The sequence below is a fragment of the Hemibagrus wyckioides genome, linkage group LG07, assembly GCF_019097595.1.
Source record: "Hemibagrus wyckioides isolate EC202008001 linkage group LG07, SWU_Hwy_1.0, whole genome shotgun sequence".
In the NCBI taxonomy this organism is placed as follows: Eukaryota; Metazoa; Chordata; class Actinopteri; order Siluriformes; family Bagridae; genus Hemibagrus; species Hemibagrus wyckioides.
Window position 1 is genome coordinate 6932140 of NC_080716.1, and position 61850 is coordinate 6993989.

Genomic DNA, 61850 nt, shown 5'->3' on the forward strand with positions numbered 1-61850 from the left:
TCATTGTTCATAACAATTGTAGTTTTTAGGCAATTTTTTTAATAATTTAAATATGTTTAAAATGTTTCCTACATTTCACCAATTCCAGCAGCTCTGACAGTCATGCCAGTTGTACAGGTTTATACTGATGCATTATCATTTCTATAGAAACTCTTAATTCATAAAGACCCGTCTTCATGTGCTCCAGGTAACAGTAAGTCTAATAACAACAATGCTATGTCCAATAATACAATTTAAAACATGCCACAAGAAATTCTTCAGGACAGAAGAGTGCTTTGTTTATTTAATACTGTATGAATTGACACCACATTTAAACAAATAAGAATATTTATTTTCACATTTTTACGTTCCATTTCAGTGGCATTGCTGAACCATCGGCTCAGTTCGCCTCAAGGCTAGTGGTACATTTTCCAAATAAAAAGCCCTTAAGTTTAGAAAAATAAATGCCTCAGCAACTCTGACCCACAGTTATACTAACATGCTGACCACGTGTTTTACTTTCTATGCAAAATGCCCAAACCTTCTATCAATAACATCTGAACTGACCTCTTAACTATGATGAATATACTTGGCTTTGGGTCTGCAAGCAATTTTCATCAGCTCCATATAGTTTGTTTCCTTCACAGCCTGAAAGGAATCATTGTTTCTTAATCTGTGATCACTTGCTTAAATCTGTGTTTGTATACATAGAACAAGTTATTTTACCCCTTGACTTCACTTCTCCTGCACTCTCCTATATACCAGAGTTTTACTGAGTCCATAAATATGGAACAGCTAGAAGTGATGAGGACTATAGGGAGCCAATCTGAGTCAGTCAGAAGCAGTATGTGGGAGACACCCTGACTTGACTTGTGGTCATGTTCATTGGGGTAATAAACAAATGTTTGGAAATGACATTTGATGCTTTGATACTTTTACAGATCATGCAGACTGCTTATAAACAGTCATTAAAGAATCGTTAAATCTCCCGAAGCAGAGTCAAAGAGGCAGAGGCAAACATACAAACCTTCTTCTTCTTCTTCTTCTTCTTCTTTAATTTTATTTGTATTGTTTGTACAATTATGGGAAAAGAAAACAAAGAGTAAAAACAAACAAACAAACAAAAAGAAAAACAGCTCAGTGGCACTTAAGACTCATGTGCTCATTTGAATCCTCTCTCAATTGAAAGTTGAAGTTGCATTTAATAAAACATCAGCCAAATGAGGTAAGGTGGGTCACCACTCACAGTACTCTACATCAATCATAAATCACTGTATAACTGTCTGCCAAATGAATAAATGCAAAAAACATTTTGTCATACATCTTAACATTCAGATTGAAATTTTGAAGTAGTGTTATAATGTTACAATGAAATGTAATATTGTGTACATATTTGGCATCAAAGAGCATCAAAGCCATCCAAATCGAATCTTTAAAAATCTAAAGCAACTCACATCATAACAGCTTTAAATCCATAGCAGGCACACTACAAAGAAGTGCAAAATTTTCTAGGTTTTTACACTATATTGAGTTTAGGTTTATTGAAACCATATGCTGGTCTGTTTGGAGATGTGGCAGCACTGTGGAAAACTTCATTTGTATATATGTAACAATATTTACTGTCATTTTAGGTCCCTCTACCCTAACTTTTACTAAAAGCTTTTTTAAGGAGCCATTCATTTGTTTATTTGAGAATTTAGGTAGTCACATTACAGTAAAGTGCTATAAATCATTGCTGACCACCCAGTTGCCTATTCACACTGTGAGCTTCTTCCTGGGTTTAAATATGTCTGCATGTCTACATGTCCAAACCCATATACAATAATGCCACATAAACCTCAGGAAATCACCCTTTAAACAGTGTTAATTCACAAGAGGCACAAGTTTAACTCCAGACAAGGGCCACTTTGTTACACAGGCGGGGTAAACTGCCAGCAATCCATATGTAACCAAGTGTTATATAACAGACACAGAGACTGATTTTGTTATTATTATTATAATCTGATTTTTATAGTTACTGTCATACTCTATACTCTACTCCACTGTTACACCCTCATGCCCTATTGATCTTGAGGACATTATTCTATGTCACAAAACACTTGCAGAGTCTGATGCAATTGCAGTTAAGCTTGATCCTTAATAGGAAACTCAGGCAGACAGTAAAAATCGTCAGTCAAAAAAAAATTGCTAGGGTTAGGGTTAGGCACAGTTCATGTGATTAGCAAACAAAACAGTGAAGGCAAAGCAAAAGAACTGTTCTAGAAATATAAGCCAAAGACAATTATCTGAATTTTTGTAGTTGTCCTTTGTACACCACCACAATGAATTTAAAATGAAGAAAATATTTCACTATAAATATTGTGATAAATATTTTAAACAATATTGCATTAACCATTTATGAAATTACATTACATCTATATTTTTTACATCCATTTTCACATTCCCAAAAGTAAACACTGAATAACAACATTATTAAAAAAATATAAACATTATTTTTTATTAATTGGCAGCAGAGCCTTACCTCTGGAACCCATGAACATGCCCAAATATCCAAAATCAATTTCCTCCTTTTAGATGCTTTGCCAGGCCTTTACTATAGCCACCTTCATTTTATTACTTGTTTGCTTGTTGAGTATATCTTAGCAATATTTGTGAGATGAAAGAAGGCTATCCTAGTGATATTATTTACATCATTTTTAAAAATAAATAAATAATTGAATTCAATAATTACACCAAGATATTTTACTGCTGCACATAATGAAACAGAAAGACCATCCAGAGTTACTCTGTAATCAGAAAGATTCACAGGCTGGATGTGATCCTGGTACAAAATTAAGCAGGGGCAAATTAGTGAGCATCCACTGTCTAATGTCCTTTACACATTCTTCACTCTTATTAACTGGTGCAACATAAAACTGTGTGTCATCAGGATAACAGTGAAAGCTTATACCATGTATACAAATAATTGTACCACAAGGTAGTATATATACTGTAAGGTAAATAGCAGTGGGCCTAAAACAGAACCTTGTGGAACACTGAACATAACCTTAACCTGACATAACCTGAGCCAGAGCCAGGAGCAGACCAGTCCCTTAACTCCAACAACATTTTTATTCTTTCAAGTACAATAGTATGATCATTGGTGTAAAAAGCTGCACGAATGTTAAGCAACACCAGCAAGGAGACACAGCCCTGATCAGAGACCAGCAACAGGTCATTTACCACTTTAACCAGTGCTGTCTCTGTGCTATGATAAGGCCTAAATCCTGACTGATCCATTTCAGGAATGTTATTCCTATGTAGGTATGAACATAACTGCTGTGCTTACAACCTTTTCTAGGATCTTGGAGATAAAGATAAATGCAGCAGGTAAGGTATCTAGTATGCAGATTGATTTGAAGAAGAAATTAGTGAAATTAAATCAGTCTCAAAATGGGGAGTGAAACATTCTAAGCGCTGATCAGATATAGTAATGTTGACATTGATCATGCTAATTTCTGTGATATGCTAGAAAATGTTGTTGGAGTTAACCAGTCTGCTCCTGGTTTAGGTCTTATTTTAATGATTGTTATCAGTGTGTAGATGTAAATGGTGACTTTACGCATACCAAGGAAATGCTTTATGTTCCACAAGGTTCTGCTCTAGGTCCACTGTTTTTTCTTTCTTGCTGTAAAATTATTCTTAAACATAGTATTAGCTTCCAGTGTTACAAGGATGACACACGATTATGATGTCACTACATGATGCATAAAAACTAGTTCATGCTAATGCAGAAACTTGTGTCATTCCTAGAACTAGAACTAGAAGATATGACAAGATTTCCCCTGTCTTATCCCATTTAAATTTTGCTTTGATTATAAAATAATGCTATTGACTTATAAAAGCACTGAGTGCTGTATCACTAAGTGAATTAATTATTTTTTTATGATCTGCTACACCTATTTTGATAAAAAAGATACAGGCTATTTGTTTGTTTGTTGAATAATGAAAGCTACAGCAGGGGTAGAGCTTTCTCTCACAAAGCTTACAATTATGAAACAGCCTTCCAATTATTGTTCGGGGCATAGACACAGTTTTTGTGTTTAAGTATAGATGGAAAACATGTGTTTACTTCAAGCTTTTGTGAATAATTTTCTCTTAGATAAATAAGCAGGAGGGTTCATGGGCATAGAGTGTTTTGGTTAACTAAGATGTTTAAATGCTGTCACCCCCTCAGTTGTTAAAAGATCTATGCAACTATTTGAACTGAAAAACACAACAAAATTATGTTAGTAACACCATGGAACAAAGAAAAATCTTTCTCAGTTAATTAATAAACTGTGCAATTCTTAAACATACAAAAATGGCATGTCAGTATGATAAAGACAACAGTGGGTTTCTGTGTATTTTTAAGCAACATCTGTGAACTCATTCAGTGGGACCACCAAGGTTAGTAGGAGTTGCACTTCTGAGGCACTGTATACATTTGCCCACAAGGAAGTAATATTTGGACATTTTATAAGCAACATTTATTTAATTGGACTTTTATACCAGGTTTATTGAAAAATTAATGAAAAGTTATATGGAAAATTAATACATAGATGTACAAATATGCATATCTACTTTGTAGTTTTTGTTACATTTATGTATCATTCACCACTAAAATAATTCCTTTAAACCATTCACATGAAAGTTTTTGAATTTTAAAGAAAAAGCTAGAAATTAAATTCTTGTAATTTAATGATATGTTAAAGCAGAAGTGAATGAGATAAGTAGTACAGAAGTGGGCCCAAGCACTGGGACTCTATTCCTAGTTTTTCCAGCGGCTTTTAGAGAAGGTCAATGAATGAACAGAAACATTACTATTATTATGCTACTATTTTTTACTATGTGTCAGCAATTTACCCAGCTAAAAGAATGTAACATAAAAACTCTGTAAAATGATTCAAATTCAATATTTATTGGTTTTAAATGTTTTGACTGTCTTCTTCTTTCGGCTTTTCCCTTCAGGGGTCGCCACAGCGAATCATCTCTCTCCACCTATCCCTATCTTCACACTTACACCCACTAGCTTCATATCCTCATTTATTACATCCATATACCTCCTCTTTGGCATTCCTCTTTTCCTCCTGCCTGGCAGCTCCATGTCCAACACTCTCCTACCAATATAGTCACTCTCCCTCCTCTGGACATGTCCAAACCATCTTAACCTGGCCTCTCTAACTTTGTCCCCCAAACATCCAACATGAGCTGTCCCTCTGATGTACTCGTTCCTAATCCTGTCCAACCGTGTCACTCCCAAAGAGAACCTCAACCTCATCTTCAGCTCTGCTACCTCCAGCTCTGACTCCTGTCTCTGTCTCAGTGACACTGTCTCTAAACCATACAGCATGGCTGGTCTCACCACTGTCCTGTACACCTTCCCCTTGATTCTCGCTGAAATTTTTCTATCACACAGAACTCCCAACACCTTTCTCCAACCATTCCAACCTGCCTGCACTTGCTTCTTTACCTCTTTCCCACAGTCTCCATTACTCTGGACTGTTGACCCCAAGTACTTAAACTCCTGTACCTTCTTCACCTCTTCACCCTGTAATCTTACTGTTCCACTTCCCTCCCTGTCATTCACACACATGTACTCAGTCTTACTACGACTGACTTTCATTCCTCTTCTCTCCAGCACAAACCTCCACCTCTCCAGGTTTTCCTCCACCTGCTCCCTGCTCTCACTACAGATCACAATGTCATCTGCAAACATCATTGTCCAAGGAGACTCCTGTCTGACTTCCTCTGACAACTGGTCCATCACCATAGCAAACAGGAAGGGGCTCAGAGCCGATCCCTGATGCAGTCCCACCTCCACTCTGAACTCCTCTGTCTGAACTACAGCACACCTCACCACTGTCCTGCTCCTCTCATACATGTCCTGCACCACTCTGACATACTTCTCTGCTACTCCTGACTTCCTCATACAGTACCACAGCTCTTCTCTTGGCACCCTGTCATACGCTTTCTCCAAGTCTACAAACACACAGTGCAACTCTCTCTGACCATCCCTATACTTCTCCATCAACATTCTCAGAGCAAAAATTGCATCTGTTGTGCTCTTTCTGGGCATGAAGCCATACTGCTGCTCATAAACTTCCACTACCTTCTTTAACCTAGCTTCTACTACTCTTTCCCAGAGCTTCATTGTATGGCTCATCAACTTTATCCCCCTATAGTTGCTGCAACTCTGCACGTCACCCTTATTCTTAAAGATCGGCACTAATACACTTCTTCTCCATTACTCAGGTATCTTCTCACTCTCTAAAACCCTGTTAAACAAACTAGTTAAAAATTCCACTGCCGCCTCTCCTAGACACTTCCAGACCTCCACTGGGATGTCGTCAGGACCAACTGCCTTTCCACTTTTCAGCCTCTTCAAAGCCTTCCTGACTTCATCCTTTCTAATCTTATCTACTTCCTGTTCCACAGAGTTCACCCCTTCTACTCTTTGTTCCCTCTCATTTTCCTCATTCATCAGCTCTTCAAAGTACTCCTTCCATCTCCTCTGTACACTCTCCTCACTTGTGAGCACCTTTCCATCTCTATCCTTAATAACTTTAACTTGCCGCCCATCCTTCCCATCTTGATCCCTCTGCCTAGCTAACCTGTACAAGTCCTTCTCTCCTTCTCTAGTGTCTAACCTAGTGTACAACTCATCATACGCCTTCTGCTTGGCCTTAGACACCTCCCTCTTCACTCTGTGCTGTATTTCCTTGTATTCCTGTCTATTCTCTTCAGTCCTGTCCATGTCCCACTTCTTCTTGGCTAACCTCTTCCTCTGAATACTATCCTGAACTTCCTCATTCCACCACCAAGTCTCCTTATCTTCTTTCCTCCTTCCAGATGACACACCCAGCACCTTTCTTCCTGTCTCCCTGATCACTTCTGCTGTAGTTTCCCAGTCATCTGGCAGCACTACCTGACCACCCAGAGCCTGCCTCAACTTCTGTCTAAATTCCTCACAACATTCCTCCTTTTTCAGCTTCCACCACTTGGTTTTCTTCTCCATCTCTATCTTTGACCTCTTCTTCTTACAGACCATCAAAGTCATCCTACACACCACCATCCTATGCTGTCTGGCTACACTCTCTCCCACTACCACTTTACAGTCACTAATCTCTTTCAGATTGCCTCTTCTACATAGGATGTAGTCTACCTGTGTGCTCCTACCTCCACTCTTGTAAGTCACTCTATGCTCCTCCCTCTTCTGAAAATAAGTGTTAACCACAGCCATGTCCATCCTCCTAGCAAAGTCCACTACCATCTGTCCTTCAAGGTTCCTTTCCTTAACTCCAAACTTGCCCATCACCTCCTCATCACCTATGTTCTCCTCACCAACATGTCCATTAAAATCTGCTCCTATCACCACTCTCTCACCTTTTGGAATACTCTCTATCACCTCATCTAATTCACTCCAGAATCTCTCTTTCTCCTCTAACTCACAACCTACCTGTGGGGCATAACCACTAACAGCATTCAACATCACCCCTTCAACCTCTAACTTCAGACTCATCACCCTGTCTGACACTCTCTTCACCTCCAGAACATTCCTCACAAACTCCTCCTTCAGGGCCACACCTACCCCATTTCTCTTACTATCCAGGAAACGCAGGAAGACTTCTTGTCCTGCTCCTTGGCTGTCAGATGTGCTTCGCAACAATCGAAGAGAACTACGAACAGCAGAGAGCAAGTGGAAGAAATCTCAACTGGACGCAGATCTCACCTCTTATCGTATGCTTCTGTCCAGATTCTCTTCGGACGTGACTTCTGCCAAGACTTCCTTTTACAAGGAAAAGCTTGAGGCTTCTGCACAAGATCCCTGAAAGCTCCACAACATCTTCTCTGCACTACTCAACCCTCCGACTCCACCTGCTCCATCCTCCCTGACTGCTGAAGATTTTGCCACTTTTTACACAGAGAAGATTGAGAACATCTGCCAGACCTTCACGTCCGCCCCTACTTCATCTGCATTACACAGCCAGGACTCAGCTACTCCTTCACTGAAGCACCTCTCAACCATAGCAGCAGAATAGTTTTTGCAAATCATCAACTCCTCCAATCCCACAACCTGCCCACTGGATCCAATCCCTTCCACTATGCTCCAGACCATCTCACCTGACCTCCTGCCCTTCATCACCACAGTCATCAATAGATCCATTACATCAGGACAGGTACCAACTGCCTTTAAGCAAGCAAGGGTTATCCCTATACTAAAGAAACCTACTTTGGATCCCTCTGACATTAATAATTACAGACCAGTATCACTCCTCTCATTTCTTTCAAAAATTCTTGAACGAATTGTTTATAATCAGCTGTCTGACTATCTCTTGCAGAATAACCTCCATGATCCCAACCAGTCTGGCTTCAAAGCAGCACATTCTACAGAGACTGCCCTTTTGGCGGTCACTGAGAAACTACATACTGCTAGATCAGCCAAGCTGTCATCTGTCCTCATCCTCCTTGACCTTACTGCAGCATTTGACACGGTTAACCACAAGACTCTCTTGTCCACCCTCAGGAGTCTTGGAATTTGTGGAACAGCATGGGAATGGTTTGCTTCCTACCTGGATGGTCGCTCATATCAGGTAACATGGAAGGGATTGACATCTGCCCCACGCAGACTCTATACTGGTGTCCCACAAGGCTCAGTACTTGGTCCTCTCCTTTTCTCCCTCTACACTCACACTCTTGGCAAAGTGATATCCTCACACAGCTTTTCATACCACAGCTATGCTGATGACACCCAACTTATCTTCTCCTTCCCTCCCTCAGATACCACAGCTTCTACCCGAATCTCAGCGTGTCTGGCAGACATTTCATCCTGGATGACAGCTCATCAGCTGAAACTTAATCCCACAAAACTGAACTGCTGGTCATCCCAGGTGATTCATCCCCAGACAAGGATCTTGCATTATCTCTGGACAACTCAATGATCTCCCCTTCAGCCACTGCTCGCAACCTTGGGGTAACCATTGACAATCAACTGTCCTTTTCCTCCCATGTTGCCAATGTGACACGCTCATGTCGGTTTCTTCTGTACAACATCAGAAGGATCCGACCATTCCTATCCACACAGGCTACTCAAGTGCTTGTTCAGTCTCTGGTTATTTCGAGACTGGACTACTGCAACTCTTTACTGGCAGGTCTTCCTCTGAATACAACTCGTCCACTGCAAATGATCCAAAATGCAGCTGCACGGCTTGTATTCAACCTGCCTAAGTTCTCCCACACCACCCCACTCTTGCGTTCCCTCCACTGGCTTCCGGTAGCTGCACGCATCAGATTCAAAACACTGATGCTTGCCTACAAAGCCAAGAATGGACCAGCACCATCTTACCTCAAAGATCTTATTACTCCTTGCACTGCACCTCGCTCCCTCTGATCCACTAGCACTGCCTGACTGGTCCCACCATCTCTCAGGGTAAAAGGTAGGTATTCATCTAGACTCTTCTCTGTTCTGGCACCGAGGTGGTGGAATGAACTTCCCCTAGATGTCCGTAGAGCAGAGTCTCTGACTGTCTTCAAATGACGTCTTAAGACCTACCTTTTCCTGAGGCACTTAAACTAGCTCTTACCTTTCACTGTTTATGGTTTAAAAAAAAAAATTCCATTTTTAGGCGAATGGTATCCTAAGTCTGTGACCTATTGAACCAATGTTAATGTTTTCAATGATAGTGACTTAAAGCACTTTTGTATGTCGCTCTGGATAAGAGCGTCTGCCAAATGCCAGAAATGTACTATCCATACCATAATAAAACAGCTTGAATCCTGCTCCTATACTACGAGCCTTGTTACCCTTCCACCTGGTCTCCTGTACACACAGTATATCCACCTTCCTTCTCTCCATCATATCAGCCAGGTCTCTACCTTTCCCTGTCATAGTACCAACATTCAGAGTTCCTATTCTCAGTCCTATACTCTTACCTTTCCTCTTCTCTCTCTGTCTACACACTCTCCTTCCTCCTCTACTTCTTCGACCACCAGTAGCCCAATTTCCACCAGCGCCCTGTAGGTCAACGGCGCCGATGGCGGTCGTTGTTAACCCGGGCCTCGACCGTTCCGGTATGAAATTTAGAGTACTGACGATTCGCATGGTTAAATTTGGCAATGTTTTACGCCGGATGCCCTTCCTGATGCAACCCTCTCTATTTATCTGGGCTTGGGACCGGCACAGAAGTCACTGGACTGTGACCCCCATGGCTAGATTTTAAATGTTTTGACTGTAACATTACAAAATTATGTCCTTGTAATTTTAAGTTGTAAGTTCCCAAAAAACATTACTTAACTGAGATGTTATTGCTAACATTGCATCAGTGATGTAGTAATGTTTAAAAATAAAACAACAAACAAAAAAAACCCCAACATTTTCAGACAATCTAGATATCATACCATAAGTTTCAGAAAATGGTCTGCTAACCAGACTGCTAACCTGCATAGTTACCAATTAAATTATCAATAGTTCACACTTGCTGGTGATGGCCATGCATGTACCTTATCACTTGGCTGTTTTTTTTTTAACAATATGTCTGGCCAACCTGATATTAATGTCATAAATTAAATTATTTGCACATGGTTGTAATGTGATGCAACATGAACTTGTAATAATGTAATAATTCATTATTATTTTTCAAAAGGCCTGGCCTGCTCAGGCACTGATGTCAGGTGAGGGGGCCTGGGGCGCAGTCAGTGTTCCAGTTCATCCCAAAATTTTTGTTCAGTGGGGTTGAGGTCAGGGCTCTGTTTAGGTAAATCAAACTTGTCTTCATATTCCTTACTTTGTACACAAGGCCATTGTCATGCTAGAAAAGGTTTGGGCCCCTTGTTTCCACTTAAACAATAATGTTTTTTCAGCTTTGTGGCAAAAGTTTGGGAAAGGCCCACATACTGGTTCATTAACATCCACATACACCCACTCTTTTGGCCTTATAATGTAAATGATTAGATTATCTGTATATGAGAGAACAATAAGAAGCAGTTCACTGGCTTGGTGGTTTTACAGTTGGGAAACTAATTTAGTGACATAAGCACATTGCTTTTTTTTGTGAGTATTGTAAAGTTGCATTTGAGTAAAAGTGACTTTATTTATGTATGTATGTTTATCTTGTAACATGATGCAGAGTTTTAAAGGTAATGAAAAATTATACTTGATTTGATGCAATTATTATAATTATAATCATGTTATTGCTGTTTTTTTATGTGAATTAAAACATAACTGTGTTATTTAAAAGCTCATGGTGTCAAGCAGTATGGTGGGCAAACATGTCTGACCCTCCCTCACCCTCAGCACTGGAGCTGGTGAAAGTTGTGTTCTGAGCAACCTGCTGTACACACTGTACACCTATGACATTGGATGATCATCTCAATTTTAATCAGCATCTTCTAGGTATTTACATTTTGCAGTTGTCTGTTCAGCCTCTTCTCCTTCTTCTCCTGTATCAAAGTATTTTTGTGCCAGTTCTTATGTGTGGTGCGATTTCTTTCTTTCATATGCTTACAGCTGTTAATAAGAACAAACTTATTAAACTAAGATTATTGGTATTCCTACTCCTAAGTTATCTTAGTTATCTACTGTCTCACTTCAGCTATGCTTCAGAAAGCTCACATGGCTGTAGCTATAGACTGCCTATGTGTAGGAGGACTAACTATAGTAAGAGTTTTGTTCCTACAACTATATGTGCTTTAAACACATAGGATCTCAGCCATAATCTTACGCTCTTGCATATGTTGTGTCTTTGAATTGTTTTTGAATGTATTGTGACAAGTTCATATGTGATATCTATCTATCTATCTATCTATCTATCTATCTATCTATCTATCTATCTATCTATCTATCTATCTATCTATCTATCTATCTATCTACACTATATTGCCAAAAGTATTCGCTAAAAGTGTTATAAGAACGTGGAAGTGTTTGGGAACGACAGCAACTCAGCCACGAAGTGGTAGGCCACGTAAACTGACGGAGCGGGGTCAACGGATGCTGAGGTGCATAGTGCGAAGAGGTCGCTAACTTTCTGCAGAGTCAATCACTACAGACCTCCAAACTTCATGTGGCCTTCAGATTAGCTCAAGAACAGTGTGCAGAGAGCTTCATGGAATGGGTTTCCATGGCCGAGCAGCTGCATCCAAGCCATACATCACCAAGTGCAATGCAAAGCGTCGGATGCAGTGGTGTAAAGCACGCCGCCACTGGACTCTAGAGCAGTGGAGACGCGTTCTCTGGAGTGACGAATCGCGCTTCTCCATCTGGCAATCTGATGGACGAGTCTGGGTTTGGCGGTTGCCAGGAGAACGGTACTTGTCTGACTGCATTGTGCCAAGTGTAAAGTTTGGTGGAGGGGGGATTATGGTGTGGGGTTGTTTTTCAGGAGCTGGGCTTGGCCCCTTAGTTCCAGTGAAAGGAACTCTGAATGCTTCAGCATACCAAGACAATTCCATGCTCCCAACTTTGTGGGAACAGTTTGGAGCTGGCCCCTTCCTCTTCCAACATGACTGTGCACCAGTGCACAAAGCAATGTCCATAAAGACATGGATGACAGAGTCTGGTGTGGATGAACTTGACTGGCCTGCACAGAGTCCTGACCTCAACCTGATAGAACACCTTTGGGATGAATTAGAGCGGAGACTGAGAGCCAGGCCTTCTCGTCCAACATCAGTGTGTGACCTCACAAATGCGCTTCTGGAAGAATGGTCAAAAATTCCCATAAACACATTCCTAAACCTTGTGGACAGCCTTCCCAGAAGAGTTGAAGCTGTTATAGCTGCAAAGGGTGGACCGATGTCATATTGAACCCTATGGATTAGGAATGGGATGTCACTTAAGTTCATATGCGAGTCAAGGCAGGTGAGTGAATACTTTTGGCAATATAGTGTATCTATGACTGTGTGGTCTCTTCCAAATCTACCACCTTTGTCAAGTCTGCTGATGACACTGTTGCAGTGGGTCTAATCTCTGACAACGACAAGTCAACTTAGACAGGTCCTACCTAGAGAAGATTAAATATCTGTGGATGGTACCAGGAAAACAATCTCCTCCTGAATGTCAGCAAGACAAAGAAGTTGATAGTGGACTTCAACGAATCTATAAAAGGATCTATTAACCACTTATAATCAACAAGACCCCAGTGGAGAAAGTGGACATGTTACGGTATCACCACCTTGGTGAAGAAGATCCTTGCATACTGATGGGAAGCATCACAGCCTGGTTTGGGAACAGCACCAAGTAGGTTAGTGGGATAGTGTTAGATAGGTGGCTCTCCAGAGGGTGATGTGACCAGCTGAGTGTACCATCTGCACTGAACTTGCTGAATTGCAGTACAATTGCAGCAAGCGTTGCTAGACCAAGACCAGGAAGATAGGACCTCACTATCTCACAGGGTGGTCCTTCACTATCTTCCTATCTTCTATCTTCCTATCTTCTCGCTTGCTGGAGAAGAGGGGACTCTTCTCTCTGTTGTGGTCAGGGAAGCACTTTTGCCCCTTGAAGTCAAACACAGAGAGAATAAACAGAAGCTTCTTCCTGCTGACCATTCAGGCCCTCAACCAGGACATAACCTAGAGCTTATACTATTCTGAACTTGTCTGTAAAAGTGTCTGTACAATAAAATTTTATTTCATTTTGTTTTATTGTATCCCCCTATTTTGACCCTATTCTATTTGATTCTATTTTTATAATATGGACAGTTTTATAAATGTATGTGTGATTGTGAATGTGACCAATAAAATAACGCTAATACTCTATAATTATATTACTTGCTTCATCCATATTAAACTTACAACAGTAGAAAAATGCATGACTTATGCATTTATGACTTATGACTAGCAAGTTCATGCTGGTTTAGACAGTTTTTAGGCAGTTTTTGTTCTCCTGAACTATTTTCATTCCTTAGAGTCCCTTAAGGGTAGCCCAATCTAGATTGGTTAAACAGTTGCAGCTGAAAGTAATGGCTGATTTTTTTTCATGGACTCACATCTTTTTGTAGACATGTATATTGCATAACACATAAAGCAGTATGGCATCGACTTACTGATACAGTATCTGTCGTGCTAAAATGAATTAGGCATGCACTGACCTCACTCAAATTAATGATACGTATTTAAAATTAAAATTCATTCATACAGCAATTTCTGTATTTTTATTTAATTGCTCTATAGATTATGCCAGTTGATATGAAATGAAATATGATATGATATGATATGAAATGATATTTATATAGTTCATCTATCATACTCCATTATGTTCTTTAAATTGCTGTTTACTTTTTCTCTTGGATAAGAACCACAGTTTAACAAGCCATCATTGCGAAACCAAACCGAAAAAAGGGTTTTATATAACCAACAGACCCATCAAATTATATACAATCTGTATATATTTAATCTTGATATATTGTAGTCTAAAGCTATATAAAGAAAATTCTTTACAACTTTTAATGTTCTCATCTACTAGAATCCTACTTTGCTTTTTGAACAAAGTATATAACCCCTATAATACTGGTTTCTGATGTTTCTGAATTGAATGATTAGAATATTTCATTAAAATACAATCATCTTATTTGACATCACAGACACAGAAGCCTGAGTGGCTGAGATGGCATGAATGCAAAGAATGTCATTTGTTCTGAATTTAAACTTTACCCCATACTGACACACATAGCCACACATTTTCCAGCTTTGAACCATCATGCTCACTGCATGTCACTGCACGTCAGTTCATGACTTATCTTTATGAACTGGTGTTCAATTTCTGTGTAGGTAATTATTTGAGTAACTTAATACATCTATAATACCAGAACTTTTGTCACAGCCAGAAATTGCAGTTTTATCCAGAAAATAAAATTACCTAGCACAGATTCACACATAGCAACTTCTGCACTGTGAATACTGGTCTTTTTTGCTCTTCAGTCTGTGATCTCTGTATAATTGTAGCTGTGCTCCATGCTTCTTTTGCCCTTTCACATAGCTCTGTTAACCTTTTCTTTTGGATGAAGACCACATCTTAACAAGTAATTGTTACTGTCAAGAATAAAACAGAGTTTGATGTGGACAAAGATGAGTAATACCAAGATTAACAAGATGCCTTGGGACACAATCAGTAGACAGGTTTCTAAATAACTTTCATTTAACAGATGATGGCAAGAACAATGTGTCATGAGCTACAGTAAGTGCTTTGGTGGTTTTTGGTCATGTTTAGGAAATGTGTAAAAAAGAGTGGTTTAATTGGATTTAAAACAAATTAAATGATAAGAAAACCTATAACTGCTAACCCTACACTTTACCTTGGATTGGATTTGTTTTTTTAAGAACGCTTATTGGAAGTGGACTTCTGAAAAAAAAATAAAAAAATAAAAAATCAGCTACCTCAGGACTGGTCTACATGTAGATCTAAGTAGAACAGCTGATAGAAAATGAGCTTTTCTCAAAAGAAGTTCCCCATTGAGGTCTCTGATAGAGGAATAATCAAGTCCAGTACCTTTCCTTATATTTTCTTTAACATGTTTAGTTTGGGATGACATCAAAAATGAAAGTGTGCTGATGAAAAGTCTTAGTCCACACTATCAGTATACTGTGTATTTATTCTTTATTTTTCATGAAAGAAAAAATGCTTTAGAAGCTTTAGAAGTGCAGTTTCTGTGCTTAATTTTCAACAGGCTGGACCCAGCACTTTGAACTTTCTGTAACTTTTGAAGTAAAGAGCAATGCAAAGAAATATTTTAAAGATGACATCTCTTTTTGTGAATATAAAAAAGTGCCTAATACCCCCTCTTGCCAGGATCTCCTGCTGGTTCATTATTGTAGTATCCTCCTATCTCTGCATGCACAAGCTCTTGCTGAGCCTTTGACCTAAGAAATGGTTAAGGAAGTCATAAGTCTGGTTTATGCCATGCTACATTTCTGCTACACAGCTTTGGGATCCCCCACATACTCACACATGCACAGAAGTTCCCTACTAAGAGAAAATATTATGTGCCTCACATTCACATCAAGTAACTGTCAAGTGGAATGCTGTAAAAATAACTTTTATAATTTACATTGTAATACAAGCAAATGTGCATCTTTTCAATGAAATTTGTTTTACTACAAGGAAGTCAGAAGGTATTTTGACACATATTTTTTTTTAAACTGAATAATCATTTACATTAATTTTAAACACTTAATTAACTAATCATTAATTAATTGTTATTAAAACCTTTCTAGAGTGGAGTTTAACACCCATTCATTTTGTCAGATGTTAGTCAGATGTTAAGTGTGAGTGGAACAATGCCTGACTGTGGATTGGCAGAATAAATAGCATTACAACTACCAAGAACCTTGAAGAGGTTCAGCAGAACCTACAGTTTCAGCAGTTAAGGTTGCATTAAATTCCCTTTCTTAAATAATCTAGCAAAAAAGTTTGCTTTTCTTGAAAGTTTGCTAAAAGCTGTTTCCAACACAGTGTAATTTTCCTCTTTCTTCTGTTCTTATTTATTGCATTTTCATGCCACATGTGAAAGCATCCAAACATTTAAAGAGAAATTCATGCACTCAAGCATTTTATAGGGCATGTGCTTCCATTTAGCCCTACAAATGAGACACTGAGACATTGAAAAAATGTTTTGATGTTGGGAAAGGAAGTATTAAGCACCTGTAATTGAGACCATTCTGTTCATCTATACCAGAATAACCAAAAATATAATTCTGTAAATTAGACTGAATTCCTGTTAAACACACACACACACACACACACACACACACACACAAAACAAATACAAAAGAAAACAAGGCAAAACAGACAAAAAAATCCCTTCACACCTTGTCTGGTCTCCAGTTACAACAATTCCTTCTGTGAACTTTGCCTGTGCAACTCAACACCCAGAGTATTTAGAGACAACATAAAGAACATATGAACATAAGTACAAAAGTTTATTTGATTTTATTTTTTGCAATATTTTAAATACAAAAAATGACTGATTTAATGACTCTTTGACTCCTAGACTAGTGATCAGATGCCTTGTGATTATTGTTATTCGACTGCTTTTGTGGGAATTATAATTTTATTTAAATGTTTCATTGTACTTTGTTATTTTTAATTTACCAATAGATGGCATTCTGCGATTTTCTAAGACTTTCCGTCAGGATGTACATGCATTGTATTTCCATTTCCAGATCATACCTTAAAGACTACTAAATTCAATGTTACCACTGCACATGAACACTTTTTGAAACAAAGAGTGAATTACATTAAATGTCTTTTTTTATTGTGAGAGAGTTTGTGGAAATATAACCTTCACATGAATGCTTAGCTCAATCGTGTGTTCAGACCTTCAACTCAGGGTTCTGTTGATTTTGGCCATGTTCCTCTGTTTCTTTTTTTTTTTTTTAATATATTGCAGTGCCTGGAATAGAGATGCATTAACATTTGTGGCTACTGTACATCAGTAAACCTGAAAAATCATTTATATGAAAAGTGACATGCTTGGGGTTAGTGTGAGCAGCGGTGGTAAAGCAATGTTTGAAGAAACGATTCGTTCCAGACAAAATTGAGTTGTGGAATGCCTCACATTATCTTCCTCTGTGATCCCTGAGCTACAGAGAGAGGAACGCCCAGGGTGCCTATTGGCTCAGGGCTGCTCATTTAAACTGTGTGAGGGATTTTTGGAGCTAGAAGACTCACTGCAACACAGCTCAGGAGGTCCAAGTCAGAGCTACTCGACAGGTGCTCACTGCAAGGTACCTTGAGTAACAGTCAGAGATTCTTGTACCAGACTAAGGAGGGACATTCAGAATTCAGTCTACAGTGGTATGATAATTTTCAGTTCTGTTTTTGGTACTGTTTTTATCTGTTTGATGGTATAATGTTTTTTGTAACCAGTTTTATATAAAATTTGATTAAACAAGGAAGCTGATGAATGTAAAGCATGAATATGCTTTATACTTTCTATACTGCTTATACGTGCTTTTACATGCTATTATTATTATTATTATTATTATTATTATTATTATTATTATTATGTGTGTGTGTGTGTGTGTGTATCTTATATTTAGTGCTTTTGCTGTTGTTATTTTATGCTGCACTGTTATAAGCACAGTCTTGCATTTTTTCCACTGTACCCCACGGATCATTAATAACTGATAAGTCTAATCACTAAATCATTGTAAAGGGAAGCAGCAGATTCAAATGCAATGTGACCATAGTGCTCTAAAGATAATATTCCTCAGATCATTGTCTGCTCTCTTATTATTTGCACCTGACTATAATAAACATGTTGGCATGAAAAATGGAGAATGGAGAGATTTGCACACTGGAATTCAAACATGAAGCAAGGTCATTTCTTTGCACTTTGCTCAGAGTGGACAGCCTAATATATACACAGCGTACCACACATTACATCAATGTGGTTAAATTGTTTACTATTAAAAATGTATTAAAAATCTTATAAAACCTTCAAACATGATGAAAAGCATTTTGAATTATGCTGTTATTTAAAAATGTTTAAGCCAGTGACCATGTTCTCCCCCCAGTGCCCTTATATTATTCACTCTGTAGAATGTTAGATGCGGAATATTAGCTTAATACATGACGATGAAAATAATTGTGCTAATATCTATAATGTAGTACTATATTCTCAGGTCTGAGGAAAATATTATAGTGCATATGCCTTGTGTTAGATTAACTAGGTGATTTTGGGGTTCGGTAACTTTATCATGGAAGTCATTGTTAAGTCCCCAGTGTTACAGGCTTAGCAGGGAATATAATGCAGCATCCTGTATGCTAGCATAATTACTTTCAGCTTTTTCCACTTGAAGACCAGAGAGGAAATGCACCAGTGTAAAATATTTGTAGCTGCTTTTAAACTGCCTAGTAGCATTTTCTCAGATCATGAAGATCCTCCACTGGCTTAACAGCAGGACCTAAGTTCTGCTTCATAAAGCATAGGAATAGACCAGTTCTGAACTGAATCTTGTATCTCAAGAGAAAAGGAGGACACAGTATGGATGTTTCTCTTTTGCCAGTCCCTTTTTGTCAGAGAATGATGTTGTCTTTAAGCCTCCCTTGGACCTATCCAAGAAATATGAGAGATTGCAACCACAGTCCTGGTGGTGAATCTACTCTTTTCCTAGTCATCTTCTATGAGACTGTTTGCGGCTGTAGGGAAATACATCAAAATAGAGTCTCTAGCCATTTTACTGTCTCACTGACCTTGTGCTGTAGGTATTAACCTGCAAAATTCCATCACCTTACATAGGGTTTCGTATTTCGCAGCTTGTTGACATATGTGTGAGACTGAAGTGTAATTATTCAGGGCTGGAATGCAGTCTATATACAGCTCTCCAGTGTCTTTTTGACCCTGAATGGAGCCTGAGACCATTGTAGGCAAATTACAAGAGCAGGCACTGACAAGGCAACCTCTCTCAAAAGAAATGTGTCCAGCTTTGCTGAGCTCATGCGTTGTGTCCTTAGTGCACTCAGTCAATGTGGAAGATAAATTAAGCAAATGACAATTTAGGGTGCCAATATAGTGACCTGACCCTCTGAGCATGGGCAACTGTTGCTATTATGATCATGTTTGTGTGAACCATTTTAGAACAGAGGTTCAGAAAAGTCTTTTATGCCGGCAGCTAGACTTTTGTCAATCACTGGGGACTGAGAAAAACTTGCAGGTCTCAAATGAGCTATCTGTAGGAGATATAAAAGACAGTGGATTGTGAGCATCAAATAAAAATCGCTGAGAGGGACCACTTAACAGTTCTTCTGAATGTTCATTATAATCTACTCAATTGAATCTAATCAACTATGTACTACTTCAAGCCACTGCAGATGTTTTGAACTTTGGTGCAACTGTGAAAATTATTAAATTCTGTCTATATGGAATGCTAAGACCACACCTTTTAAGCCATTTCACAGTTGCACCATACTGTGATGCACATTACGTACATTGTGGAATATTTTTATTCTGTGCTTCTAAAATGTGCTTGATAATCAAAACAAATTGTTCAATACATTACTGATACAAAAACTAGAATGATGTGTATTAGAATTATTAGATATTGTGCTATAATTCCATTATTTTTTTACTATACAACCATAGTATATTTTTGACATGTATTATGTACAATACAGCTGTACAGTTTATGAAACCATTATAAAAACCTTTATTGATCTTTACTGATCTGGTTAAAGGAGTTGCTTGAAGTGATTTACTTATAGACCCTTGCCTTGGGGTCCCATAGGCCCACAAGGACATGTTCTCATATGTAATGTCAGTGGCAAACTGGACTACTTCTGCTTAAACTTAGAGAATTTCATTCTGTGATGAGCAGTTAATGCACATGCGTGCTTAAAAAAAATATATATATATTTTTTTTACCTTCCACGTGTTGATGTGATCTATATACTATATATCCAAATAGTCTTTGCAATTTGCCTTTTTAGTACACTGCTAGGGGACATGTTTATTAAATGTTGCACATATTATTACAAGTCACCTGCTAGTTTACTTAATTTCACTACCAAACATGGTAATATGCTTGGGAACTATTTTTCCTATACTCTCCTCAAAAAAGATCTTTATATCTTTATCAACTTATATTGATCTTTATTCATTTTTTTAAATATAAATGATCTGTTAATGCTATATATTTGACTTTTGTTTGAGGTTAAAAAGGATTGTGTATGACATCACTGTTATTAGAAATGACTTAATTCAGTTAGAAAAGGTTCCAGGCTCTTTAGGCTTTTGTGGCTGCAGTTGTATAATTAAAGGTTAAGATGGAATATGCCAGCCAAGCAAAAGGGTTGTTCAGTTCTTATTGCAGGAGAAGACATTTTTTTTTAAGTAAAATAGCCTTAACCACATTAAACATAATGAAATGTCTGGATCAACCATCCAACTTTATTGTGCATGTAACAAGGCATGGTCCCTGTGCATAAAGTTCAGTGTTTGGTCTATCTCGGCATTTCCATGTGGATGTACATTGGAAATTGTTGGTGTGTTTCTTCCACAGGCCATGATTCCCAGGCTAAGTTGGCTCCGATTGCTCCTATTTGGGATCCTGGGTATAGTCTCACTTGTTACACAGGCGGAAGAGTCTGAGAAAGCAGTCACATTTAGCCATGTGTACAGAATTAACTCTGGTTGTAAGCAGGACTTGCAGGCAATTCCTTCCCATGACCAAGCATCAGAGGGTCAAGTCACAATGATGGATGGAGAGAAGGACATTGTTTTCAAGCACAACATTAAATTGCCCTCATCTAGCTGCAACTGCGCTGATTCAGAGGAATTCAAAGCCCTGCTATATCGTGTCAATGGTTTGGAGGAGGAGGTTACCTACCTGAAGTCCCAGTGTGCTCAAGGCTGCTGCAGAGGAAGCTCAGGTATTTTCTAACAAGCACACCTGAAAAGACTAAATTGTAGGGTCTCTTTTTTCTTGAAGTGTTTAGCCACATATACCCCTAATTTATTTGTTGAACAAGTTTAGCCATATTCCACTCTGAAATTATTTTTAATGTTGACTGAAGACATTTGGGTTTGAGATCAAAAGATGAATATGAAAATAAAGTTTATTCTATTGTGTTAAACAACATAGCATATTAGACCACCCAATTTTTAGGTTAGCAAAAATATTGAAACACGTGACTGATGGGTATTTCTTGTTACTCAGGTGTGTTGTGTTTGATTATTTAAACAATAAATAGCTCTGTGCGCTGAACATCTACACTTGGTGTTAACCTTCAGTTTCATTTGTACATTTGTTGATAAAAAGAATAAGCCAAAGTGAGGAACAGAGAGCTGTCTATGTGACAATAACAAACCATTTTAAAGCTGAGAGAAGACACTGAACAAACATTGTACAAAACAAATACAGCAATTTGGAATGTCCTGAAAAAGAAAGAAACTACTGGTAGAAATCAACAACAACTGAAATAGGCTGTAGAAAAAGCCTAAAAATCATCACAAAAGAAGAAACCAAAACATTGGTGATGTCAGTGGGTCCACAAGCTTGATACAGCTGATGAACGTAAGGAATTTGCAACCAAAATTTTATTAACTTTAGTTTACTTTGAGACTCTCGTGTTCCTAGACGTTGTTTGCCTAAAGCAATTGGATTGTCTGATACAAAATGTTTTATTTTGTTTCACATATCTAGATGTAATTACAAGCTGAAAGCTCTTGTCTCATATCCAAATGTCTGTGTGTATAACAAACAAATTAATTGTCCTTGTTGTTCCAATAGTTTCAGAGTGGACTGTAAATACAACTGATCTTTTGTTATTAAAAAAAGAGTTGATCATGACTATAGATGGCTTAACTACAAAAAATATTACACCACAACCTAATATCTTCAGTATACTGCTGTGCACATTAAATCTCCAGATTTCATGCAATTGACCTGCCTTCTACTAGGTGTGGACACAAACTGTAGTGGTCATGGTGTATACCAGCACAACACCTGCAGCTGCAAATGTGATGTAGGCTGGGAGGGTCCAGACTGCTCTATCTTCACCTGTCCAGACAACTGTAACGATAATGGCTACTGTGTAGATGGACAATGTGTTTGTCACACTGGTTACACGGGTCATGACTGTGGTCTACTCACATGTCCTGATGACTGCAATGACAAGGGCCACTGTGTGGATGGCAAGTGTGTCTGCTTTGAGGGCTTTTCTGGAGACACCTGTAGCATGCAAAAATGTCCAAATGACTGCAAAGACAATGGGCGCTGCATTGATGGACAGTGTCTCTGCGACGAGGGCTTTTTTGGAAACGACTGCTCTATGGGTAAGGTTTCTTCAGGAATATCCCTACTGGTGGTGATTTCAGATACCTGATAATTCTTACCTAAGATTATTGGATATGTTATTGGGAGTGTATGTATCTCTTTCAGATGAAAAAGGTTGGCAGTTCCCTTAATATGAAACTGTATGCAATGTATCAGACAGCATGGTGTGCATTGGTAACAAATCAAATCCCAGAACTAACTGTATCCTAGTCTTATACTTTATCCTATAACGTATAGAACTAGGATTCTATAAAGTATTCTATACTTTGAGGTTGTGGGAATCACTTATAGGGTAAACTATTGAACCCACAATTATAGTTCAGTGGCAATCCAAAAATATTAATTCTTTAATCTTTTGTGAAAATACACAGACCAAATGATTCTGAAATCACATAAATGCAAGGAATAGCTGAATTTGTGACTCAGAAGACTGTGACAGATTGGACTGGATTGGCAGATTTTATGCAGATCATGGGTGAGAACCAAACATTCAATATAAGTGTCAGAAATATCAGTAAAAACTGATGGTAAAAGAAATAATAATCTGAAGCATAAAATAACTAAAATTGTAATATTTATATTTGTAAAATTTGACTTTCACAATTTCACTATTTCAAGCTTAAAATGAATACTTTCCTAAGACATTATATACATTGTGTGTACCTCCTGGTACCTTCATGAATATCATGCAAAGCAGCAGTTTTCAGTAGCAGGACTCAACTGTACTCACTGCAGTTAGCTACTGTTTCAACTTTTTCCCTTCAGAGGTATAGAATGCCTCAGGGAATCAGGGAAGGAATGCACTGATATGTGATCTTTAACAATAATATTAAGAATGGCATGTAACTTAGAGAAGGATATACTGTCCATGTTAACACTTTTGGGTAAGACATCAATTGAGTCCATATGAGTAAAGAGCATACCCTGAAGCAGTGCGGCACCAGATGAAATGCTAGCTGAATTATAATTTCAAGCACATGACACTAATTGAACTAGCATGGCATGTGATGGTTTAACCTGTCAATCATCTGTCAGTAATTTAAAGTAGTTTTCTTTTCTTTCTCTACTGCAGCAATGTAGCACACCAAATGCATGGTGCAAATCAATGTTGATATTTCAGTATACCTATTTCCTACAATACAGCCAAGCAGTTGTTCACATGACCTTTGAAACCTGTTGATTTATGATCATTTATATTGTTGCTTTTAAAATTAATATCTAAAAATTGGTAAATATTAGTGGAAGAATTTAGGGAGCTCATAGGCACTTAACAGATTTCATGTCAGCAGGGAATTTGAAGCCACTTCATGCTATGATGACTTACAAATAAAGGCTCTGGAGTTAAGAATAAATTAAATTGAATTTCTTTACCTCGTCATGGGTGGAATTAATCATCAAAAGGGAAATCAGGTGGGAGCTTTATTCTAAGGTCATGCTGTATTTCACCGTGCCACATCAGAATTGGACAGATGTGCAGGCTTTAGATCACTTAGTACATATACCCACCGGGGCTGTGTAAACAACCCTAACATCAAATGGTGACATTTTATTGTTCTTAAGAGACCTAGGGGTTCCATAATGAGAATGATATGTCTTTAGTCCAAAAATGCATGATCTGAAGCAGAGAATCTGTTCTATGTATTTGGTACCTTTTATAAAGTTCAAATACAATTCTGCAATGTTTTGCATTCATTTGTCAAAATATTTTTCTTGCACTATGCTTTCTCCAAAGTCATTAGATTGTAATTTATTTATCCCAGAGGCCATTTGTGGGTTATTATTTAAAGGTGAAATTATTCCTGGCAGACGCTGGAATGAGGCAGGAGTATTAACTGCCACTAAATGAAAAGGCTCCTGTTAAACCAAAGAAAAACACTGACTTCCTGACCTTTCACCATGTGGAACAATGTCCAAACCTGCTGTGAATTCTTTCCTCGTTAATGTGGTCTACTAAGCTTCTATTTGACCTGTCTCTCTCTCCTTTCCTCTGCATCTATTCCATAAGCATTTTTTACTGGTACCCACCACCTCTCCATTTCTTTTTATTACAGCAGTAAGACAGTTGGTAATCTGTATGTGGAAACCTTGCAGCAAATTCTGTGTGTCAGTTTTGGTGTGTATAGTGTATGCATATATTTGTTAACAAGCTACCTTTACCACCACATGTATCCTATATGATAAGATATGGCTTTTATTCCATTACTGCTGATGAACACATCATGGTTAGTGACCACACTGTAATTATAGAAAAACTTAATAACAGGCCCAGCTGCTAGTCAAGATTCTTAAGATACTTATGGAATGATAGATTACAACAACGGTGAAAGAGGGAAGAAAATAGAGAGGTATTTGTGCTTCTTAAGTCCAGTTTAGTGAACACCTCTTGGAGAGGAGCAAATATGGTTACGTTAAAAAGAAAAATCTAGAGAAAAATTATATTTTAGCCATCGAGCAAACATGTTCACATAAATCTCAAGAAATGGTAAGTATGAAATGTATGAATGCTAATTAAAGCAAAACCCCAGTTATTCTGAATCATTTGGTGGAGCTTTTTTCCATAATGGATATAGCATACCAGTAAAAAATTAATTTTTAACATGAATAATTGTGTGTCTCTACAGTAATGGGTCCAAAAGGCCTGCATGTAATCAGGGTTACTGATGTATCTCTGCTAGTGGAGTGGGAAGAAGTAAATAATGCAGAGTACTATCTGCTCTCCTACTATCCTTATGGAAATGTGGTAGCCATCCAGGAGATTCGTGTTCCCAACACCGAAAATTCCTACTTGATCACAGGACTCAAACCAGGAGTTACCTATATTGTGCAAGTGCAAGCTGTCATCAGGGGTATCAGCAGTGAATCAGATAGCATCACAGCCACAACAGGTAAAGATTTTTTATACTCTGCAATTTTTGCAGTCAGTTGTATACAATTGTATTCAAAATTTAGTGCACCCTGGCCAATTTAGACATTTTTAAAGTGAAATGAAGTAAAAAAAAAAAAATCCTTTGCAGCAAGTTGCAGGAAGGTTTATATGATCTGCATGGAAGAATAATCCAAAAGAAATCTTACCTGCGACCTCATAACAAATGTGATTGTCTAATCTATGCAAAATATCTAGATAATCCGGAGGCATTTTACAAACATGTACTCTGCATTGATGAAGTAAAAATATAACTCTTTGGCCACAATCACAAAAGATATTTTTGGAGAAAGAAAACTGAGCAGCAGTTCGGGAAAAGAACACCTTGCCATCTGTTATGCATGAGGTGGATACATTATGCTTTTGGGTAAGGTGACAGCCAGTGGCACAGGAAACATTGCACAGATAGATAAAAGAATGTATTCCAGTAAATATCAGCAAATTTTGGTAGTAAATGTCAGATGTTGAAATGTAAGTAAGCTGAAAAGTAAAGGCTGTGAAGTAAGAACAGTGATCCAAAACTAAAAACCTAAAAATCCACCACAAATGTTCAAGAAATATAAGTTTTGGTATGGACCTTACTGTTTGTTTTTTTTTTTACCTTTTTTATCTGGTTGATGATGTAAGCTGACTTGAACACCTTAGTAGAATGTCCAATATGTGCAGTCTGTTTGTGATGAATGGCATGGACTGTTTATATGTCATTTTGTGAGTTGCTGTGCTCTGCAAGTGTAAAATAAGAATGCACCAGATTAAAAATGCTCTTATTAATTAAGTGGTATATTGGATCTTATTAATAGATCCAGACTATTTCAGAGAGATTTCAGACTATAGTGTTTTGAATATGAATTGTGTGTCGGTGCAGATATGTCTGGTGTAGAAGGTGTTCGTGTGCTTGGACAGACAGAAGACTCTATCCAGGTGGACTGGCAGAACCCAGAAACCGAGGTTGATTACTTTAAACTACGTCATGCCAGCCCAGACGGCCAAGAGGAGCTGGAAAACGTAACCAGGAGCCAGGAAGCTAGGACCGTGCACACTATTATAGGTAAACTTCTATCAGAAGAAGACGTACTCTTTTAAAATTACCCCCACTCATCCCTGACCTGAACTGTTACCACTTTGTGTTAATAAACCTGGAGTTAATGGTGTAGATGTGTCTTGGTTGTCTAACAAGCATTTCAGCTTTTTTCCTTTTTATTTTTTTTTTCAAAAAATAGATAACAGTACCCTCTGAGCTACATGAGGCACCGAGTCAACATTGATTGTTAGGACACTGAGTGAGTGGCAATGGTGCATTTTATATTTTTGGTCAAATTAATGAAATTGTTGTTTATAGGACTTAACCCAGGCACTGAGTACCAGATAACAGTGCAGGCCATCAAAGGAAGCAATGAGGGAAAACCATCCCATGCCACAGGAGTCACAGGTAAGTTATATTCTCAACTGGAGGGGTGTTAAACATGCAAAACCCAGAAATGCTAAAGACATTGTCAAGCCTTTTTAGAATTATAGAATGCAGTGATATACCAGTATGACAACACTGTAAAATGGAAACCTCAGTGGTAGAGATGATATCATAGTAAATATGACTTGCAGGTGTGGAACACTGAGTTAATGGAATTTTAAAAACAGGGCATGAAGAGCTGATTAGACAAATTTCTGCTATATAGATAAACACCCCTGAAATGTATGTTTCTAATATTTCATGTAAAAAGTGAAAGATGTTGTGTACATACCTTTACACTAAAAATTAGTGTAGTTTTTCAGCATCTGTGCATACTGCTCCTATTTGCAAAATTGTGAGACACCATGGGTTTGGCCTGCAGTATAACTATAACACTATGTAACAATTAATTATACATAATACTGCTTCAGAGGCTCAAAAGGTAACAGTTCTGAGACAGAAAAGACACACAATGTATATATTTTAATCATAATTATTTTACTACTATTTTAATCATATAATTATTGGCAAACCATAGTAACCATAAATCAAACCATTATGATTACTAACAAAAAGGGAAGAAAATAAGAATAATTGCACAATGATAAGATGTAAACATGTGCATTGTGTCATCTGTGAAATATGGAGTCTGTAATCAATGTTGATTAATAAATTTTTGGGCAATTAATCTCAAAACAAAGTTGTGCCAGCTCTCCCCTATACCATGCACAAGTATACCCTTAACTTTATTCTGGATTATTCATCATAACCTGGATATGATGCTCCAGGTTACCCTTTCTCTCCTTCAACCCCTTTCCATTTTTAACTGTACTTCACTACTGGAATTTCAAATACTGGATACTTTAAACAAAATTAATTTTGTTACCATTTATGCATTCTTATTTAAACCATTTCTAACATCCTGACGTTTTTAAAAAAAAAAAAGTCATTTGTATTCTAAAATGAAACTTGAATTTATTGAATATGTAGGATACCTTCCAAAGCTTTCTTAATACCAAGCCTAATGTTCAGTTGTTTATGCTTCACAGTAGAGTTTAATACCAGTGTTTTCTGCAGCCATGAATCAATGAAAGCTTTCTTGACTGGGGAAACCCAGCCCCATACCCCCACCCCCACCCTCACCCTACCATCTTTATTATTAATATTATTATTTTTTACTATAAATTTTACTTTACCCAAGACTATTTAAATTTGTGCCAGTTACATGGTCTTAAGACTTAAGTCTAAGATCAACACACAATTCTAAGCTCTAGAGAGATTCTGACCAGTTATGGTAGCTGTGTGTAAAGTTGTCATGTAGTCACAACTATGTGCTTAACACATACATTTCCACAATGATAAAGACATACAGTAGGTTGTGCCTTGAAACTATTTTACACTTGGAGATTTTACTGTCATTTCTGGTGATATGAATACTTCACTGGCATGTGTGACATCAAATATTTAACAACTAAAAATGGTGATACTAAAGGCATATATTGTTAAAATTCAATCACTGGTCTAAAATAATTTTAGTAAAAAAGGAAAAAACATTGCTCATTGTACAGCTACAATATATGTAGAATGTACAATACTTACTGGGGTTGGACAATGAAACTGAAACACCTGGTTTTAGACCACAATAATTCATTAGTATGGTGTAGGGCCTCCTTTTGCGGCCAATACAGCATCAGTTCGTCTTGCGAATGACAGATACAAGTCCTGCACAGTGGCCAGAGGGATTTTGAGCCATTCTTCTTGCAGAGTAGTGGCCAGGTCACTACGTGATGCTGGTGGAGGAAAACGTTTCCTGACTCACTCCTCCAAAACAAAACTCCAAAAACAAGTGTTTTTGACTAACTCTCCCGGATGTGGGAAAGACAGTGAAGGTGGACTCAGAGAACAATACATGTTTCACATTGTCCACAGCCCAAGATTTTCGCTGCTGGCACCATTGAAACCGACGTTTGGCATTGGCACGAGTGACCAAAGGTTTGGCTATAGCAGCCTGGCCATGTACATTGACCCTGTGGAGCTCCCGACGGACAGTTTTGGTGGAAACAGGAGAGTTGAGGTGCACATTTAATTCTTCAGTGAGTTGGGCAGCTGTAGTTTTAGGTTTTTTGGATACAATCCGGGTCAGCACCTGGACATCCCTTTCAGACAGCTTCCTCTTGCGTCCACAGTTACTCCTGTTAGATGTGGTTCGTCCTTCTTGGTGGTATGCTGACATTACCCTGGATAACATGGCTCTTGATACATCACAAAGACTTGCTGTCTTAGTCACAGATGCGCCAGCGAGACATGCACCAACAATTTGTCCTCTTTTGAACTTTGATATGTCACCCATAATGTTGTGTGCGTTGCAATATTTTAAGCAAAACTGTGCTATTACTCTGCTAATTAAACCTTCACACTCTGCTCTTACTGGTGGAATGTGCAATCAATGAAGATTGGCCACCAGGCTGGTCAAATTTAGCCATGAAACCTCCAACATTAAATTGGCCAGTGTTTCAGTTTCATTGTCCAACCCCTGTATATTCAGCCTGTTAGACTTAATTGCTTATACTGAAGCATTACTCCGTGTTCAATGTACCCCTTAATTTTAGTAAAATAAAATTAAATTGTTAAAATTAAATTCAATTAAAATTAAGTGTTTAAATTTGACTTTGACTCAAGTGATGAGTGCTCTTGAAAAGGTGTTAGCCTAGTGCTTGCTGTCCTGTTGATAGCTCCTTTGTACTCATAAGCCCAAGCTCAACATGAATAGATTTGAATCAACCTGTGTAACCACAGGTTAACCATCTCTGTGTTCTTCTTCATTTTTTCAGCATTAAAAACTAATCCTAAAACAAATATCAAACAAACAAAAGCAATCTTGATTTTTTTGGAATGAAATCTTGATTTCTATAGCCAAGATTCTGATTTATTCCAATGTTCCACTGATATTTGTTTTTAAACACAAAAATATATTATTATTATTATTATTATTAATAATAATAATAATAATAATAATAATTCAGCCATTATGAAAATTATATATATTTTAATTAGTGCAGTGACAGTAAATTTCACTAAATTCTATTCACATTCTTATAGTCCTTCAAATTTCAAGAAGACAACAAATTTCCATTCAAATATTTAGGGAAATACTGGCTTCTATTAGTTGACAAACAATAACAAGAAAAAATGTATACATAAATATATAAACAAACTGGCTTTTTTGTTCCTGAAAATGTTCCCCAAAAATGTTCAGTATTAATAAATGTATTAATAAATGCCCCCCTCAGATTTTATATGATAGATATTAGCAGTTCTGTGCTCAGTTTTCGCTGTTTTCGTCATGCAGAAAACTTGCACACTTTAATGAGCAGCAGGCACTGCTTCACAATTTTTATACTAATAATTTATATTAATCAGTATCCATGCTGGGTCGCACGCTCATGGCTGCACATTTTTTTTTACAGCAATGTCAGCGAAAACCCTGTACCTGAAAAGATCACAAAACTTGTGCAATGTGCAATTTACCCTCGTGGTGTGCAAAGATAATGGTTAAAATCCATTTTCACACTCTGCCCCTTAAAAAAGCAAGTGCCCCTGCATGTACTGTATACATACAGTAAGTCAAGCAAAAAACATGTAAAAAACCTGAAGCCTTAGAACTGGTTTTTATCTCAAATGCATTGGTAAATTATATAAAATAAAGAAGCTATATAAGTTTTTTTTTCATTGAACTACTGTGTAAAAGTTGCTCAACCTTTAAATCTCAGACTAGACCACTTCCTGCCTCTGATGGCTTTAGCTGCCATTACAGAGGCTTAAGTTAGGCTAACTTTCATTTCCTCAGCTGAGATTTGAAATAATGCTCCTTTCTGCTACTCTCAGCATAGCCAGCAGTCTTCTACATGTGGCAAAATGGCTTGTTAGGGTTCAGCTTCACTATGCTGCAACTCATAAAGCCTGCAATGTTTAGTTGACCTATTTATGGTATTTTAACACTACTAAAGGTCTACTGTATAGTAGTAATTTTATAGCTGGTGAATCTATGGGCACATCTGTGACTTGTGAGGCACAAACCTTTACAGAATATGAAAATATCTCCTTGTTAAAGTGCTAAACATGGGTCACAGGCCAAACATTGAGACACTGTCAGCTCTTTGACTTAATAAAGGCTTAATCAGATGGATTATTAAGGATTATGTAAGGATAATTCAGAGGTTCTTAGTTTCGTTTCTTACTGCTCTGTTTTTTCTACTCACAACACACATGCTCCAAAGTGAAGAATAGATTGATAGCTCTTGAGTAATTTGAGTAATAACACAGGAAAAGGCACCATAACACAGGAAAGGCCCATAACACAGGAAAACTCTAGATGCATAACTTTAGATATCCCTAAATGAGATATTCCTAAATAAGTGCCTTAATATGGAAAGTAATTGAATGAAAATTAAGCTTGCGCATTCAAGTTTTAATTTAATGTGTGGTGAAAGATTTTTCAACAGTGTATATTCCATAAATGGACAAAATGCTACACTTCTGTACATAAAGACTGTCTGTCTTCTGGGACACTTCATATAACAAGTTACATACCCAAGTAATGGCTATATCTTATGTTCTGCCATCTACACTATACATTTGCAACACAAACTCATAACCCAGAGTAAACTGCATTTAAATGAGATCTATATGTTTTCCATATAGTGAAAGCCACAAGCCCTGTTACACTTTTCTGCTCTCTAAACAAGGCAGATATTTTAGCTCATCTATCTCTATCTCTTGCCCCTGCTGAAGCCTTGCTATACCTTAAGAGATTTGTCCAGCAAAAACCAGATGTTGCGTATTTCTTAATGCAGTTTAACATAGGGCAGTTAAATGTATTATCTGTTCATTGTTCTGCTGGGTTTACTCTTATGAAGTACAGTTTTTGGCAGGTTGTTTGCAAGCAAAACAGGTAGCAGGTATGGTACACAATAATAGCATTAACCTGAATTGGAAGGTTAATGCTATTACTGCAATTACACTGAATTGGAAGAAAAAGTGAAGTATTGTCTGCTTGTGGTTTTGATAGTGAAGTTTCAGCAAAAAGGTTAGGACTTGCGGTTAGTACTAAGAATATTTTCACTGGCATTCCATTGGGTTGATGATACTGTTTGTGCAGTGATTTGTCTTTTGTATTCCACACCATAGCTCAAATCAAGGCAACAATGGGTATAATAACAAAAATCTTCAAAGGATGCTGATCTCACTGTTTTTGGAATGCACAATTTATCAATTTTATAGCAGATAGCATGGCACTGACCTTGTTGCAGTCACAGAGGAATTTCCCAAATGATGATGGCTTTTGCATGCTTTCTCACTTCCTCTTGTGGCTCATGCCAGTGCTCACTTAGCTCTGGTAAACCTAGCTGCTTCAGCAACAATCCACTTATAATAAAGTCCATCTAAAATAATCTGCACACAAAAAGCATAAACAACAATGCAATGACTATAGGAAATGTGAATTTAACTCACACTATTGTCTCAAAAATAACACGATCCCTTTCTCTTTAAGACATTGATTCTCCGAATAACCTGGTCACTAGAGATGTAACCGAGACCACAGTGACTGTGATGTGGGAGAAGGTCCATGCTGAGATTGATGGCTACATACTGACCTATAGCTCTGCTGAAGGCCCCAGCCAGGAGTTCCAAGTGGGAGCAAATGCCACTTCCTATATGCTCACATCACTGAAACCTGGGGTGCTGTACACTATCTTCATCTGGGCCTACAAGGACTCCCGTCTGAGTAGGAAGAGCTCTACTGAGGCAGAGACAGGTAAACTTATTCCTTGCTAGTTTCCTATGTTGAGGGAACTCCTTACAGTTCATTCATCATTACAGTTCATTCTTCACACTGTAAATAGAAGTAGCTTTTGTAGGTCATTTCTTCAGCTATATTTATTTCAAACTTAGAAAAAGAGTTTACGTTTTCTCTGTAACAAATTTCTGGTTGCTGAATGGATAGGACTTCCTCTTCTGCTTATCTGTTTGTGATTTCCTGCCAATCCCTTGAGCTCAAGTTTTAGCTGAGCTTGAGCTGGCCCTCAACTCTTCAGTCTTTGTGCTAGAAACAGACAGCATGGTGCTTTTTGTAATTGCTATTAGTGTTATTAGGATATGTATATATGTGTGTGTGTATACTCTATATTACAATGCTTCTTGTGATTCGTCTTGTAATTGCCATTAGTGTTAAGCTTTAAGAATCCAGTAAGCTTGTTCAAATTAGCTGCTGTAATATTATATGTAAGCAATAAGTTACAGAGACCAGATGGTACAGATTCAATCAGTGGTAGGTCTTCCTCTGGGCTTTATTCTATGTTTGGAAAGAAGATGAGTGAAACAGACGATGACTGGTCTCATAACTCAAATGGTGGGACGCCTCATGGATCTGAGAACAGGGAATAGGAAGCCCTTGAGGTGCAGAAGTGCTGGTGTTTTTCTTTCCTTTTGCTTCCCCCCTTACACATATGTGGGCATACATGTGGCCCTCACACAAGACTGAGGGAAAATGCTTTTTTCTCAATTTTTTGTTCCATGCTGTGAACAGTTAGGTAAGTTGTTTTGAAATGAAAGCAAACAACAAAAACATACATCCAGTTAAGACTGAAAAATAACTGTTACAAATGTATTTTTTCCCCAAAACTAAAGTCACTTACAACAGGCACATTTTCTTTATAAACTATGTAAAGAGCAGAGAACCACATTAATACAGTAGTCTTGACGTCTTTTCATTTTTAATTATAAATGGAACAATTATAATTGATTTTATATATTGCAGGCTTGTTGTGATTAATGTTTTTTATGTGATTTAATATATCATACATTTGTACAAAAAAAAAAAAATCTTATTGAGACTCCCATGAGTCCCATAATAGTTTGGTAAATAGACTATATCACTTTGAAATGTGAAAAGAAACATATAATTTAAAAAGAAAGAAAGAAAGAAAGAAAGAAAGAAAGAAAGAAAGAAAGAAAGAAAGAAAGAAAGAAAGAAAGAAAGAAAGAAAGAAAGAAAGAAAGAAAGAAAGAAAGAAAGAAAGAAAGAAAGAATGGAAATGCTGCCAGATTTCACATCACTTTTAACATGCTGTATATGCATTTTCCAGCACTAGATGCACCTACTAATCTTGTAGTCAGAGAAGTGACAGAGGAGTCAGCGATGGTATCATGGGACAGAGTCCAAGCACACGTAGATGGCTACATACTGAGCTACAGTTCTGCTGAAGGGTCCAGTAATGAGGTGCAAGTGGGAGCAGACAGCACCACCTACCAGCTGACTGGACTGAAGCCAGGAATTGTATATACAATCTATGTCTGGGTCATCAAGGGCTCTCGCTCGAGCAGGAAAGCTACAACAAAAGCTGAAACAGGTTTATAAAGCATCTTCCATAATTTTCTTTATCTTCAGATTCATCAGCTAATATAAAAGGCATTATGGTTCATGCTACTGATTTCATCTCCAAATTCTATGTGAACATTTTGGAAACTCTCTCAATAGATAACCTTGGAATTACATTTACAGCATTTGGCAGACACCCTTATCCAGGGCGTCTTACAATTAATCTCATTTAATACATCTCAGCAATTTAAGGTTAGGGGCCTTGCTTAGGGGCCCAGGAGGGGCAGCTTGATGGACATGGGATTTGAACTCACAATGTACAGTAGCTCATCACAGTAGCCCAACACCTTAACCACTAAGCTACCACATCCCCTATTATGGGCTTGACCTCTCAAGTAGTTGGACAAAAAAGATCTATGATTTTCTGATCTTTTTTCTTTTGTCAAAAAAACAAAAAACAAAAAACAAACATCACAAGTCATCATATCAATTTTCTAACAAAGGCATTAACTGCATGCTAATTTATAGAAAATGTCATATAATTTGCCCTTCTATGTAATAAAAGCTATTTGTTTTGGTTACAGCCAAAACTACATTCAAATACTAACTTTCTGATTTCTCTAAAATACATGTTCCAGAATTTGAGCCATTTGCTTAAACTTAAAGCCTTTTCTTTTCACTGATAATCTGTTAAAACATGCATGCAAATAACATGCACTGAAATGTTCTACAATTGGCTTCTTAGAACTAGATGCACCTACTAATCTCTTGGTCAGAGAGGTGACGGAGGAGTCAGCGATGGTATCATGGAACAGAGTCCAAGCAGAAGTAGATGGCTACATACTGAGCTACAGTTCTGCTGAAGGGTCCGGTGATGAGGTGCGAATGGGAGCAGACAGCACCACCTACCAGTTGACTGCACTGAAGCCAGGAGTTATGTATACAGTCTACGTCTGGGCCATCAAGGGCTCTCGTTCCAGCAGGAGAGCTGCAACAGAAACTGAGACAGGTTTCTGAAATTTCTTCTGTAGTTCTCTTGGAAAACCCTCAGGTGTTCTTGCCAAAGTATATAAAACAACTGTATACTATTTTGCAGTAAATTATGTATGGCCAGCCTTCATATTTAAGGATCAACTAACAGGATCAACAAAAGTTTCCATTCATACTAATAACTGGTTTTAAATTGTTTCTAAAGTTCAGAATTTCTCTAATCAAGTATTGAGAATTTCAGACATGATTCTCCTTTTGTGGATATCTGAAACACTCATTTTCATATCAAAAGTTTAAGAATGATTAGTGTCTCACTGGAATTTAGTATTTGACTAGGATCAGTTTGCTCCTTCCTACAGTATTTGTACATTTTTCTATACATCAAAAACATACTTTGTCTTGCCGTTCAACAAACTGCTCACAGGAATCTACTTTATACAGTGTATGCTTTATAATAATAGAAAGCTATAAATCAAAATTATACACTCCGTTATTATTATTATTATTATTATTATTATTATTATTATTATTATTATTATTATTATTATTATTATTTACTATTTTTTGTTTGTATACAGTAGAAGTAGATGGACCTAATATAATGTCTTATCTCAGTGCTATGATTAAAAGTCTAAGCAGACAGCCAGTGATAGTGGGAAGGTGTAAATGGGAGCAGACAGCACCTTCTACCAGTTAACTGGCCTGAAACCTGGAGTCTATCCATACAGCCAGTGTCTCTATGTCTAACCTAACAATCACTATGGCACAGCAGTATCAATGCGCATTTTCTAATTATGACTTCAAATAGTTACATTTATTTACATTTATATAAGTAGACACTGAGTCTCCACAGCCAGAAGCATTCACACTACCAAGCTTGGGTGGTTGCAACAGATACAGTGGAGGTCCAGACACCATATTTATATACATGCATTTGCATATACCCCCTTTTTAGTTTTATTAAGTCATCTCACACACTAGAGTGCAATTCTTGAGCATTGTCTTTGACTCTTGCAGAGCCAGCAGAGATCTCTGTGTCACCAGATTATAATTTAGCAAAATGTTTCCCTAAGCAGTTTGTAACCAGAACAAGTTGTTTTAGTCACACTGTTTCATTTGGCTGTAGTGACATGCATCATATGTAAAGTACATGCTCCATTCCAGAAACAAATGAGAAAATGAGTAAAAATGAGAACCAAAAATGAGACCAAAAATAAACCAAAAATGACCACACTAAACCAATGGCTACAATAAAAACAACAAACAGTTATACTTAAACTAAACTAAATAGCTGACAGATTAGTTGAGAAATAAACATAGAAACAGGCTGTATGATGCAAATGTGGAGACTTGTGACTTCAAATTTGTTGTGTTAAACATGTCATGCACGGTTCCCCACATCATTAAGCCTCCTTTGAAAAGCAGGTATTAGTAAACTTCAACATTATATTCATATTTACAGAAATTGACGCTCCAAAGAATCTGAAAGCTGTTGATGTTAAGAGGGATTCTGCGGCTCTAACCTGGAAACCTCCTCAGGCTCACATTGATGGCTACATTCTTAGTTACAGGCCTGAAGATGGTAGTATGGAGGTATGTAGAGCACTAATCTTTAAATATCTTTTCCACTGAACAGCCATATGCAATTCCCCAGTTTTGCATGTTACATTTTTTCTTTCTCAGACTATTGAGAAGAACTTTGTCACAGGAGATGCCAGAGTTAGCCTCTCTGGTCTGGACACAGAGAAGAAGTACATTGTCACTCTAATTGCATATAGAGGCTCAAAGAGGAGTAAAGTGGTGGAAACCATATTCATCACTGGTAAAGTAACACACCTTTTTTTATAGTAGTAAGGTGTAAAGAGGTAGTTGATAGGTGAATCACTTCGATTATGTTATTACTCTGAAACAAATTAACCATTTCATTTTACCAGCTCAAATTGGAGGGATTCTTGCCTCAGGCTTTTCCAGATCGGTTACTGGCATTTTATGTGTAGGCCTTTTTATTGAGGCCCTAATCAGTGAGAGATCAAAATGAGGGCCTAGTAAATAAAAGATAAAATTAGCATGTTATGTTTTACGACACTCAAGAAGAAATAGATTGTGGTGAATTACAATAACACAGTTCTGTTTTTGGCTTGGAATGGTTTTTATTTTATTGCAGTTATTTTTAAAAGGTAATGCTATCTTGGGGCTTTGCAGTAGGAGCAGCCTATCCTTTCCCTATGGACTGCACACAGATCATGAAGAATGGAAACATGAAGAGTGGAGTTTACACTATCTACGTGAACAATGACCGCAATAAGCCTATGCAGGTGTATTGTGACATGACCACAGATGGTGGTGGCTGGATTGTAAGTTAATGTATTATTTTAAGAGATACAAATATAAAGAAGAGGACAGTTAAATGTCACTATAATTCATAATTCATACCGTCCATAACTTTCCATTATGTATTATCCTAAATACTTGAAGCGACAATAGATGAAAATGTCTCTCTCTTTCTCTCTCTCTCTCTCTCTCTCTCTCTCTCTCTCTCTCTCTCTCTCTCTCTTTCTCTCTCTCTCTGTCTTTCTCTTTCTTAATCAAGGTCTTTCAGAGACGCAACACAGGCAAGCTAGACTTCATGAAGCGCTGGAGACAATACATGCAAGGTTTTGGGGAACTGACTAACGAATTTTGGCTTGGTACTGAAAATATACCTACAATAAAAATGTACATTTTGCCTTAAAATGGAAGTTAAATTCAAACTTCCAATTGTTCCTGTTTGGGGACATACAGTGACAGACTGATGACATGCTATTTGTTCTCATTATTCGTTTTTTTACACATACAATATGTTGTCATTTGCAGTATTTTTTGGTGGGGGGTTTATGCTTAGGAAGAAAAAAATAAAAAATGTGTTGTGATGTGTTATCTAGGCCTTGAGAACTTAAATGCACTGACCAATACAAGCACAAAGTATGAAGTGCGCTTCGATCTAGGCCTGGGGAGCGAGCGTGCTTATGCTGTCTATGATGACTTCAAAATAGGATCAGCCAAGCAGAAGTTTAAGCTCACTATTGGCAATTATCGAGGAAATGCAGGTAGGTCAGACAAATGTAGCCAAAAAAATATATATATACACACCAAACTCTTCTAAAGTCTGGTATAATATTATACTACATTACTTTGTATAATCTCTTTTTGCCATAGGTGATGCTATGACCTACCACCAGGGGAGACCTTTCACTACTATAGACTCAGACAATGACATTGCTCTTGGTAATTGCGCTTTCACACACCGTGGTGCCTGGTGGTACAAAAATTGCCACTTAGCCAACTTAAATGGCAAATTTGAGGACAACAGACACAGTGTGGTAAGCTTTAGTTAAATAATACCTTTTCAATGGATGAGAATTGTTTTATGTTAAGGAATACAATGCAGTCTGTGGTTTACCTGTGCATTCTTTGGTATAATGAGAGCATGATGAGAGCAAGATGTAGAAGATCTACAGCATGGTTGATGGCCAGCAGAGGGCAGTATCAAAACAGTGTTGCCTCCACAAAGGATAAAAGGACAATGTGATAATACAGTGCAGGGGTGCACAATTTTAGATCTGGAGGGCTCTAGTCCAGTTGGACCCTGATCACTAACCCTGAAGAGCAAGGCAGAGGTGAAAGTGGCAAGAAAAAACTCCCTGAGATGATATTAGGAAGAAACCTTGAGAGGAGCCCATCCACATCTGGGTGACACCTGATTATAAAAGTGTTATTATAAAAAGAATTTTCATTCTATAACTGTGTTAAATGTGGTCAAAATGTGCAATTGCATAGTCAGGAGATTCATTCCATGTCTAAGGTTAAGGTAAAGTTGTCTTATTGGAGTTAGTAACAATTGCAAGCAATGCCATCAGTTTGGACTGGTATTATCCACACCTATCCCCTAAATCTCCATGCTGTCCAGTTCAGGCTTCAGGAATGAGTGTGCAGCCAGCCACTTCACCATCAACAAACTGAGTGTCTGAGAGAGGGAGAGCAATGCACACATACCAGTTTACCAAACACTGTATGCCCATAAAACCTCCAGATCTGTTCTTTGCCTAAAAAAAACTATCCTCAAAAAGCTTGACTAAACAGATATGTTTTCAGCCTGGACTTTAACCCTGAGACTGTGTGACTGTGGGTGATATGTTCATGTCTTCTGCTTTTAGTCTGGACTCCAGCTACAATAATGGACTAACTGGAGCTTGTCCATGTTTTACTGAAACACTGATACATTTAGGCATTATAACCATCCTAGGGGTAACAAAAGCATGAACTAGTTTTTGTGTATTGTGTAGTGATATTATATTTCCTTTTTATATTTTCATACTCATTTCATACCATTATATTTCAGTATTTCTGAAATAAAAGAATGCTATCCTACTGATATTATCTACCTGAGCTTCAAATGAAAGAATGGAGTCATTAATCACTCCAAGGTCTTTTATTGCCACACATGATGAAACAGAAAGACCATCCAGAGTTACTCTGTAATCTGAAAGCTTTCTTCTCTCTGCATGTGGTTCTAGTACAAGCATTTCTGACATTTCAGAATTAAGTAGGATTAAGTTAATAAGCTAATGCCCATCCTTCTGTAATGCCCTAATTTACACATTCCTCAACTTGGTGCCTCTCATCTGGCTTTCTGTAATATACAACTGTGTGGCATCAACATAACAGATGAAGCTATGACTATATCCTGACTGATACAGTTCTTGAATGTTACTGATATGGTAATATTTTTTATCTACAGGGTTAGCTTTCAAACAGTCAGATCTTAAATTCATAGTCTTCATTTTTTGCCTGATATTTTCAATTTTACTATTGAAATAATTCATGAAGTAATTGCTGCTGCTTTGATGGTGATGCATGTTTCTGCTGACGTTTTTTTCCTGTTAATTTGGCTACAGTATTATGAAAAGGTTTTTTTTCCTATTAAATCTTCAGTTAGGGTGGAGAGATACATTGATTTAGCAGCAATAAGAGATTTTCTGTAGCTCAGGAGGCTTACCGTCTTCAACGCTTGAAATACTATCAATTTACCACCAAAGTGGAACTATCTGGAGTGTATGGAAATGCTGACTCTATGCATTCATTTGAATGATCAAGTTCTGTGGGGTCAGACCAAGATCCAGTCAGTGATGATAAATCTCAGGGACATGGTAACCTGGCAAAATGCATGTATCATACCTAAAACACACTTTATATGAGAAGAGATAATGGTCTGAGATAGCTTCAGACTGTGGAAATATAGCTATATTTACTATATTTTATCTGAATAGATCAGAGTGTGGCCATTATGAGTGGGTCCTGTTACATTGTGATTAAACCTCAACTGGAGGTAGGAGTCTTAAATTTTGATAGCAATAAGTGATTTGGATATACGAGATGTAATGTTTAACAGTCCTACTTTAGAGCAAATGTGTTGCTGTACATTCACTATGATCTAATTTTATGGTATCAGGTTTATCAGGTTACCTAAACAAACTTTCTGAGTGTTTCTACATATTTATTCAGTATAGGGAGCAGATATAGTCTAAGAATTGTGTGACGACACATTGCAGCTAGCAGATGGTGCATTATTGTCACTGATTAACTAGGCCTATCCTGAGACTATGTGCTATACTACAAGAAATGAGAGCAGAACCTTTCTGAGTGGGATGGACACTGTCCTGCCCTTACAGGACAGCTTTGCACTCAAAACTGCTCCAAGTATTTATAAAGCCCACATTGTTTTTGAGCGTCACCTGGACATCCAGCAGCGACCATAACTTGCTGTAAGCTGCATCATCATGCCGCATTGGGATGGGGCCAAGTCTTAGTGTTAGTTTTGGCTTTGCGACTATGCCCCTGAGTCCCACCCATGTGGGAGGGCTCTAATGTCGGAGATGGGGTTTGCTATCGATCAAAGGCATCTAGATTTTCCCCTTCAGAAGCTACACTTCTCACTCTTACTAACCCTCTCTAGCATTTGGATGGCACTGCCAATGCGACAATCATAGAGTTATTTATGAACACATGATTTAACATCCTGTAATTAGCACACTGGACAAGATGAACATTTGCCATAATGATTGTTTATAATGTACTCTAGTTGAATATTGGCTGATATTATATTAAAAAGATCTTTTCAGTGTGGATCTTGCTGTCTCTTGATGTCAAAAATGTTCAAAAGAAAAAATTAACTACATTTCTACCTTCATCCATTGCTCCATGGTCCAGTTCTGATGCTCACATGACCTTTGTAGGCAGTGGACAAGGATCAACATAGGCACTCTGACCAATTTACGACTATACAGCAGTATGCACTGTGGATGCACTGTGTGACAACTTTCTCTCATAGTCAGTTTTAATTAATTAATTCAATTAATACAATCAATTTGTGCTATAGTAGCACTTCTGTGGGATTGGTCAAGATGGGCTAGCCTTCTCCCCTCATGTGAGCCTAACTTCTTACTTGCTGCAGCTAGCCACAACAGAAGCATTAGTTAGTTGAGAAATAAGTAAGCATGGTTTTCAGTTCCTGCTGAATGTCATTAGGAGACTAAATTTGAATTTCTTGTGAACCTTTCTATTAGGGAGTGAACTGGGAGCCATGGAAGGGCCACCTTCTGTCCCTGGACTTTACAGAGATTAAGATCCGCCCAGTGAACACAGCCAGCCGGAAGAAGAGGTCACTCAAGAGAAGAGAAGCTGCCTAATGAACATTGTACTGAAAAGCAAAATGACACAATGAAAGTAGGAATTGTGATTAATCAAAATATCATATTATCACATTTAAAAAATATGGCAGTGAAAAGTGGCTGGGTTTTAGCTGGGTGGCCCAGCTTTATCTTACAAAAATGTTGAAAGGTCAAATGCCAAAAAAATTTATATTTTTAATTATATCAATATATTTTATTATATTTGTGTCATTTAGCAGTTTATGCAGATAAGATTATGAAATGATTCCCCAAACAGCTGTGGTATAGTTGGCCAATTTCCTGGTAAGCAAAAAAGTTCACACATTCAAAGTTTATTTTATCACCATTTCCTCATTTTACAATTATTCCAGTGTTTAGTATTGATCATTTTAGAATGTGTGAAATGCTGTCTTATAAATTTGCGGGTTTAAAAAAAGTATTTACTGCAATGTTTACTTTTAAATGTTTGACCTAAATGCTGTATAGTATGTATTAGGCTGGTTATGTTAAAAGTACTATAAATTACTCTTTATTTCAAGTTATTGAAAATAAAACATATTTGGATATTTGTCATTATTATAATGATGTGAAATAGTCTTTTGCTAACTGTTGCCCATCTTTTACAACTGATGCCATTATTAATATGACAAAAACAATGGTGTGAGTTGATCAAAAAGTGTCTTTGCAGAAAATGTATTAGCCCAATATTTTGTAATAGTAATTGTGACTAAAAATTAATAAAAAAAAAATATCATTATAATAATAATAAAGTTCTTTGGAATAGGTTTCATGGTTTATGTTACTGGTATTATGCAGGTAACTTATAGTTTGAGTATCTGTATTCACATGCAGTATGAAGTTACTTCATAAGTGTAAATGAAGCAGCACAGTGAATTCATGCTCTTTAGTCCTATTGCATTGAATTGCTTGTTGCAGTGTTACCTCAGACTGCTACAAAAGCTACCCAGAGTTCTTCACCTATAGAGGCAGTATATTTTTCACCTTTAGAGGCAGTATTGTGTTCATTTTATAAAACAGTGCAATATTAGAGCTCTATACACCATTGTACCCCCATGTAAACGCTTACAGACATGACATCACTTAAGTACAGCCTTGGAAAAGGATCATAGGCTACTATATCCAATAGGGACTCACTCTGGACTATTTTATTGTTTATTGCAATAATCTAAGCACTATCCACACTGACATACTGTAACTTTGTTTCAGTCCTCTCCCAAACTGCTGCAATGCTGACAGGAGATCAGTGGCAGGTGGTGCTAAAAAATGGGGGGCAAACAAACTTTAAATCAAACTGTTAGTAATCCAGGACTGTAAATAACCATTTATCAGGTGATTATGTATCATTACTGCAAAGATAAAATATTGAAAAAGTCAACTATTAAAGCACTATAAATCAGTAAATTTGAGTTCAGTGTGGGTTTATTATCAGTAATGAAGGAATGAAGGTAATCATTAAACACACACACACACACACACACACACACACTGGAAAGTTGCCTAATCACTTGACTGCTGCTGAATTTGCAAATTGGGTCGATCTGCTCCAAGCTCCTTGATTCTTTTCTTTTCTTCACCTGAAGGGTATTTTTGTAAAGATATAACCGAATTTTCTTTCATCTTGAGATATTTCGCTTGCTTCCACATTAATTAGTACCTGCCTGTTACCTGACAATCTGCTGAGCATTAATGAGACTTGCTGAGAATGGTCCAGTCACATGAGGCCAAATATAGAAAAACAATATTGATTCACTAACAACAAAAGTGGGAGGGTCCGGGGTTGTAGAGTTGTTTTAACTTTTGTTGTTAGCGAATGTGAGTGTGTGTGTGTGTTTTTAATGATTACCTTCATTACTTCATTATTGTTAACTGAAGAAAATTTGAAACAAATTTGAAAACAGCTCAGCTTTAATTCACATGCTTTTCAAAAGTTTACGTCACCACATACACACTTGTTTGTCCGGCGCCCCGCACACAAACACACCCGCACGCACACATGCACACACACCCGCACACACACACACACACACAAATGAGAGAAATACAGTTTTGATTTTTTTTATTTTAAATAAACGATAATATGACTAACAGTGGAATATTATGACTAAATGATTTTATTTCGTTATTAAAATATATAATTATTGTTAACATGTTAAAGTAGCATTCTTCTCTGGCTAACTTCTCTGGCCCCAGCGGCCCCTATTGGGGGAGATAAATAATAAAGAGATCTTTCTATACATAGGCTCATGACCTTGCTAGTACCTATGACAGTATTCCTGTTCTAAATTATTTCAGTTTCAGCTTGCTCATTTACTCCCACTCTCACAGCCATGCACTTGACCTGATATGCACCTTTGGTTTGAGCAATGTAAATTGTCAAAGTGGCATTTCAGAAAATAAGCCTAGTGAATTTAATGTCGCTCCATTAAATTCACTTGTACTTCATTAAATTTCCAGTAAAGTGGCTTTTAGTATTAAGCATCTGTATCATTATTGTACCACTTATTATCATTATTGTATCTTTATTCATAGCTTCATTCTATGCATTCAAATGTCTCAATAGGTATCAGTTTCCTGCAAAGAGATAGGGTGTGCATGGTTTCCTCTTTTTGTAAACACACGTGGTAATGATGTAAAGTAATACAGGAAATAGGCTAGGCTTACTATAGTTTAAGATGCTTACAAAGACAATATTTATATATTCTTATATATTTTATGCAGTTTAAAAAGCATTGGGCCAATCACACTCTTCTCTCACCAGAATAACATTTTTCCACTCCTCCTGTTGTAGAAGGAGCCAGAGTTGAGGCAAAACAAGGAGTGCTTGTTTTAGTGAAAGAAGCCAAATCGTGGTTGGATTAGAGTTACTTTAACAGCCCAGGTTATTCCATCACCCAATGTCTGGTGCTCTGAAAGAAAAAGCCTTCAGGAAAAAAAGAAAAGAGTTTCAGGGTGTTTCCATGTATAGAAATACTCATTCACCCACTTACTGCCTGTGTATCTAGAGGAACAGATATTTTTATGTGTAGAGATATTGTTCAGATTAAATGACACTGAATGAAATAACTACATTTAGGGTTACTAGGGCAGTAGGATTCATTTCAGAAAACTGATGTGCTGAGATGTCTGCACTGTTATATGAGAACATCCTGCCCAAATTTTACAGTAACCTATGTTAACTTAGTAACATATTCAAGAAGAGATGCTATGATCGCAAGGAAATCTTATAACAGAAAATAAAAAAATACAGTACCTTTATTTTAATTAGGTTGCACATAAGACATAGATCATTTGTATACATCAATAGTATAGAAAAAGCAAAAAAAAAACCACTCTGCATAAGTAAATTCATAATCCCACACATACTTGCATGTGCTAATTCAACTGATTTTCCACACTTTTCTTATTCTTTAACAGTGGATGAAAAAGAAATCAGCAAAATGTATAAAAGGTTGATATCTTTTTATCAAAAAGGCATTTATTTCTTACAGACCTGTTCTTGCTTAATACAAATGCCTTACTTGTTCAGGAAGCTTTTTTGCTCTGTCAGCAGCGTTGTATGGGAAGTGTATTGCACAAACAACTCAAAGTTTAGGGGTAGGGAAAGGATTATTCTTGTATTATTTATCCAATCCACACAATTCTTGTTTGTTCATCTAGGAAAGTCATTCTAAATATCTAGTAAACATTATTATCTGAACTTATCTCTTGAATGAGTGGAGAACCTACATCTTCAGTATTATAATTCATCCAGTTGGCTTGACTTAATATTAATGATATAACATGATTGAGCTAGGCATATATAAACATGCAATTCATATTTTGAAACAAATCATTGCCCATCTACACGATGGTAAGGGCCAGTCTATCTGGAGTCATGGCATCTGTTTTGACTGAAATCCACAAGTCCTCCTCATTCTGGTTACCTTTCTTCTTCTTTTTCTTTTTTTTATCAACCTGTGTCCCTGTCAGTGTGGCAGAATCTCTACAACAGCAACAGTGGCATCCTCTGCAAAGGGACGAGCAGCAGTGACAGCAAACCACCAGGGAAGTAAAGAAAACAAGTAGAGGCATCATAAGGAGCACAATAACACACACTGTGTTGTAAATGCCCTCATTGTGTTTGGTGACCAAAAGCGTCCACAAATCATTGAAGAATTCAGTAATTGACTCCATCATGGTTCAACAAGATCCTTGGCTCTCAGGAGGTCATACGCAAATCAAACCAAAAATATAATTTGTAGTAAATGGCCAGAAGTTTATAGCATTTGTCTGAATTTCCATAAGATCTCAATTTTGTTCACCACTGATAAGGCAATCTTTTTTCTTTTCAGCATTGATGACTGAGGGATGGCCAGCACTCAACCAAATGCACATTTATCTCCGGCAGTTATGAATACCAGAACATTTTTATGTGAAGTCTGCCTTTGAAACCACAGAAGATTCTGATGGGAAGGACAGTAGAGACAGTGGATGTGTTGTGTCCAGTTCAGAAACATGCAGATCAAACTTCCACCTGCGGCTTAGTCCCTTCTTCTTTGACTTTCCATGAAGTGATAGAATGCTGACCTTTGTGCAGTGAGAGACAGAGGGGTAGGGGATTAAAATCTAGGGCAATCATTCACTAATGATTTGAAAAAAATGAAATGATGTAAACAGATTAATATTCAAAGTAAGCAGGTTTAAACTGGAACTATTTAACAATCCCATTAATTTTCTTTTGATTTTCTTGCAATGAAATTGCATATCTGTATATTGTATACATACCTATTTCCGAGCATTACATAAGTCATTTAATTAACTATAATAATACACATCTGTGATAATACATATGCAACATCATAAAATCCTTGGAATATGTATACGTTGCATAAAAATGGTCATCATTGTCTATTAAACAATTCAAGCCAAGCTTATAGTGATATAAGAGAGTAATTCAAAACAATTTATTTTAAAACAAAATGTATAAGCCTATAGGGATACCACAGATGTCACACAAACAGTTTGTAATACATTCAGTACACCACACATCCTCTAGTCTTCATCCTTTTCATAACTGTCAACTCTTACATTTAGCTTACACTTACAGGAAGGAGTCTGTTTGAGAGCTCTATTCAAGGAGCAAACCACTCTGGACTCCCCTGAAATAAATTAAAAAAGAATCCATGAATATTAATAAGGGCATGTCCTGATCTAGTTTATTCCCTTAAAGGGATAGAAGGTCATGATGGACTGTTTTTTTTTTGTGTGTTGAAAAATGTATAAGAAAAGTTACTGATATGTTAATAAGGTGCCATTGATTGTTTTTGCCCAATCCAATTCAATTTCTAGGTCAGGGTTCACCATTTGCATACTATTCACAAATTATTAATTTGCCTGGCTGCATAATTTGTGTCAAAGGTTACGTATTTCACAAGCCATATTTTCTTATGACAACCAAAGGGTAAGGCATACGTCAAAGACAAATATGTAAGAAAAATAATCAGTATAAGTGCATTAGACCGCCAAAAAAACTGCACTTTATAAATGTTCCTTTTCATGCCTCAACAGTTCTAGCTTCTTCAGAACAGTAAACAGGAAACTGGTCTAAACCACACCTAAAGCCAGGTTGTGGAACTGTATTACAATTATATAATGTGTTACAGTTATATACAAGCTTTTATGTATCTATGAATGTAATATGTTAAATTAATGTCAGTTTTCTAGAGACTAAAATAATTTAATTGTATATCTGTTTTATTCTGTTTATCTGTCTTTTGTTTTTGATACTGACTTAATTTTTTAAAAATAATTGCAGAAGTGTCATCATCTTAATGTAGAATAAAGGGCATTGTTTCCATAAGGCCACTCTCTGTGCTAAATAGGGAAAAACAAACATTGATGGAAAAAAATTCTTACCATCACTTAGCTTCAAACCCATCTGATCACAGCTGTTTGGAGCTATGCACATAAATGGCTAGCTTTATTCTAAAACAATTACATCATTTGCTGCTCTTAAACCAATTAAGGCAATGTTTACACAAAGGGAAAAGGCCTTTGAATTACTAACTGAGTTACAGTTACTGCCCTCAATTTATAAGTGAACAGATTGCATTTCTGATAATTTCCTACTGTGGTACTTAAATTTATGTAAATTATATAAATATTTAGATAAGTATATTGTTCTGTAAACAACATGAGCCTCTTTATACTGGGCAAATAACTCTTGAACGAATGAATATTTAACATCAATATGTAACATTCTCCTAGTCACCTTATATACAAACATATTTTTGCTAGTTATCTGTTATTTGCTACATGAGTTAAAAACTTTTAAATGTTTGTCACCACTTTCACAAATAAAAACTGTCAGTCATATCAGTGCAGTATTACAGAAAGTTGAACGGAAGCAGCATATGCTGAGAAAGTTACTCCATGTAAGTGATGTGCATGTGACTAAATGCTACACCACATTAGCAACATCTTATTTCTCAGGAAGCCACAAACACCATCAAAGCTCTAACCTTACCGTCTTTGTACACACAAGGTCCAGATGTTTTCCTTCTCATTATACAACCCTCCTCAGATCCTGCCTGATGCTGACACCATGCAAGGTTTATCCTTTATCCACATGTTCACCTGACTTCTGCGCAAGTTACGTCCTCTTCCTTCCTTTTGCTATGATGAGGCCTAGAGTGGAAGAAAAACTCCTGTGTCTCACAAGAGCTTTTGCCTCACACTCTTGCATTCTTGTGGGTAGGTTATACACTCAACTACTCTGTGATGTCACTGAAGCAGAGAGGGAGGGCTGAAAGGGTGAAATTGTCACAGTATATGCTCTTGAACATGAACTAGCTTGTAGGGAAAGTACAATAGCCAACATACAGGGAATAAAAATAAACTGAAATAGAAAGGTTCTCGAGTTTGAGCTGCCAGAAACTACAAAAGATAAACATTTTTCATGGGCAAATTACTCTTACCTTCTCTAGTAATGTGCTAAAGCCCAGTTGTATGACAAAATTTTTTTTCTCTTCTACACAATTTGCAAAGGTGGCATAAATTGATTTATCCGGAAACCATGTGAGCCAGTTTCTGTTTTAATCAGCATTCATTGTGATAAAAAAAATCTATCACAGCCGTTCACATTAAAGGTCACGTTAAATTTGAGCAGCTAAAAATCTAATATATATTTTTTTAAATACTGCTTAGCAATCTGTTTGTGCTAAAAAACCAAAAAAAACATATTTTTTACACAAGTGCAGAAAGAATGTATTATGACCTTAAAGAAGACCATAAAGAACCATAAAGAAGTTAGCAGATCTGTACAGGATGCAGATCTGAAAATATGTCTCTCACCATATAAAGCAACGAGCTGCAAAAAGAAAAGCCCTGAATCTAAAACCAAGCCTATGTTAGATTTCACAAAGCCATGTTGTACATACAAAGGACCACATTGTTACAACAAAATGAAGCAAGCAGACCTCAAGGAACTATACTCTAAGCTGTTCTCCAGCCTGATTACATCCTTAAGGGCATTAAAATCATATTGCTCTACTGAATAACTCAATAAAAGAACACTTTGGAGCTCAGGTTATTAGTTGCCCTTTTAGTGGAAAATAAATCACACAGACACACTGTTTGGAAAAGCCAAATATAGCATGAGTTGTTGCTAACCAGCAGCAAACATGCATGAGTCAGGCAAATGAAATGTACCAGCTTAGTACTGCGAAAGAGGGTGGAACTAGAGAAAACATCATGCTATGCCATGAATACAAATCTTTTCTTTCTTTCTTTCTTTCTTTCTTTCTTTCTTTCTTTCTTTCTTTCTTTCTTTCTTTCTTTCTTTCTTTCTTTCTTTCTTTCTTTTTTTCTTTCTTTCTTTCTTTCTTTCTTTCTTTCCTCTTGTATAATATGTAATTATGTGGAATGGTGCTTTTATATAGCAGGTTTTTTCAAGGAATTGTGAAAACCCACATTACAGTATCATGTCCTTGCCTCACCTCATAGAGTAACAGTTTTCCTTTTTCATTTGGGCTTCTGGGCTTAGTTGTAACCATTCACATGCCACAAGGCCAAAGTGTTATCAGCCCACTGAATAGAAATTCAGTTTAATGTAAAAAACTACAAACATTTCTGTTACCGAAATTTGAACTTTACACATTATGAGTAAATCTTTGGGGAATATTTCAATACATACTAATTTTAGGTTTAAGCTAATAGAAGATTAGCAGATCTGTGTAAACCTGGTTTAGGACAAATGTGGGGCATACAGAAAAACCAGCCTAAAGCAGTAGGTATAAACAGTTCAGTACATTAAAAAAGTACCTATTTCAAGAGTGTAAAAGATAAAAAATGTTCAGTACTTCAAACAGCACAACCATGTTACAGTAGGCCTGATGAATTTTAAGAAGGGACACTTGTAATAAAATAATAATTGATTGTTTATTCTGTATAGTTCTTAAAATCCTTTCTCACTGTGAGAACCTAAAAATCAAGTAGTTGGGAATTTCCCACATGAATTTACCCTACTTTCAGTATAAAGCCTCAACAGCATTTTTTACCAACCTTACATCCTGGACTGATACAATCTATCAGTACTTGTTTATGTGCATACAGCTTTACATATGGCTGCCTGGAAGTTTCCAGTTTCCAGTTTGCTAGGCCTGTCAACACTTCAAAAAACAAATAGGTCTGATATGCGGAGTGTCAACCACATTGTACTTGTCCAGTGAGTTTCTGCTGATTAGGGTAGAATTAGACTATAATAATAATAATAATAATAATAATAATAATAATAACTATATTGATAATATATATATATTGATAATAAACTATAATAGATTACAACATGCTCTCAACACTGTCAACATCATTTAAAGACAAAGTCTCACAAATATTTTAAGAAATGTCTTCAACTCCATTTTTATGACACAATAAACTGCCTTACTATTACACTGACTATAACAGTTGCGATCATTTATATTTCCCTCAAAGTTGTCTCCACAAAGGTTTTAGAGACAGACTATGAATTATTATAATATTGAATAATATTGAATAGTCAAAAAAACAAACAATACAAACCAACAAAACCTTTTTCCTAAGGGATGTTCTACATTGTACATTTACAATTTGCTTGGGTTTGTAGTGCCCTGTTTCTTCACTACTGAAAGCCTCTGGGCAAAAGCAACAGAGGACGCAATGTCTTTCTTCAAAGATGAACAAGCTGATAGATAGATAGATAGATAGATAGATAGATAGATAGATAGATAGATAGATAGATAGATAGATAGATAGATAGATAGATAGATAGATAGATAGAGGGAGAAAGAGACTGAAAGATATTTCAAAGACCCCATAAATGGCTGAAATACATTCAAATTCAAAACTTATGATGGTGTACTTCGCCTGAAGGAGTACTCCTCTGTGCTTGCACCATATGCTTTGCTATCTCTATAAAAGGACAAAAGGCTCAAAACCAGTTCAATGCAAGATGGTTCAAACAGAAATGCTGCCTAGGAGCATCAATTTCAACATGGCTGGGCAGCTCAGAAAGCCTCATTTGTACAGAGTGCCCTCTTTCTCAAGGCCATTTTTCTTCTTTGCTGCCTTATGTCCTACAAACTGTTTTTAAGAAACACAAAAAGATTCATCACAAAATTCATGACTAACAGAGTGCAATTTTTAAATGGTAAATAGTTAGTTTTGTTGTTTTTCTTTCTTATTTTGACACTAAAATTTCATCAATATTTTTAAAGACAGAGGACATCTTAACAGAACAGAATCTTAATCTTATCAAGGAGTGAACTGCTATAGCTACACATACAGCTCACCATCATAGAATCCATCATAGTTTGCTACCGTGTATCAGAAGGTGCTTGAGGAACATGTGAGACCATCTGTAAAAAATTAAAGTTGAAGAGGAACTGGACCCTGAAACATGACAAAGACACAAAACATATCAGGACTGACTGAAAACTAAGAAATGGAGAGTCCTGGAATGGCCAAGTCAAAGCCTATCCTAATCCCATTGAGCTGTTGTGGTGTGAAAGTATTCTGGAGTGGGGCAAAACTTTCCTCAGACTGATGTCAGAGACTGGTAGATGGCTACAAGAAGCATCTAATTGAAGTTATTTCAGCCAAAGAGGGTAATAGTAGCTATTAGGGGGTAGGGTGTCCTAACTTTTTCATCAGTTAGAATATGCATTTTTGTTGATATCTTTTTGAGAGAGAGAGAGAGAGAGAGAGAGCATAAAAAAATTGTGATCTGAAGAAAACATGAGGATTATCTTATCATGCTTGTCCAGTCTAGTCTAGGATTCTAGCAGTGCCAAACTACCCCAAGGTAATGAATCACCACAGCTATATAGATCCTCAAATTCTAAAGCTTATAAAATAAATCTGAAATATTACTTCCTGAGAATCCATTTCTTTGAACAAACACCATCACATAATTGTCATATAATATTACACCCTTTCCCAGCTGCAGCGGTGGAGTTAAACAACTTTTTTCTATTTTTCCATTTAGCGTTTCCTTCCTTAATTGTGTGATGCAAGTTAGCAGTTCCTCTTACAAGTGTAGGCCCAGACTTGTCCTGTGATTCAAGGAATAATTAACTCAGTTACTTTAACACTGCTCAGTAACTTCAATATTTAACTTAAATATGTCATAGGGGTTAACATGCTCTGCCACTTACACCATATACCTATATCATATTAATATTCTTTACACATATATCAAAAATGATTTTGATGGATACCAAATTTGCATTCCATATAAAGTGGAGAAATTAGAGAATAATTTATAAACAATTGATTTTTAATTGAAATATTCTACTAGCATGGTGTACAAAATGGTCAAGGTACTTCAACAAAAACCTTTATTTTGTGAAAAACAGTGAGGAAAATTAGAGAACAGTAAACATTGAGACAAAAGAAGATTACAACTAAAATTCAGAGGGTTATGCTGTGAAAAATTAGTTGGAAGTGTAGAGACTTTTTATATGAATGATGTCAGCACTTCTGCAGCTGCAGGACAGTTTCTCACACTGCTCTGGTGTGATCTTGGTCCAATCTTCTTTCTCTTTCTTTCTTCCACAGTTCATAATCAATAACCTCCTAGCAATAAATTTGTTGACAAGGATTTTCCAAAGATTTCAATTAGATCAGGACCCTGGGCTTTCATTGTTCTTAGCTTTAAGGAACTGCTTTACCTGTTTTCATTGTGACAGGGGCATTGTATTGCATGAAACTACAGCTATTGTTTCATTTACCTCAACAGACTTTTCAAATATCAACAGAAAACAAATACAGTACTTAAATCATTCACCCAGTTAAAGTTCACACTTTATATGTGTGTGTGTGTGTGTGTGTGTTTACAGAGGTGGACAATAACGAAGTACATTTACTTGAGTACTGTACTTAAGTACACTTTTTAGGTATCTGAGTATTATTTTTTTCTGGAAACTTGTTACTTTAACTTGACTACATTTGAAAGAAAAATATTAAGTAATATTGTAATTTTTACTCCACTACATTTCTGTCAAGGTAACTGAATAGAAAGTAGTTACGTTACTCAGATGTAACCAGGTGATATTTAAGGGGGGTCTGAATATTCACAATATTACTGATGTACAGGGGTTGGACAATGAAACTGAAACACTGGCCAATTTAATGTTGGAGGATTCATGGCTAAATTTGACCAGCCTGGTGGCCAATCTTCATTGACTGCACATTCCACCAGTAAGAGCAGAGTGTGAAGGTTTAATTAGCAGAGTAATAGCACAGTTTTGCTTAGAATATTGCAATGCACACAACATTATGGGTGACATATCAGAGTTCAAAAGAGGACAAATTGTTGGTGCACATCTCGCTGGCGCATCTGTGACTAAGACAGCAAGTCTTTGTGATGTATCAAGAGCCACGGTATCCAGGGTAATGTCAGCATACCACCAAGAAGGACGAACCACATCCAACAGGAGTAACTGAAACTGAAAGGGATGTCCAGGTGCTGACCCGGATTGTATCCAAAAAACATAAAACTACAGCTGCCCAACTCACTGAAGAATTAAATGTGCACCTCAACTCTCCTGTTTCCACCAAAACTGTCCGTCGGGAGCTCCACAGGGTCAAAGCCAAACCTTTGGTCACTCGTGCCAATGCCAAACGACGGTTTCAATGGTGCCAGCAGCGAAAATCTTGGGCTGTGGACAATGTGAAACATGTATTGTTCTCTGATGAGTCCACCTTCACTGTCTTTCCCACATCCAGGAGAGTTATGGTGTGGAGAAGCCCCAAAGAAGCGTACCACCCAGACTGTTGCATGCCCAGAGTGAAGCATGGGGGTGGTTTGGGCTGCAATATCATGGCATTCCCTAGGCCCAATACTTGTGCTAGATGGGCGCGTCACTGCCAAGGACTACCGAACCATTCTGGAGGACCATGTGCACCCAATGGTTCAAACATTGTATCCTGAAGGCGGTGCCGTGTATCAGGATGATAATGCACCAATACACACAGCAAGACTGGTGACCGAGTGGTTTGATGAACATGAAAGTGAAGTTGAACATCTCCCATGGCCTGCACAGTCACCAGATCTAAATATTATTGAGCCACTTTGGGGTGTTTTGGAGGAGCGAGTCAGGAAACGTTTTCCTCCACCAGCATCACGTAGTGACCTGGCCACTATTCTGCAAGAAGAATGGCTCAAAATCCCTCTGGCCACTGTGCAGGACTTGTATCTGTCATTCCCAAGACGAATTGATGCTGTATTGGCCGCAAAAGGAGGCCCTACACCATACTAATGAATTATTGTGGTCTAAAACCAGGCATTTCAGTTTCATTGTCCAACCCCTGTATATAGCTGCAGATGCAAATAAGAGGTTAGAGAGTTACAGAGTATGCTACAGGTGTTCGCAATTTCTTTTATAAGTTTAATCTAACATCATCCAGGGAGCTGGATGTTGACGCAGGATTGTGTTGATTAGCGAGTGTGGCTAAATTGATGCGCCGCGCGTTTAGACGAGGCCTAATGTACACTGTTAGGAACATCGGGAAAAGTGAGTAATGTTCAGTAATATAATATTTAATATTAATATTAGTTAATATAAGTGTATTGGGTGAGTGTTATTGTAATGTAACTATTAGTGCACTTCTAAGATGTTTTGTTTTCTTCCTAGAGTGCCACTACCGTATTATTATTGTTATTAGAAGTGTTACTGTTGGAATTATTGCTATTTCTGTTTAGAGATGGTAAGGAAACAAGGACAACTTTGTGTTTTACTTTCCTGTGGCCAGACAATTCAATGGTTTTCCGTCATTTTTTGAACTCAATTGGTGGCAAAATGGACAAAGACCGATCATCGGCGCATCCATGGGCATACTTAGACAGTTCCAGTTTTTAGAAAAGAGTAAAGATTCTTTTTGTTTTAAATGTTTGCTTTGTTTACCGAAAACAAACCACATCACAGCCTACAAAAACTCCCCATCCAACCTGCAGAAGCATATTGAGGTATATATACTTTTAATTTCGGGTAAAGGCTTGAAATGGATATTGCCTGTGCCATGAAGTACTGTATGTATGGTAACTTACTCCTCATACACTTCCAATGAAGAGAATTTCTTCTCTGATATCAAACATGTGTGCACACAGGAGACATCCAAACAACTGGATGCGTACCTAACGTACAGCTGAAGGTATGACTATGCTGACATCTTATCCAGCCTTATCCAACCTGTCACTTAAGCTGAGCACAGCCCTCCGTGCCTCAGTGGCCTGTGAGAGGCTTTTTAGTGCAGCTGGATTGATCTTCAGCCCAAGAAGGGGAGCAATTAATTCGCATAACTTTGAAAACCAGCTTCTACTTAAGATGAACAAGGACTTCTTTAAGTTTGACTTATTTGACCATAGTACGATTTCTCTCTACTAGTGATCTGTGAGACACAGTATCACTGTAATAACTAATGGTTTGAAATTTTTGTTTAGATAGCAAATAAGCCTTTCTGTTTTGCTCTTTGTTAAAACAGTGTTGCTGTTGGGCAGTTATACAGCTACAATTATACAGCTACAATTATACAGCTATAGTTGTGTAGCTGGGTTTTAAAGCAGGTTGGATTTTTTTTCTGATCAATCTGCATTTACAGACCACTTGATTCAAATGTGCATGAATGGATACACATAGATGTGTCCTTTTTTTGTTGGGGGTGGTAGTAGTGTTGAATAAAAAATGAAAATGATTATACCTGTCTTTTTTGTCAATTCAGTTGTTTAATTTCTTAATTTTGTAATATTCTTAAAGCTCATAATTCCACAGATACTACAAACTGGTCAGTATATTCATTAGGTTGCTACAAAAGGTACTGTAAGTATTGAATACAACAATGCAACAATAATAAAACAATGTGTTGACATTTACTTTTTACTTTTGATACTTTTACTTGTAATGGAGTTTGGACCAGTTTGACCAGTAGTATCTGTACTTTCACTCAAGTAAGGAAGTTGTGTACTTTGTTCACCTCTGCTACTTTACACACACTCTTGGAGTCCCTCTCAGTTGATGCTGACCCATACCACTTCCACCACAGCAGATTTTGTTTGTTGTTCCCAGTATGTAGTGGTTAATACCTACCAACAGCGATCCAAGGAAGGCTAGACTAGCTTAGCCTGCCTTGTCCAATTCCACAAAAGAGCACAAATTGCTGACAAAGTTAATTCTGGCAGAAAGGTGTAGAAATTTGTCAGAAAGGTGCCAGAAAACATGCATCACAACCTGCTGCATATCAGGCTGCATAGACACTTTGTCAGAACATGACAAAGTGTTCAAGGTGTTGACTTGGCCTCCAAATGTCTTAGATCCCAACCCGATCAAGCATCTGTGGGATATACTGGACAAACATGTCTGATCCATGGGGGTCCAAGCAAGATGTACTGAATGAGGAGACTGATGGATTAAAAGGCATCATAGTCATTTACTGCCCTCATAAACACTTCTTTTGAGATGCTTCCAGTTAATGTGATGTGACTCCCATGAGCCCACATGAGTGCATTATGTGCCAGATGAGATCTTTGACTTGACAAGACATTTTGACCTGCTGTATAGGAGATGCTCTGGTGCACCATCTAAGCAATCAATATTTGGCTCTGGTCAGAACCCATTTTTCTTATTGCCATTGTAATAATTGGTGCCACCCCTCCCCTACTCTACACGTTCATTCATATACATTTCTGGCATTTAGCAGATGCCCTTATCCAGAGCGACTTACATTTTTATCTCATTTTTATACAACTGAGCAGTTAGGGTTTAAGGGCCTTGCTCAAGGGCCCAACAGTGGGAGCTTGGTAGACTGAATGGTGGGCATTCAAACTCGCAACCTTCCAGCCTTTAGTCCAATGCCATAACCACTAAGCTACCACAAATTTAATTTTATTAACAGTGCAGTGGCTAGTCACTTATGTCATGTAGGGTTCCTAACTGCAATCTGTGCACATCATCTTAAACCACTACAGGACAAGAGCATACCTAATATTCTGCCTCACTCTTTCTTTGACATGTGTCACTACCACTGCTTAATGAAATACCCATTCCCATCCTGATTCTCTAGGTCTACTGGGAGACTCAATGATATTGCTGTGGCTAGTACCACATATATACCCCAAAGATGGCTGTGTGGTCTCACTTGAATACACTGACTGAACTTGCTTCAAACAATTTATGCTCAAGTCTCCTTCATTATTCTGTGTATAATTTCACTTGGATAATTAAATGGATTTAATGACAAAAACCTGAATAAAAAATTACACTGATTCTTGTACAGATGATCTTCACCAACATCAACATGCTCAGCATGGCTTGACCAGATAGTATACAGTAGTGGAAAAGAAATGACTAATAATTGCACTCTGTCACCCAGACATTAAATGATGTCACAGGTTCCCTTTTGATTCTCGTTCCTCTTTGGGTTTCTTGAGTTATTTCTTGCCACTGTCTCCTCTGGCTTGCTCATTGCAGATAAAGTTAAATATGTATTTGGATTTCTGTTAGTGTCTAGTGTCAGGGTCTGTTGTTAAAAGTTCGTTGTAAAATAAATTAAAGTTTAGATGATTATGACAGCATTAATTGGGATTACTCTGAAAATAATTAAGACTTTATGAACAAAGTGTATTTCCACAAAGACCAGTCACTTTAATAGGAACACCTATACACCTGCACATTTATGCAGTTACGGCAAAATTCATAACATCATGCAGATACAGGTTAATGGTTTCAGGTAAATTTTACACCAAGATATAATAATACATGGAAAAGTGTAATCTCTGTGGCATGGATCTTGTTGCCACATTGGCTGGTTTGAGTATTTTAAAATGGATCTCCTGGCATTTTTTTCAAAAGTCTTTAAATTTACAAAGAATGTAAGCAGAGGATCTGCAGACCAAAATACCTTGTTAATGAGAGGGGTCAGAGGACCAGACTGGCCTGAGCTGACAGGAAGATTATAGCACCTCAAAAATACTCTACAACCATGCTTGAAGGAAAAAAAAAACATCTCAGAACTCATCAGACCTTGAAGTGATACCTTTTATCTATAACCGTCTAGTTTGGGTGAACCTATGCCCATGATGGCCTCAGATTCTTCATCTTTGCTGATGAGTGGAACCTGATGTTATTCACTGCTGTATTTCATTCACCCGAAGGTGAGCTGTTTTGTGCTGATGTGCTTTTCTGCTCGATATTCTAAACAAGTTAATATATCTTCTTGGCAGGACAAACCATTTTCATCTGATCTTTTATATATAGCATATAGCTTTCATTTCCTGATCTAGATCTTACATCTAGAGGTGTAAAATAACATACCCATTTGGTGGTATCCCTTTGCTGGTAATAAGTAAATGCACAAAAACAATACCAATATCTGCATCTGGCCCATTGACATAAACAAACATTCTTCTTTTGTGTTGCTTTTCCAGGCTTGTCCAGCCATGTATTCAATCTGCATGCTACAGTGCACTTCTACAACTCAACAGAAAACAAAGTACTTGCAACTTTCACTCCAACGTTATCAGCCTGACATTTTTGCCCATTTCTCAGCTTAGAAATGGAATGCTTTTCATGCTGGCTTATCCTTTTTAACAATAAATGCAGTATTCACAGATACATTTATTGTTTAGAGACATTTACATTTTTAATGCTAAAAATATTTAAGTTCTGTAAAAGTACCGACTCATAATTGCTCTTTCTGGTGTCACTCAAAAGAGGATGGGTTCTGAGACTTCTGAGACTGGTTCCTCTAAAAAGAGTTTCGTCCTCTTGTCAGGTCTGTGTACTTTTGTGTTCATTCAGTTTTCTATTTTTAAATCTGAATCAAATTTGAGATAAGATACCTGTTTGGTTTCATATTCATAATAATAAATACAGCAAAGATTAAAGGCTTCATTTTACTTTCACAAAATGATTACTTTTAATGACAAAAACAACAATAATAATAATAATAATAATTTTGAGTTTGTCATAGACAATGTTCCTGTTATAATGCAGAATACTATATTTTGTTTTATATATTACACATATAATATAATATTATTTATTACACATATAACACATCAAGCTTTTGAAGCTTTTTAATGTTGATTGAATAATGTCGATTGTACAGAAAATGTGAGTCGTCAGGAAAGAGGAGTCAGTGTTTCAGGATCTATGTAAAATGAAAATGCATTTTTTTGTCTTAGTAACACCAAGAAAAAGCTATAAAATAAAGTCTGGGGAGAGACTGTATAAACTTCCTTGCAGGAAAACCTGTCCTTTACAAAGCGCTTACTTTTTCATCAATGTTAAATCCATGTCTCCTAACAGAAAACTAAACCATATATGATTACTCTCGTGATTGGTTTCTTTGTTGTGTCTGCCATGTAAAGTCCCTTTGAAGAATATGTTATTATAGAAATGATAACTAATTGTTTATTTCTTTGTGGTAAAATTTGTTTTATGTAAAGTTTTCATAAATTCATATGTATTCATTTGTAAATTCATAAATTTATGAATTTATTGCACATGTTGTAATGGGTCACGGTTTAAGGGGGCGAAGAAGAGTCTGATGCTAGTGATCCGGAGTAGCCACAGGATAGCCAGTTTAGCAAAGAAAAGACGAAAACATGGGTGTGTTGGGATTTCAAGATGGTACACGGAAAGTTCAGAAAAGAAAAGAAGAGACTGGTAATTAGTTCCAGCAACACATAATACTGCTTTTCTTTAGTAGACAAATGAAATTCTAGTCTACATAACAAAAGGTAGTGCCACCTTGTGGCGTCATTTGGCATTACTTTATATCCACATTGCTAAGCTTTTGTCTGTTAAATTTATGATTCTCTCTCTTATTTTTCAAGAAATAAATACACAAAATGACAAACCAAGACAGAGAACCAGAAACAATTGAATATATTCTGGAAATTTCTTCCACTGAAAGCTGAGCTAATATTTCAGAAATTAGGATCACTGGTGCTACAAGTAATGTAGAGTAAGGGACAGTGTATAAAAAGTGGCTGATATGGGTGGATAATGTAAGATTATAGCAGTCTATAACAGTAAACCACCATTGACTAGGGCAGGTGATCTTCAGTGGAGAATTTTACAAGGTGCTATAGTCAGAAATGCTATCCTGCTATAAGTGTTCATTTTCCAGAGATTCTATATCATTGTTTAAACTGTGACAGATTCATCTCTGATTTTCTAAATGTTTTTTTAAATTTTATTTTTGTGGGTATGTTGTTCTAAACAACATTTTATACTTGGATTCTAATATAGTTTAATAAGAAAACACAAGTGTCATCTGAATTTTATCACAGGCCAAGCATCCTGATACCTGAATGAAACTGCTCACTGCTGCTGAAGATGGCGTCACATAGACAGATTAAAGATACATGGGACTTCTGTGGATGATACCACTTAGAAAACCATAACGATTCTTCTGAGTTTAGGACTGTCGTAATTGACATTTATCACAGTTAATAACTTCGACAAGACAGTCTTCATGTAATGACAACCTGAATCACCTGGTTACACGATTTGCACTTTTGACTAAATTATACACAATTATAGAAGGGAAATTATTTATAATCACACTCTCCAGTGTCGCCCAAATGTGGAGTCTGGTTCCTCTCAAGGTTTCTTCTCATATCATTACTAATTAAATTTAATTAAATATTTGATGGTTCTTTGTTCTCTGTCCTTGAGTAAGAATGTTGTGACATTTTGTGGGTTTTTATTTCTTAAGAAATAGAAAAGAGAATCTTAAAAAACATTAACTATGTTCCACATAGTGACAGACACTGGGAATTACGTAGTGCAGATAAACATAAAGGTAGGTAGTTGTACTGTATGGATCCCATTAAAGAAACTATGGCAAAACACAAAGACAGACACAGTTCAGGATCAATCCTAGGAGCTCAGATCTGTAAAACATTAACGTTACCAATCCACCAGTTGTGAAAAAGCACTCATATGGTGTACATCAAGAGAAAAATAAAAAAGAGAAATAAAACCTAAATTACTTTCAGGTTTTCAGCCAACAGTATCAGGATGTTTTTTTTTTTCAGTCAGTCTGCTACAGGTGTGTTTATTACAAATATCACAAACATCCATAATTTTGAGTTCATTA

The 61850-nt window shown here is 37.1% G+C and overlaps 2 protein-coding genes across 3 annotated transcripts; one reads left to right on the top strand and one right to left on the bottom strand.

The window, feature by feature from the left end:
• Window positions 1-17635: 17635 nt before the first annotated feature.
• On the top strand, window positions 17636-43592 carry tnn (tenascin N). The gene is made up of 16 exons (XM_058393810.1): window positions 17636-17782; window positions 20989-21358; window positions 22389-22763; window positions 25386-25649; window positions 26553-26735; window positions 27027-27116; window positions 32686-32949; window positions 34280-34543; window positions 35258-35521; window positions 36965-37095; window positions 37186-37324; window positions 37705-37856; window positions 38093-38189; window positions 38424-38588; window positions 38698-38861; window positions 42105-43592. Exons 2-16 carry the CDS (start codon window positions 20992-20994, stop codon window positions 42225-42227), a joined length of 3042 nt encoding a protein of 1013 aa, XP_058249793.1. The 5' UTR covers window positions 17636-17782; window positions 20989-20991; the 3' UTR covers window positions 42228-43592.
• A 664-nt stretch (window positions 43593-44256) lies between these two features.
• On the bottom strand, window positions 44257-48971 carry LOC131355461 (uncharacterized protein KIAA0040). 2 transcript variants are annotated; one of them, XM_058393751.1, is made up of 3 exons: window positions 48736-48971; window positions 47315-47368; window positions 44257-46796 (listed from the first exon to the last, which is right to left on the bottom strand). In XM_058393751.1, the coding sequence occupies exon 3, from the start codon at window positions 46404-46406 to the stop codon at window positions 46071-46073; it is 336 nt and encodes a 111-aa protein (XP_058249734.1). In that variant the 5' UTR covers window positions 46407-46796; window positions 47315-47368; window positions 48736-48971; the 3' UTR covers window positions 44257-46070. The 2 variants fall into 2 exon arrangements, with proteins under 2 accessions (XP_058249734.1, XP_058249733.1); XM_058393750.1 differs by lacking the exon at window positions 47315-47368.
• Window positions 48972-61850: the final 12879 nt, after the last annotated feature.

Coding starts and splice junctions, on each gene's coding strand:
- tnn (XM_058393810.1), top strand. CDS start 20,992: ATGATTCCCAGGCTAAGTTGGCTCCGATTGCTCCTATTTGGGATCCTG. Junction 26,736..27,026: donor GACCGTGCACACTATTATAG/GTAAACTTCTAT, acceptor TGTTGTTTATAG/GACTTAACCCAGGCACTGAG. Junction 37,857..38,092: donor CAGATGGTGGTGGCTGGATT/GTAAGTTAATGT, acceptor TTCTTAATCAAG/GTCTTTCAGAGACGCAACAC.
- LOC131355461 (XM_058393750.1), bottom strand. CDS start 46,406: ATGATGGAGTCAATTACTGAATTCTTCAATGATTTGTGGACGCTTTTG.